The sequence below is a fragment of the Anastrepha ludens genome, chromosome 3 (genome assembly GCF_028408465.1).
Source record: "Anastrepha ludens isolate Willacy chromosome 3, idAnaLude1.1, whole genome shotgun sequence".
NCBI lineage: Eukaryota > Metazoa > Arthropoda > Insecta > Diptera > Tephritidae > Anastrepha > Anastrepha ludens.
The window spans coordinates 14,385,872-14,457,960 of NC_071499.1; positions in this window are offsets into that span (position 1 = coordinate 14,385,872).

Genomic DNA, 72,089 nt, shown 5'->3' on the forward strand with positions numbered 1-72,089 from the left:
ACAAAGTTAATTAGGGCTGCAGCAATTTTATATAAATGTAAATATGTATTAGTGACGTTACGTGCAGAATTATCGTTTAATTGATGTTTGTATGTTTACTGCTTCGAGAAAGAGGTAAAAGAGAAAATTTCACAGAAGTAAACGAGGCAGTTGGATGCAAAGTTGAAGCTTTTTTAATAATTATATTTATCGAAAATTGAAAAGTTATAACGATTTTTTGCTAAGAAATTACCCTTAAAACTTATCCTTCTTCTGACAGCAGTTCTTTCAATTCTCTGAATTCAACTTTTCAATTTATTTGCCAGTATATTTTTCATTCAGCTGATGCTATCATAGATTTGAATATACGTACCTGGTATACTTTTTCTGCTATGTGGTGTTTTTATGAGACCTTCACGATTTAACACTATTTTCAAGTTTTAAAAAACCTTAAATTATGATTTTTTTTAATACAAACATAGATACCATATAAAATACATAACACTGTTTGTAGACACCGCAACTAGTTACACATAAACTAACCAGCAGCAAAATTTTAGTAACATAAAGAGAATTTTGTGAAGAGATTTTCATAGTCCCTTCCTTAAGCCGACAGCCATCAAGCCAAATCATGTGGTTTGATTCGATGGAGTCGTCTGGTTAGGCCTGAGGTGTTGAGTAGTTTGTTAGCTTCCTCATTCTCGTGCCTTTGAAGCCTAAGGGAGTGGGCTCCTGCTTGAGGTCACAATGAATATCTTTATTGCGAACGAACCAAAGTGAGTTGAGAATATCTCGAAGGATTTTATTCTGGAGTCGTTGAAGTATTTTATTATTAAATAACCATTTCAATTCTAACTTATAGAGAGATTGACGTTATAAAGCTAGGAAGAGTCGAGGACGATTTTCTTTATGACTATGGAAAATCAAAAAATGTTCGTTACAATTTTTATATTCAGTTGCTGTTTGCAATATTGGATTTTACTGCAGATCATTGAATAGTATAAGTGAAGAATGTTCGCAGATTGTTGAAAGAGATGATTTACCTGAATTTGCCGAGAGTGACTCTGAAATCTATAGCGAATTTGAAAAGGAGTCATCGATTTTCAATTTTTCGGAATATCGTAACATCAATGCTTCCTAGTGATCCGGAATACAAATTCAAGCAGTTCGTAATTTTCGAAATCGCTGCATATCAGCTGAAAATGGTCGTATGGCAGTTTTGGGAAACATGATTTCAAGGCTTATGTGTCTAGTTCTAAGGCCTTTTAACGAGCAAATTTTAAAAGCAACCTTAAGCATGAAAAAAATTTAATTTTTTTGGTCTCTTTATTAGATCCACATACTTAGAATAAGTTTTTTCGACTAAACCACTACATGGACCGGATAATTTGCTTACCTTCGACCGACCTTAATACAACTAATTGTCGTTGTGAGATCGGACTTTGAGTTGAAAGGGATTGTATTGTTTTCGATGACACAGTACAAGAAAATTTTCTAATAGGTAATGGGGATTAAGAGGACACGTATTCTACCAAATATTTGTATCAGTTATTTGTTTCATTTTATGCCACCGCAAAGTTTACAGCTTTCATTATATGATATATGACATTCTGAGATGGCGAAAAACATGCGTGAAATCATCCAAATTTAAATATTTAAACATGTAGAGATCTCATATCGAAGTTTGCTTATGTCTTTGTCTTTAATTTGAGCTGAAGAGCTTGAAAATATGCCGAATAGTTTTTGTTTTATAAGCCAGACAATACAAAAGTTGCTATTCTATTCTCTTTTTCTTGACCTTTTACGAACACCATTTATCATTTTGTTGCGCTTTGTTCTCCACATCCTACACTAAGGTCGTACAGAAAATTAAAAAAAGCGTTTCGAATACATAAATAAATCTTCTTCAATGATCGACCATTGTTTCTACGATTTTTTTTTGTACAACCTGACATAAATTTGAAAAAGCAAGGAAAAGGGCGCTTTAGAAGGTTTCTTGGAGAATAACGCGATAAATTACAAATATGAGTAAAATCAGGATGGTTGCGTATGCTAAATACATATATATAAAAATCCTAATAAAAAACAAAAAAAAAAAAAATTCTTTTGCTGAACTTTGGACTGACCACCTTTTTACATTTTTCGCCATATCTTCGGCATTAACAGCCGCACTCTCTGATACGTCGTAGGGAATATTCTTCTTATTTAATTATTTTCCTTATGTTTTTCTTATTTATATAATCTGTTTTTTTTTATAGAATCTTGGACAAAATATGAAGCAAGAGTCCGATCCTTTAAAGTAACCCAAATTTATGTGCTCTATTTTTTATGTTTTTGGTTTTTAATATTTTGTGTCTGATCGGGCACAAATTGCTTGCTTAGATTTTTATGGATACGCAAAGGGGATATCATAGAGCTAGAGAAGGTAGATGAATCTGCTTTATTCGATATTTCATTGTCAAATGAATATAAATGCGATTTCTGTTCTTCATGCACACGCACAGCCACACGCATGTAAATATGCTTGGATATGTAGTACTTGCAAAGATATGAATTAATATGAATTTTTGGTGGAAATGTAAGCGAATATATAAAAACGAATGAATTCCTATAAAGTAGCACATGAATGTATGTGTATGTATACATGTATGTATGTATGTATGGATGTATGTGTGTATGTATGTATGCACTACTGTGGGCAAAAAGTAAGGTGAATTTATTTGTCAAGCTTCGCGGGATTAAAATTTCGCTCTAGTTATTCTTTTCATGAGTTGGCAGCACTGTTAATAACATCTGGGCCAACTTTCATGTGAATGCCATTATCAGTAATATATTTACGCTTGTGTTTACCAAACGACCAAGAGCGCATTTTCGATGTTTACAATGTCTGATTTGATTGAGCAGAGAAGTGCCATCAAATTTTGTTTGCGGAATGAAATTTCGACTGCGGAAACGTTTAGCAGGTTGCAGAAGGCATTTGGTGATTCTACCATGTCACAGAAAAATGTTTATAAGTGGTACAAAGACTTCAAAGAGGGTCGAAAACGTGTTGATGACTTGGAGCGCTCCGGACGACCATCGACGTCAACAGATGACCAACACGTCAATAAAGTGAAGGAGTTAGTGCTCAAAAATCGTCGGTTGACTGTTAAAGACCTTACTGATATTATCGGAATATTAGAAGGATCTGTGAAAACCATTTTGAAAGACCATTTGGGCCTACGAAAAGTCAAATCTCGTTTGGTGCCGAAAACTCTCAATTTCTTGGAAAAAAGTCGTCGCGTTGATGTGTGTGAAACAATGCTTTCAGACTATCAGGACAAACTCAAATGCATCATTACGGGAGATGAGACTTGGATTTATGCTTACGACCCTGAAACAACCGACCAATCAAGCGAATATCGTGCTAAAGGCGAGGCCCGACCGAAAAGAGCACGTCAAAGTCGTTCAAAAATAAAGGACATGATGACAGTTTTTTTCGATTTTCGTGGTGTGGTGCACTACGAATTCCTTCCACCTGGCCAAACTGTTAATAAGGAATATTATTTGAGCGTTATGCGTCGTTTACGTGAAGCAATTCGTCTAAAAAGACCAGAATTATGGGCCAACAACTCTTGGTTTTTGCATCACGATAATGCACCGTCTCACACTGCACTCGTTCTTCGTGACCATTTCGCCAAAAATTCCACGCATATCGTTCCACAACCACCGTATTCGCCTGATTTGGCTCCGTGTGACTTCTGGCTATTCCTAAAACTCAAGAGACCACTCCGGGGAACGCGTTTCGAGTCGATTGAGGAGATAAAAGCTGAATCGAAGAAGGTGCTGATGGCTATACCGGAAATGGACTATTTGGCATGTTTCGGGGATTGGAAAAGTCGTTGGAATAAGTGTATTTTATCGAGAGGGGATTATTTTGAAGGGGATGAAATTGATTTACTAGAATAAATAAAAATTTTTCATTTTAAAACCAAATTCACCTTACTTTTTGCTCATATGCTTGCTTTGGTGTGTGTGAGCAAGTAACATTCATAGCAGAAATTTGTACTAAATCACAACCATTCTCACACACAGATAAACATATATTGCACACTTATATAAATATGTACTGGTATATCTAAGCAATTGAATGTGATTCTGTCTGTCGTGGTTTTTTCTACGCTACTGTCCGCCTGCGCTGAGTATTCCGTCTAAATCTTCGAACTGAGTTTTTTCTCTTTTGAGCAGCTGCGTGCCTTTTTCTATCTTTATTTTTTGTTTGTCTGTCACTTCAGCTCCCTTTGCTAATGTTGTTGTTGTTGTTGATGGCTCAGTGTCACTGCTGCTGCAGCATCTTCTCTATTCAACAAATTCAATTTATATTCATATTCAGGCACATCATTCGAGTCTATTATTTGTAGATTTACATAATTCTGCCAACTCCAACTTCACGTCTGAGGGGGAAAGGCCGCCGCGGCCTTAATACGAGTATCGCTTTTATCTCGTAACTGTATGTGGTGGTTGTATGTGGAGCAGAATGCGTGCTTTATATGTGTGTTTGTGCTATTTGCTATTCCTTTTTCTGTTGCTATTCCTCTTTTTTTCTGTATATTTGCTTTTGTATTTGCACGCCATCTGATTGAGTTTGGTAGTGGATATGAATTCGACTGCTAAATTTATTTATTTGTAGGTTATATTTCACGATATGCGCATTAATATGGGGCACTTTTGGGGAAGAATATTTATATTTTAATATTTTTTCGCTATTAATTTATAATAAATAAATAATATAATAATTAATACATTTTTTCTGGGATGCATTTCTCTTCACTATATGCACCAGCCATTATTTGACATTTGCATGGGAAAGGTGTATGTATTTCGTTACCATTATCGGGCACATATTGGATACCTATTCCATTGACATCATCATTCAATGTTTTTTACGTGAGTATCTGGCGGCCGCCGTAGCCGAATGAGTTGGTGCGTGATTACCATTCGGAATTCACAGAGAGGTCGTTGGTTCGAATCTCGGTGAAAGCAAAATTAATAAAAACATTTTTTTAATAGCGGTCACTCCTCGGCAGGCAATGGCAAACCTCCGAGTGTATTTCTGACATGAAAAAGCTCCTCATAAAAATATCTGCCGTTCGGAGTCGGCTTGAAACTGTAGGTCCCTCCATTTGTGGAACAACATCAAAACGCACACCACAAATAGGAGGAGGAGCTCGGCCAAACATCTAACAGAAGTGTACGCGCCAATTATTTATATTATTTATCTGCTGGCGACAGCTCTAACCCATGGTACTCAAAGGCACACGGATCAAAAAATCAATTATCAATGATCAGGACCCAAACAAATTTTGGTACCAATTGGCAGTGTGGCATGGACACACTAACCGCCTTGGTAGGGCTCGAAGCCTACCGATACCTCTGCCGATCTATGAGTCCCAGCACTCGGTTTCAATGCAACTCCACATCGGCCTCAAAACCTACCCGCGGTTTAGGTCTTAACCACAGCCACTACAAAAACCTCCCCGAAGGGCCGTTTCCAATGAACTGGTCGGTCAGAGCAAACTCTGATGGCTCCTGTTCCCCGTGGTACCGAGTTATGGTCTTCGGTGAGACAACGTACCCGAAGACACTGCCAGTTGAGCACCCATACTACTCAGGCACTGGTGGACCTAGATTTTAGTCGCCTTTTACGACAGGCATACCTTACCTCGGGCATATTCTAACCCCTGCACCGCTGGGGGACCATTCCATTGACAGTAGAGGCGCTGCATTAAAATCTGCGGAAATATGTTTGTGACGGCCAGCGGCTTATACACACTTATGTACTCTCCACAGTTTGCGCTGTTCAGATTCCCAGTCAGAATGCAGGTATAAGGGCCATATAGTAAAATCTCCAAAGCTTAGGTAAATTTTCATTGGTTTCTTTAGGCAAATTCTTCATTTTATAGCTCAATTTATTTTTAAATTTTATGCTTTATCAGTTTTCGAAAATGTGGGAAAAACGGTTAGATTACGTATCCTAGTTAAATACCTAATTTGGAAACATACATTCGAAATACACGAGGAATATTTTCGTAGAACACTTTAACCCATAAACTCTTTCAAAATAGGGTAGTTTTGACCATTTCCAGGAGAAGTATGAAAAATAATACATTTCTAAGGTCGCTAGGGAATTAAAATGTTCTACGAAATTGTTTCTCAAAAATTTTCATTGGAGGTCTTCTCATACAAAATCTGCATAAAAAGCACGTAAGAGCCTGCAGAAACTAAAATATCAAATAGTTCCGCAGTTCGCCTTAAGATATGCAACACTTTGCGCTCTTTCTTTGGTAGGTATTTACGTTGCGCATACAAAACGCCGCTGACCAGTGTAGGTGATTGCATTTTTCAGCACCTTACAAAAAGCTTTGCTTGTTAGTAAAAACTTTTTAAGAATTTTTTGTATTCGAGTTTACATAAATATCTGGCTATGGGCAATAAATATTTTTGCAAAAATGTATTTCCCTTGAAAAATCAGCAAAAATGTATTTCCCTTGAAAAATCAGCATATGTTGGCGTTCTAATGTTTTTGTTCTGAAAAATTTTAAATTTAATTTAAATAGCTTTCATTCTGATATTTTCCAAGATGCTCCCATTTGAGCTCTAAACATTGTTATATTTTGGAACTTCAACTGGTCTTACCGAAAAGTAAGGAGTAGGCAGTAAAGGTATATTTCCTTTGCCACAGGCATAGTCATCATGACAAATCTTCCGATTATAACAAAGTTGCCTTCCAATGCCTCAATCAAAGCTGGTTTATCCACAAAGCTTTTTGTCCAAAAAAAGTCCAAAGGTGTGATATCTCACGATCTTGGTGGCCAATCCAATAGTCCGAGACGAGAGATAATTTGCTGCCGAAACGACGACGCAGTAAATCCATTGTTGCACGGGCTGTATGGCAAGTAGCGCCGTTTTGTCGGAACCAAATCTTGTGTAGGCTTCAATTTCTGGCATCAGAAAGTCGTGTATCATGGCGCGATAGCGATCGCCATTCACTGTTACATTGGTGCCGGGCTCGCCTTCAAAGAAATATGGGCCAACGATTCCTCCAGGCCATAGGCCTCGCCAAACGGTCGTTTTATTAATGGATGTATTGGCTGTTCTAGAATGACTGCGGGTTGCTCTTCAACCCAAATATGGCAATTTTGCTTATTTACGCCAGATCGGTTTTTCGTGGTGCTGCTAAGTCGATGGGAAAATATAAATGTATAAAAAAAGTGTGCCAAGTCTGGGGCCGATAGTGCTACCATCTGATTTTATACCTGCTTGCATATTAAATTGCTGCTGTATTTCTCAAGGTGTTGACGACACGGGTAAAAAAAAATAAAAAAAATAAAAAAAAAATTAAAGATAGATGCATAATTTACTAGGTCATAGAGCAAGTTTCATAGCATCAAGAAAAAATATGCTTTTTTGGGGCCATACTAATGTACCTAGATACGAGTATATGTGATGTAAATCTAGATTTCTTCCACTTCCTTTTTCCTTCACCTACGTTTTTTTTTTGCTTTGCTTTTTTTCATATTTTCGTTTTTCCTTGTTTTGCTTTTTCCCTTTTTCTATTTTCCTGTTCTCCTATTTTCCTCTTTTCCTCTTGAATTTGTCACGTGAGCAAAATGTGAAGTGCAACAAACATAACTGGGAAGCACGCATGGAAAAAAATGTTAGAACATACGAGTAAGCGCACAGATGCACACATCAGCGGCACAATCCAATAACTGTTGGTGCTCTATCTGCAAATCTGTATCAGCGTATCTCAGTAGCTTTAACTTTGGCACATTGGTGTGGTTGTCGTTGTTGCAGCTATTTCACTGACTACGCTCAACAGGCAGCAACAAGGATTCACCTGCTAACCCAGCGGAACTTTCGATGGCACTCCGCCAGCCACCAACCAGCGTTTCAACTGAACAGACAAATAATGGAAGCAGCGCCAACCAGTTTGAGTTGCACCATCGTGCCACAGTTTAACACGTTGCACTTTAACACTCCACTTACAGGCAAATCAAATGAAATCACAGCGGAAGTGTAACCAAAGGTAAAATCCTATAAGCGCCAGCATCAACACTCCAAGCACGCATACATCGACACGTATGGAATTGTAGATATGTATGCGCGAGCATTTGTCTGTATTTGCATGCAACCAGGCTACCATTTGCGCACACACACATGCAAGCCGGTAATACCATACACACACATGTATGTTTGTATGCATTGTACGGTTATGAGCTTGTGAAATTGCAAAAATAAAATCATGAATTCTTTTATAATATTTTTATGAGCGTAAATGGAAGTGCAAATGCTGTCAAAAAAAAAAAAAAGAGAAAAAAAAACAATTGTATATGTGTATGTGTGTTTGTGGGTACACTCATAAGTAGTTCTGTGTGCATGCAGCTGTTTAATACAGATCTCACATTAAAGGCTTGTTGTTGTTGTTGCCTTTGGTGACCGTGGGTGGTGGGTGGTTAACCCATTCGCTGTTGGTTGGCGCTTGTCGGCTGCTGTGACCTGACATTTATTTGAATGTTTCATAAGTTCGTGTGAGGTTAAGTGCATAAAGGCATTAAAAGTGTAGTGTGTGTGTGTGTGTGTGTGTGTGTGGGGTACAATAAAAAAATGTCAGAAATTATAATGGCAGTCAGACAAGCAGCTATTGTTGAGCATCTATGACAATGCCACAATGAGCAAAAAAGCAAAATGAAAAAGAAAGAAAAAAAATAATAATTTCAAGCGCTGCCGCTTAGCAAGTACCCATCGCTAGTCATATTATGCAGTTTTTGCTCTGGTGATGCTGATGATTCTAAATTATATGCACTGTGGGATTTTTTAGATTTAATGTAATGGTCTATTTATAAGTTCGTGCGGTTTTACAACAGATGGCGTAACTTGATTATTATTCCATCGATCCACATTTCCAAACATTCATTGGAGAGCTACTGTCGTAAGGCACAAACGTCAGTATAAGTTTTTTATTTGAAGCGTAAACAACAATATTTTTACCACACTTGAAAATGTCGAATTTCGTGCCAAATAATGTGTTTTTGCGGGGAATTCTTCTTCATTATTCTAATATGAAGAAAAAAGCAGCCGAAAGTCATCGTATCTTGGTGGAAGTTTATGGTGAGCATGCTCTATCTGAGCGAACGTGCCAGAAGTGGTTTGCACGCTTTAAAAGTGGTGATTTTGGCTTGGAAGACGAAGAACGCGAGGGTGCGCCGCCAAAGTTCATGGATACCGAATTGGAGGAATTGCTCGATCAAGATCCGGCTCAAACGCAAGAAGAGGTTGCAAAAACTTTGGGAGTTGATCAATCAACCATTTCCAAACGTTTAAAAGCCATGGGAATGATCCGAAAGGTAGGCCATTGGGTGCCGTATGAATTGAAGCCAAGAGACGTTGAACGCCGTTTTATGGCATGCGAACAACTGCTTCAACGGCACAAAAGAAAGGGTTTTTTGCATCGAATTGTGACTGGCGATGAAAAGTGGGTCCATTACGACAATCCAAAACGTCGGGCAACGTATGGATACCCTGGCCATGCTTCAACATCGACGTCGGCGCAGAATATTCATGGCCTGAAGGTTATGCTGTGTATCTGGTGGGACCAGCTGGGTGTTGTGTATTATGAGCTACTGAAACCGAATGAAACGATTACGGGGGATGTCTACCGACGACAATTGATGCGTTTGAGCCGAGCACTGCGAGAAAAACGGCCGCAATACGCCGATAGACACGACAAAGTTATTTTGCAACATGACAATGCTCGGCCACATGTTGCACAAGTGGTCAAAACATACTTAGAAACGCTCAAATGGGATGTCCTACCCCACCCGCCGTATAGTCCAGACCTTGCGCCATCCGATTACTATCTCTTCCGATCGATGCAACATGGCCTGGCTGACCAGCACTTCCGTAATTACGATGAAGTCAAAAAATGGATCGATTCGTGGATTGCGGCAAAACCGACCGAATTTTTCACAAAGGGAATCCGTGAATTGCCAGAAAGATGGGAAAAAGTAGTAGTAAGCGATGGACAATATTTTGAATATTAAATTTGTAACCATTTTACGTCAATAAAGTTTCAAATTTCGAAAAAAAACCGCACGAACTTATTCATAGTCCTATTATGTGGAATGATTGGAGTTTGGGTGGAGAAATTGCTATGATTTTATGTATCTTTGCGTGGATTGGCGTTGGTTATGCAGAGGTAAGAATGTATTTTACATGAGGCGAAGCACAATTGTACGCGAGTTTTGTTATAGAAATAATTTCCGCTCTATTAATTAGCGCACACTTTTTTCTTAAGTTTACAAAGAGGCGCTTATACTCTTTTATTTGTAACTGACCGATCTCCTTCCCTCCTTACATATGTGATGTGATGTGTGTACTGATTTTTTCTACAAATGGAGGGATCTACAGTTTTATGCCGTCTACGAACGACAGGTGGTTTTTTATGTGGAGCTTTTTCATGGCAGAAATATAATCAGAGGTTTTCCATTGATAGGCGAGGAGCGACCACTATTAAAAAAAAGGGCTTCGAACTCGAACAATTTCGATTGGTAGTCACACACTAACTACAAGCTACAATTTAAATACTAAAATTGGCGCAGGAACGATAAGTTATGTTTTGCTATGTTATGTTCTGCTTGCAATCTTATTTTGAGTTGAGTTATGTTTGTTATGTGATGCTATGTTAAATTATGTTTGTTATGCGGTGTTCTGTTATGTAATCTTATTTTATGTTGTGTTATTATTCTTATGTTCTGCTATGTTAATTTTGTTATACTAAGTTACGTTTGTTATGCTATGCTATCTTATGTTTGTAATCTGATTTCATGTTGTGTTATGCTCGTTATGTTATGCTATGCTAAATTATGTTCGTTATAGTATGTTAAATTATGTTTGTTCTGCTATGTTCTACCTCGCAATATTATGTTAAGTTGTATTATGTTCGTTATGTTATGTTATGCTGGATTATATTTATGTTATGTTATGTAATCTTATTTTGTGATGTGGTATGATTGCTGTTATTCTATGTTAATTATATTATGTTCAGTTATGCTTGTTATGCTATGCTATGTTATGTTTTCCAATATCTAATTTTCGAAATATATATGTAGTTCTTACTCAAAATGTAATTATGTTATGTTATCTTATGTTTGCTATGCTATGCTATGTTATGCAATCTTATGTTATGTTGTGTTATGTTATGCTAAATTAATTATATTATGTTAACTTATGTGCGATCTTTTTTTAAGATGTGTTATGTTCGTTATGTTATGCTATGTTAAACTATGTTCGTTATGATATGTTAAATTAAGCTTGTTCTGCTGTATGTTCTGCCTCGCAATATTACGTTAATTTATATTATGTTCGTTATGTTATGCTATGTTGAATTATGTTTGTTATTTTATGTTATCTTATTTTATGGTGTGCTAGGATTGTTATGTCATGCTAAGTTATGTTTGTTATGCTATGCTCTATTATGTTTTTCCAATATTTAATATTCAGTATACATACATAGGTATATATTCAGTTCTTCAGCTGCCAGTGTTGCACCTGTGCGCGCCGATATGGCGGTGGCACGTCGATATTCAGTTCTTACACAAAATTTAGTTGTGTTACGTTATACTATGTTTGTTATGCTATGCTAAGTTATGTTATGTAATTTTATTTTAAATTGTGCTGTGTTGTGTTATGTTAAACTAATTATGATATGTTAACTTATGTCAGTTATGCTATGTTTGACGGTTTTTCTCTAAACCTTTTTAGAAGTAAAACAATTACTTCTTTACCGAGTTAGTGTGACTTAAGTATTTCCTTTACTTTTTACTAAATCCTATTAGTAATAACTCATTTCTTTTCATGCTTCCAAAGCAACCAAAGGGGTTTTAGCCGCGGAACAATTTCCAATTTTAGAATGGTCTCTCTGCAGCTCTGACCTTAGCCCAATCGAAAATGTATGGGCAATACTTTCTCAATCGGTTTCCAAAAATGCAAGACAGTTAGATAGCGCTAAAATCCTTATTGTTTGATTGTCAAAAATTGATAAAAATATTATAGCAAACTGAGACAAATGAATGTCTCAAGGACTTCAACATGTTAATATCAAAGGCGGATCCAACATGAATTAGTAAGCTCCAAATTATAAACTAACCCCAAGAATTATATTTCTTTATTTTAAATGTAATAATATTGGGCTGGTATTTTTTGTTCTATGGATTTTAAATTTCTTAAGAATTAATTTAAGTTTTTGGGAAACATGGATACTGCTATTTGCATCCTTTCCATTTTGCTCTTAGATGCCTATTTTCCATTATTGTCCACCCGTTGATCTCGTAGAAGAGAATTAGCCCCATAAAAGCCAAAATCAAGACCGAGATTTCTGGGAAGCCGATTAAACTCTTCAAGTTCGCTTATAAGAGCGGCGAAATTAAGATAATTAGATCTGAATACTTCAACTTGAAATGGATTTTGAGAGCGAAGTACGCTATTGGGAACATTGAAACTTAATTGGCCGAGTAGATTTGAAAGATCTGAATCTCAATGGTGTCGGCTTTGCAAAAGTCTGCAAAACAAAGTACTGTAGAATGGCAAGGGACTATCAAAGTGTAAAGGTTGAAGATGAAACGTGTAAACTTGCGTTGAGCTTTTTCAATTCTAAGAGAATGTGAGGAATGCGTCGGATTCCAGCTCATGGAGGCATACTCTCCAACTTCCAACAGATTAAAGCATTATATAAGATTGCATTCGTATATGGGTATTTAAAACCACTAGCAATGCGTCGCAAAAAATATCAGTTCGCATATTTCTTTTTTTTTGTCGGGACAGACTAGCAAGTACAACATTCAGCTAAAATTAAATCCATTGTACTGCACTCGGGTTCCCTTTTTAATTTTCTTTAAAGCTACTCGACCTCCGAAGAAATCTAAGTAGTTGCTGTGGTTCCATGGAGTCGAGGTGGTCGCTTCTTAACACATCAGTGGCAAAGACCTCAATCCTGATTCGAGCGAAGGTTGGGTAGATGCACAGGAAGTGGTCCGCTGTCTTCTCCACATGTTGGTGCCTCATCCATAGAAAGTGGGCCGTCATCAGTCCAATCAGCTGCCTACAGTCTCTTCTGCTTAATGACAACTTCTTTGGCCCAGAGCTCATCCTAGCTAACTCATCAGGATATTATGTCTACCGACATTTGTTCAGCCTAGATTTACAGGTTTCAACTACTCTTGAAGTGATTGAAGGGCTGTCTAAGGCCATGAGCGCAGCTTTGCTCTCGCTGCAGACATATACAGATCTGCCTTTCCTTCTGTGTTCTACAACAAAGTTCATTGCTCATTAAATATCATACACCTCCCCTTGGAACACAGATGCTCGCATTCCAAGAGCAAAGAGTAGTTTTTCCCCGCTCAATTCCATGTAGACACCAGAGCCGGAACCGTGCTCGGCCCTGAAGCCAAAAACGCGAAAACAGTATATGCCGGGCTCTATTTCAGAGTTTGACAACAATTGAGTCTTGGAAGCACCACACCGTATCTGTTTTCAAGTACGAAATGACGAGGATCGTTGGATCGAAGTCCATGCCTACTCTGTGGTCCATTGCCGGACAGGGGCCGTACCGATTCCCATTCTGTTGCAGACTGCAGATGGCCTTCAATACCCATACAGCACCTTTGTTCAAAGTCAAGTGGTGGTAAACCATCCAGTGCATCTTATGCCGGGCCTGAAGTAGTCGGAAAAGCTTCGGTGCAACAGATGGCCACAGTGCGCTGTAGTCTCGATAAGGTCCTCCTGACTCCCACTAGGGATAGTCTACTCATCCAGACCACTGATGCATAGGTGATAATGGGTCTTATCATAGCCATGTAGATCCATAGGACCTTGCTAGGAGAGAGACCCCACGTTTTCTCAAAAACACCCTTGCACTACCAGAAGGCTGTCAGTGCTTTGGATGTCTTCGTTTCAAAGTGTGATTTTCAAAGGAGTTTACTCTCGAGGATTACTCCTAGATATTTGATCTCTTTGGATAACTGAATTGTGACACCTTTTAGCTTAGGCAGAACGAGCCCATCAAGCTTCCTCTTTCTGGAAAAGAGGACAATACCAGTCTTGGTAGGGTTTGCCGAGATCCAATTCAGTCAGCACCGAGTGTCAATCATATCCAGAGTTTTCTGCACTTCTCTAGATATGTTCATAAGCGAAGGTCCGGTTACCAAACAGGTCGTCCGCATATATCATAGATGTGCGTAGACTCCCGCATCATTTAAGGTGGTGAGTAGAGATTTAGTATTCCCAATTATAACAAGTGAGATACTATTTGAGCCGCATGGTCTCAGCCATGAAAGGGAAAGCGAGCGAGAACCTAGATTTCAAAGTTTTCAGGGAATAATTTTGTGCGAGACCGTATCAAATGCCTTCGAAAAATTGTTGTATATGGTTTCAACTTGGGAACTACTCTTAACTCAGAGACATAAAACTAAGATAAACAGCTAAACTTTTAACAATAGATCAGCCACCAACAAACTCATGTGATAAAGATTAAATAATCCTTTCATAGCAAAGGCTAGCTTGTCCGTGACCAAAAACCGATAACTTAGATACAGGCCTATAATTGGTTACTCCATTACCAATTCTGACTAGCTTCTTCTTATTACCAGTTTTGAAGATTGGAGTGATGGAAGCCACCTTCGAACGGTCAATGAAAGTGCGAGTGGATAGTGAAATATTTAAGATATATCTTAAAGGTGCACAAAGTGAATGAATACAGCTTTTAATTAGAAGGAGAAAATTCCAACAATGTCTCGTTTCATGAAGAATTCTAAAGATGAAATACCATTAATCATATTTTGCTCAGCTAACGACAACGACTCAAAGTCTAAGATATTGGGTGCCTCAACACAGTTGGTGTTTTCTAAGTGCGCGACATAATTGGATTTGAAAAAGTCAGCAAAAACATTTACGGAGCCACTCAAACTCTCTGAAGAAGTGCCATTAAATTTCACTTTAATTGGAGTACATCCCTTTTTCGAATTGATGTATTACCAGAAAATTTTTGGGTTTGCTTTTAACTCTATTTTACCTACAGGGTGTGCATTAAGTATCGAATTTAGCAGTACACAAGCCAAGTGATGAGCGAAAATCGAATAATTGCATTTGTACGAGTTTATTATGGACGTGGTAACATCGCGATAAAATTGTCATTTGAAATCATACAAAAAAGAAAGAAACACAAAAAAAAAACCAAGCAAAAAAACAGAAGAAGGCAAAAGCATATAAGACCGGCAAGACAAAACAAACGTCTGAAGCGCAGAGCCATGGGTGTAGCGAGATTAATACTAATAGCCAAACAGCAACTCGCACTCCTGCACACTCACACACACATACGCACGAGTATGTGTGCACATTTGTGTTCGTGTGTGTGCGCATATTTGCACAGTTATTGAAACATAATTTTTGCGATGAATAGAGACAAACACACCGACTTGGGTGCAACACATCAGGCAGCTATGTAAGAAAATCCTCGCGTTACCACCAGCAACAACAAATGACATCTTCAGCTGTTGCTTGTTATTCATAACTGCGCGCTTTCTCTATTGCATAGACTGATATTTTCTTTCTCTTTGCTCAAATTTTATACATTTTTTCATTCTGTGGGTTTGTCGCTTTCAAATTTTTTTTTTTTTTTTTTTGTGCCACTCCTCGTGTTCACATTTTTATAATTCTATTTTTTTGCTGCCTTTTTGGACGTGTCAATGTGCGGAAGTAATTTCTGCTTTCATTAGCACCGCTTCCTAGTTTGTGAGCGTGTGGGCGTGTATCGATATGTGAGCTCACATGCCGCTGCTACCATGAATACGTCGAATTCCCTGCTCTAGTGAAGGGGGGAGGGGGGTAGATATGCGTGTGGGTACGTGCCACATTGGCACTTCAAGTGCCACATGTTTTCTTTCTTCTTATTTGTTGTTTGTATATTAGTTAGCAGTCGGGGTTTTTTTTTTCGTTTGCCTAGAAAATGTAAATAAATTAATGAGGAAGTGAAGATGTTGGCAAATAAACACCACCCAGCACCAGCGCCACCACAATTCAAGGGCATTCACACAAGCCATGGAGTGTTGGCTGATGAGGATGTTTCTCGAGGATCTAATGGGTAGCTAAGTGCAAATCTGTTTATGCCTGGGTAGATACACTGGTGGCGTTCATATGTATGTATATATGTATGTATGTATGCCTGTTTGCCTCTTTGCGACGGATATGAATGCTGAGTGCATTGGAATGAATTGAAATTAAGCGACTTCCGTTACAATTTGCCAAGCTGTCTAGCCGTCTAGATGATGCGCCCAATAACGCTATGACCAACCAATATGTTGCTGCTATAAACATTTCTTCCTCATATGTTGGTGTGCGCATTCGTATTTGGTATTTGCCGTATTTGTTCTGCCTGCCAAGGGTGGCAATCGAGGGCGGTAAGTCAATAAAATTATTTTCGGCATGTCAGTGCTATTTTGAGGAAGAATTTTATTAAATTATTGTCACTTACGTGCACACACACATACATACGTTGCTCGCGTTTGTTGGTACATTTGCTTTTGTTGGTGTGCAGCTCATTGTATTTGGTGGCTGGAGAACAAATTACCAATTTTGTTTAAATTTAATTGATTTGCTGTCGTTTTCAATCAGTGGGGACGGATTTCAGTGACCTGGAACTATCAGATATAAAAAAAATTCCTCGGAAGGTGTCAAAAAAATATCGGAAAATTATTCACTATTTTAAAAAATAGTAGGAACAAAAAGTAGGAGAAGGAAACAAATTTTGGTTATTTATTTATATTATTTTAATGATATAAAATTATAGTAGTATGTATTTATTTGTATAGAAGACATGAAAAAAAATAAAAAAAAAATTAAAAAAATAAAAATACAATGATTTTTCCATTATCAACTATACCAGGTTAGTTAAAAAATATTCAAATTTCGCGGGCTGCGACTCGAGCATTAATTTTTTTATGTTGGTACACTCGCCTCGAAGATATGTTCACGGTTTTAGCAATATAGCCTGGTTAGTTTGTTTGTGAGACGCATAAATAAGACAAGTGCTTTGCGTGTTCGGCGATTTTCTGCTATCGAAAAAAAATGGATCAAAGAAGTTGCATCAAATTTTGTGTAAAAAATGGAGTTAAGTGCTCAAAAACACTTGAAATGTTGACAGTGGCATACGGTGAGAGTATTCTGACTCGGGAAAATGTTCACAAGTGGTGCAAACTTTTCACATAAGGTCCAGAAGATGTGAATGCCGACGCTCGTTCTGGACGACCCAGCACATCAACCATCAACAACCGATGAAAATGTTGAGAATGTGAAGAAAATTGTTATGGAAAATCGTCGAATCTCAATTAGAGAAGTTGCTGAGGATGTCGGCATATCGGTTGGCTCATGCCGTGTAATCTTTTCGGAAATTGTGGGCATGAAGCGTGCGGTAGCGAAGTTCGTTCCTAATTTTGCAGAATTTTGCAATTGCAGAATTTTTACCATTTTTACATCGTCGCATGAGCATCGCGCAGGAATTGGTGAATGACGTCAATGATGGCCCAGATTTGCTTATAACTGGTGACGAATCATGGGTAAACTCATATGGTTATGACATCGAAACCAGAGCCCAATCGTCCCAATGAAAGAGTCTAGGAGAGCTAAAACCAAAAAAAGCACGCCAAGTTCGATCAAATGTCAAGGCTTTGCTCACTGTTTTCTTCGATTACAATAACGTAACGCAACAGGAGTTCTTACCACAAGGTCGTAGGGTAAATAAGAAGTGGTACCTTGAAGTTCACGCCGTTTGCGTGAAGCAATTCGAAAAAAACGTCCGGAATTGTGGAAAAAAATGCATGGTTTTTGGATCATGATAATGCACCTGCTCACTCACCTTTGCTTGGGAGAGATTATTTGCCCAAATCAACACTGTTATCATACCTTAGCCACCGTATTCACCAAATTTGGCCCCCTGTGACCTTTTCCTGTTCCCAAGATTGAAGAGATCGCTGAGAGAGCTCAAGGACATACCGATCGCTGAGAGAGCTCAAGGACATACCAAAAAGTGCATATCAGAACTGCTTCGAGGATTAGAAAAAACGCTGGCACAAGTGTATTATATCTGAGAGCGACTACTTTGAAGGAGATAAAATAAAAAGTGCTAAATCAATAAATATTTTTTGGAGAAAAATGAAATCGTAATTTTTTGAATCCTTTTGTTGATCTTGTACGAGGACCCTTTTTAAAAGGTTAAAACATCGATAGAAAATTAAATTTTTGCAAACTACCTGGAAGCTCAAGGCTTTAGCTGTAATAGAAATATGTTAAGTTCTCGTTCAAAGTCGAAAAAGGTCTGCTCAGACCTGGATGCCGAATGGAGGATTAAAAGGTTTTTTTGTCACAACTGGAAAAAAAAATAAATAATGGCATCTTGCTTATTGACGGTTACTCTTATCATTTGCCTTCGTACATCTCTCCTGTATCCAACGTCTGTAAAACCAACTCCTGCGGAGCAATGCAAACGCGCCATAAGGAATAGTAAGCTTTATGGTGAACTTAACATACTAATTGTGATTGAAGTAACAAAGCAAATTGCCATAGCTCAAACAGCGATTATATAGGGTGGTTAAGTTTCACGGGCCGGTGTTGGTTTTGAATAAAATAAAATTTTTTTTTTAAATTATTATAATTTTTCTTTATTATGGTAATATTGGTATGGCTCAATTACGTGTGGAATAAAATATTGGCCAAATGGCTACCGCGGCCTCGGCGGCACACCTCCATCCGATGGTCTATATTTTCGATGAAGCTGAGACATAATTGAGGTTCTATGCCATTAATTTGCCGAATTATCTCATCCTTTCTCCTTAAAAATGAATAAGAATCACTAATGAAAAATAAAAATAAAAAAAAAATGTGTTCGCAAAATAAAATGAAAGAATTTCGATGGCCTTGCGCTCAAAGATAACAATTTCTATGCAAAAGTTGTATAGTACCAAACTAGCGGCTAGACCAGTTCTTCTGGCCAAAAAGCTTCCCAAATAATCAGAGAGGTAACTATAGAGTGTCAAGAAGGGTGCCGTGTGTATCCTCCAGCCAAGCAAGGACAAAAAACAAAGTGGGCCGAGTTCGAAATGATGTTAATAGCGAACGTCTTGTTTATAGAAGATAAACATCCGAGAGCATTTGAAATATATTATTTCGAAGAATATTCTTTTGTTTTGAAGAAATGTAATTTAGGTGAATTAATGTAATGTGGAATGAATATAGCTTTTCGATGACCTGTTTTTGGCTCTTATTTTTGTGAATCAGGTGCATTAGAGCAATATTATACCTGGGCTTGCCCGAACGTATGGAAATAACTAAAGCTTCGACATACAGGTTGTCCTACTATAACGAATTAAATCACAGCACTGAGAATAAGGACTTTAAAAATTAAGCAGTTGCTTTAAGCAAAAGCACATAACCGGAAAAAGTAACTCAAGCAATCCAAAATACCATCTTGACTTTTGTATCAGGCCAGTCCCTAAGTTCGTGCGTATTTTAGCCATAATTTCAGTTTTGAATGAATTTGAATACAAAAAATTATTCGCGGAATATAACGGAACTATTTATATTTTTTTTGATTGCACATTCAACAAGTGATTTTAATCACGTGTTGTAAAAAAATAAAATGGATATTCGAACGCGTATAAGAGGCATATTTCGTATTTTTTTTATAAAAGTGGTAAAAATGCAACAGCTGCTGCTGCAGAAATAAACACTGTTCACGGAGGGGATACCGTGAGTGTAACGACTGCGCAAAAGTGCTTTTCAAAATTTCGAAGTGGTAAGGATGCGTGGAGGATGCCCCGCGCGCTGGTTGTCCTGAAGCCTTTAACTGCGAGGCCTTGCTCGAACTCGTGCAAGCTGAGCCAAATTTCACAGTCGATATTATAGCTCAGAGGTTAAATTCATTGCATGGAATAGTTCACAGGCAACTGGTTCAGTTGGGAAAGATTTCAAAGCTGGGAAATGGGTTCCGCATAGACTTTCCGTCGCCAACCTTCAGCAGAGAGTGAATGTGTGTTCTCAGCTGCTGCAACGGCTTGAAAATGAAAGTTGTTTGAACCGTATCGATGCTGGTGATGAAAAATAGGTCCTTTACAAACGCCAATGGTTAGATAAAGATGAAACACCGGAACCAACCCCTTGAAATGCCCTTCACCCCAAGAAGATTCTCCTGTCTATTTGGTGGGATATGGCCGGTATTTTTTATTACGAACTTCTGGAACCAAACCAGGTAATAACTGCTGATTATTATTTCCATCAGCTATCAAACCTGAAAGAGACACTTAATAAAAATCGACCGTCTTTAGTGAATAGACGCAAAGTTTTGTTTCACCACGACAACGCAAGACCTCATACCGCAAGGCAAACATTAGGCAAGCTGAACGAGCTGGGATGGGAGCTAATACTCTCCGGATATTGCAGCTTGTGATAATCACCTTTTCCCACAAGAACTACTCCATAAAAGAGGCTATAAAAAGGGATATCGAAGCGTATTTTGGCTCCAAGGACAAACAATTTTTTGAGCAGGGAATTAAAATTTTGCCCAAACGTTAGGATGACATTGTAAATAATGAAGGAAGATATATTATTGATTAATAAATACTTTAAACATCTTTTCTATTAATTTTAAAACCACCTTTAAAAAACGCACGAACTTATGGACTGACCTGATAGTATAGCGGACTGTATTTAAAAAAGGTGGAAACGGCGCACTCAAAATTGCAATGAGGCTTGCGTCGAAGTTGGGTAAAAATGATATGAGGGAAAACCAGCTTTCAAAATATGCTGTCCGTGTGTCCATACCGGAGAGAAAACGGTTGGATCTGTTTTTGTGAAATTAGAAAAGTTGTTAAAAATCGTATGAATTTTCATATGACATATAAGTAGCTTAATTATTTAGGATATATATTTCAAAACATTTCCCTTTCCTGTTAAAGTCAATATTTAGTGTATTGCATTCATGTAGTCCTCATGCACGTGTACATGAATTTAATAAGAAAAAAAGTCAAATAAGGTATAATCATCATCAATTTCTTTTATCCCGAATGCGCCATAGGCTCTCAAAGGCTGAGAGGCTGGTTATACATGGAACCTAAATTATTTTATACAAAATTTATTTTTCTATTAACTCCAAAAGCAATCAGGTTTAAACACTCAATTCTCGAGCATTTAGATTTTATTTAAAATCGCGACGATTTTATACGCAATCTATAGTAAGCCCATTTCATAGAAAACCTGCGAATTTGAACCTGAAAATTTTGTATTGGAAACTCTAATTATGGATATTTTCTCACGAGGATTTTTAATATATAGATATTGCTGTAGGGGACTCTAAATTTGGGCATTTTGGTTCCGAAACATTTTGGAGAAAATTGATTTATTTGTCGGCTTGAAGTCAAATTAAATTTTTTAAATTTGAGACTTATTCAATGTTGAAAATTTGGCATATGGTTTTTAAAATATTTAAAAAACACTTTTTATGTCTAAAATTAAAAAACAAATTCTTTTTAAACTAAAAAAAAAAAAAAAATTTGTTACTTAAATAAAAAAAAAAAAAATATTTCTAAAATTAAAAAAAAAAAATTATTTCTTTAAAAAAAAAAAAAAAATTATTTCTAAAATTAAAAAAAAACTCTTGTTTTTAAGTTTTTATAATAAAACCACATACGCCAATGTTCCATTTTACCAGTAGACATAATACTTTGCAGCGGTTCGTATACTCCAAATGAAACAAATTTATGATGACTTTTTATTTTATTTTAAATTATTTCTTAAATCTATTGGGAATTCTTCTTTGTTTTGGACTTGCATGATCCACGCATATGGATACCAGTTTTCGGTATTTTTATATCGAAGAGCTTCATAAATTTATCCCCAACAGTGGCAAAAAAACATAAAAATATATTCCCCTAGATCAGAAAGTACCGGGAATGTTTAATTTAAACCAACCGCGCACGTGGAAACCGGCCCATATTTTTTTCTTATGTTGGCAGTACTGTAAAACACACATCTGTCACTTTTTAGCGCCATCGGATCATTAGTGTCTGTCTGGCTGGCCGGAAATGTGGGCAAACAATTCCTCGATTTTGCATGATGATAACGCGCCATCGCACTGAGCCCAAATTATGCTGGATTATTTGACCAAACACCAAGTAAATACCATTGCACAAGCACTGTATTTTCCTGATATGGCCACGTGCGACTTCTGTTTGTTTCCCAAGTTGAAGTTACCACTTCGTGGGAGGAGATTTCAGTCAATAGAGGAGATCAAAGAGAATGCGACGAAAGAGCTGAAGGCCATCACTTCGTCGGCCTACCAGAAATGCATGGAGGACAGGGTTAAACGCTGGCACAAGTGTGTTGCTTCAGACGAGTCATATTTTGAAGGAGATAAAATAAATTTGCCTGAAATTTAATTCTGTTTTGTTTTATTTAAACATTCCCGGTACTTTCTGATCATAGGGTATTTTCCCTCTGTAATTTCGGAATAAAAATAATTTGTGATAGCACTGGCACTGGTAATAGAAAAATGTTGTATATATGAAAGAAATATATTACATTTTTTAAATAAAATTTTTTGCGAGAAAATTATTTATCTTTGTTAAAATTTGTTGGAAATATAAAAAAAATTTCTTGTGATTTTTGAAAATAACTAAGTTGCGTCTTTTCTTTTTGTATCCTATGTGGCCGATAATATATATGTCTATTTCTTTTCGAATGAAATTCAAAAGTGAAAAAGGGGCAAGTATTTAATGTGGACGCCGAACTACGCAAGGCAACCAACAATCGGTCGTGTAAATTTGTTGTTGTTATTCTAACAACACGAACATTTCTCATACATTTTTGGGGAATGTCATTCCTATAATATCCAAGAAGTTGCAATTTGCTACCGCTACATTTGTTTTTTGGTGTGCCGTTAAAGATCGATCTTGTGGCGACACCAAAACAGGAAATAGTGATTGTGCTTATACCGAAATAAGAGCCGAAATTATGGTGAACGTGCTTCAAATTTGGCTTGAAGGTTTGGTAACAGCAGGTACAGCTGAGGAAGACATTTGAATGAAGTTACATTAATTCCTCAATTGATAGGAACTCTTTGCAGTTCTTAATAGAGTAAAAATATTGAAATATTTTTATGTTTTAAAGTGTTTTTCTACAGAAATCAACGGATTCTTCATCCTTTCTTCATAGGCTACGCTAAATGTCCATACCTATCCTTTTTGTATTCTCTACAGATGACAGTTGAGACAGCATTGGTCGCCAGTCACCACAAGTGTATATAAATATGAAATTAGGCTTCTTGCTTCATATAATTCATAGGAAGCCGGATTTATGTATGTCGTGGTGACATCAATGCAGGTGCACTGATCTTGGTATCCTGGGCTTTTAGTCGTTTATTAATAGCTGAGACTATGTTCAGTAATCCCTGTAGTAGTTTCATATCTACCTTCCATTATTCTGAGCTCGCAACACTTCTCTGACTTGTCTGCAGGTGTTCAGCGGCCTCATAGCTAAGTTGAATGCTTTTTAAAATAAGTGGTACTACATTTTTTTTGAAGAATATTCCATGCCAAGTAATTTGTACTCCTAGTCACTACTTTGTAATTTTACTACTCACACTTCTTAACAAAAAATGCAAAAAAATTAGCGGCATATAAAGCACCGGCATAGTTTCAGCATTTGTGCTTTAATAATTCTATTTCTTAATATGGCTAAAAAATATTATAATTAAAACCTCTTTCCATGTATTCCATTTGATTTTATATTAAATCGCTCTCACACTCACATCTGTCTCACATACTGTCAGCTCTCATCCACTGAAAAACATACTTGGCGTATACGTAACATTTCATACTCGCCAACGTATCCCGTAACCAGACAGCAAATAATAGCAAGCAAATATTAAAAATGAATTCAAAAAAATAAACATTTGCAAAAAACGCAATCATAAAATTATAAAATCGATTATTTTTGATACCGTCACAGTCGCTAGAGACACGCCGCAACCAGCAGCCGGCAAGCAGCCACCAACTACCCTCACACCAGCAACCGAAAAACTTTCGGGTCACAATGCGAGTGCAATGCGACGCGCTACAAATAACTGTTACGTGTCATTACTATGGTAATAATTGCATTTATAGACGCATAAGCCAATAAAACGTTGCGAATTACAAATAGCAAAACAAAAAAAAACCGAAAAAAACAAAGATTGGAAAAAAGAAAATAGAGGAGAGGAGCACCGTGAGCAAACATTTCGAAGTGAACTGTAAAAAAGTTCAATTGCAAAGCGTCACTTCACTTTCAAATGCTGCCGCTCACAGCCAATCGCCGCTTCCCCCATTCAAAGCCATCACTCGACCTAACTTGCGCTCACAGCTCCATACATTCCCCTTCCTCCTGCCGCCATCGGAGTGAGCGTCAACAAATGCCAATGCAATTTGCTGGCAAATACATCAACGCCGCCGCATCGGTTATCCATGTCTCGATTTGTGTTTGTTTGCTTTGCTTGCTGGTCGTCTGCCTGGACGAGGAGCGGGCACAATGAGTTGCCCTGCATGCTGCATGCTTTTAGGCGTGTGAGAGTGAAGTGAAAGTGATGAGAAGTGAAGTGAAGTGGGCAGGGAAGTGTGATAGAAATAATTTGTTAGTATGTAATAATCAGTGTGTGCGTGTGTAATATAACCTTCAAAGTGCACATTTATTCATTTGATTTGCTGTACTCGTAGCTCTGTAAACAGTCACACACATACATACACCGTCTCAGCATCGACAAACTGACTGTCTATGGTACAAGCAGAAGAATGCTATGACGACATTGATGTGCTTGTCCGCAAACCTTCAGTATGTAAGTATGTTTTTTTTTTTTTGTAGTTTTTTCTTTGACTGTTGCTGTTTTTGTTGTCATGTCAATTTCATAACGGTTTATTTATGAGTTCTTCTTTCCGTTTGTATTTATTACATTGATTTATATTCGAACGTCACGCGTCACTTTCCGGTACACTTTGTTGTCCCTGTCCACCCGCAACGAAGCAATTATTTGTCGCTCAACAATTGTGAGGAACGAACAATAGGAGGTCGTTGACTTAGAAAGCGTGTCGCGAAAAAATTCTAATTTTGTTGGGGTTCTTTTTTTACTTTTTTGGAAATGAGATTTTAAGATGCTACGTGGGTTCAAAGTAATAAGCGATAGCTTGGGCTGAAGTTTAACTCTTGACGCTCCGGAGGTATGTTCAGTTTACTTGCCACTAGATCCAAGCTATTCTTCATACCAAGGGAAACTGTTTACTCAATATTTCTATAAAAGTGTAGGTACCAAATTATTTATATCTCAATGAAAGTAGGTCGATAGGTTAGATGGCAAGAGCACCACGGGTACATTAAAAGTAGTAACATAATGTAGACCACAACCTGTGAAAAATTTCAAAACTTAAAGAAGGAAAAACCATCTACAGTCATCCAGTGCTGTTGATGTAGTGGATGAGAGAAAAGGAATCTAGGATGGAGAACTGTCTCAGGATATCCGCAAAAGGCACACTAATGCACCTCAAGTGTTTAGCCGCCAGACCCGGACATTTGCGAAGAAAGTTTTCAACAGTCTTTTTCTCTGCAGGATCCCCACAGCTTCTCAGAGGGGGTTGTACGTAAGTCCAAGCTGCTCTGCATGCGTACCGATCACCCAGTGTCCGGTGAACACCACTATGAGTTCGGAAATTGATTGGCGGGATATCTCCAGCACTTGAAGCGTCCTATTTCTGTTGTACTGAAGCAAAAGTGTTTTTCAGTAGCACCAGATAAGATAGAACTCCATTTGTCTTTCTCAAGCTTTTTTTAGAAAAAATTTGTGTAGTTTCCCTTTAACAACGGTCAGGGGTACACCAATGTCTGGGAAGAAGACAAATGAAACCGGTTCTGCCGAGGCTTTCCTGGCAAGCTCATCGGCAAAATCATTTACCTCTATGTTCCTATGCTCTGGAACCCTGATAAGAGAAATGTTTCTTTCAACGAGACGTTAGATCTCCTCTTTATAGGTGTTGACCAGAAGAGAGCTGCAACATTGCAACGACAGGGCCTTGATCGTAGTTTGACTATCGGAAAATATATTTATGTTCCCCTCCCAACAGCGATGCCTAATCATTTTGCATGCCTGCAGTATCCCGAAGACCTCTCCTTGAAAACCACCATTAGTTTTCGGCAGTTTAAGGGAGACTGAAATATTGGCTGATTAAGAGAAAACTCCCGTTTCAACTCCAGATTCTATCTTGGTTCTGTCAATCTGTTTAGGAAGATAGCCCTAGCACAACCCTCGTGACTCAGCTTCCGTATGGAGAGATTTGTACAGTGTAGAGAGAAGGAAGAAGAAATCTGAATCAAAACACTGACGAATCCAAAAGGAAGTTAAAACAGGTGCTGATTCGAGTATGGTGTGGCTTCTTCATACAGAACAGTATCGGAAGCAGCGGTTTAGCTAACAGCGCTAGTTATCCCTACAGATATTCTAGCACAAGAACGCAAACGGAGATGGCAGGCAGAAATCTCAGGAATTCCAGGACCATGCTTCTCCGACATTAGAATTCAAACGCTTACACTTTGGCCAACAAGGTGGAACTCAGAACAGTATGGTAGATGGGCAGCGAGACTAGTACCCGATTTGAAAGAGTGGGTAAAAAGAAAGCACGGTGAAGTGAGCTAGAACCTCTCAGGAGGTATTGTCTGGACATGAGTTCTTTCGCTGCGGATTAATTAGGTAGGTGAAATGGTTGAAGTGCTGGTCTGGTACTCCACAAGTAGCTCTAAAGCGCCGTTTTGATACCATTATCAGACCTCCAACAGGCAGATATCTACAGCCAGCCAGAACAGTTGATAAAATGGAGGACATTGATTGGATTTAGGTTGGCGCACTGCCACAGGCTGTCGCAGAAAAGGGCGCCCAGTGACCTTAGTCGCCTAGCTGCCAAACCCGGACATTTACAGAGAAAATTCTCTACAGTCTCCTTCTCTGAAAGGTACCCACAGCTTCTCCAAAGGCGGTTAAATGGTAACCCTAGTTTTTCCGCGTGTGTGCCGATCGTCCAGTGATCGATAAACACAACTACGGGTTTGGAAATTGAATGGCGAGGAGTCCAAAGGACTTTCTGCGTCCTGCGTTCATTGTACTGTGGCCATAGGGTTTTCGAAATAGTACATAAAGAAATGGAGCTCCATCTTTTCAGCGCTTTCCTGAGAAATAATTTTTACAATTTCCCTTTAACAACTGTTAGGGGCATGCCGATGACCAGGTAGAAAGGTTCTGAAGGGCAATTCAGTCGCCTTCCGGGCAAGCTCATCAGCAATTTCATTTCCCGCTATGTTTCTATGTCCTGGAACGCAGATCAGAGAAATGTTACCTGCACACACAAGAGATTTGATCTCCTTCACTGCGGAGTACACCTTCTTCAAATGCGAGAGGTGGGACACAGAGAGAGCAGCTCTGTAACGAACTATTTGTCTATTTGGAATGCCTCCGGAAATTTCGTTGAGGATATTATCCGAAAAAAGAGGTGTGAAATGGAAACTTATGCTGAAAAGCATTAAGCATATATTTTTCAAACCAGGGGACCTTGGACGCAGGGTGAGTAAGTGAATATGTCCTCCTTAGGACGCCGTCTTGGAGCACTACCTCGAATGATGGATGTGGTCCTGGGGTTGAGGAAAAAGAGAAATGATTTTTGTGGAATCACACGCATCGTAACGTGTTTTAGTTGTAAAAATATGTAATGTAAAGTCCTTTAATAATTATATTGCTAGTCGGATAGTGACAAAAGAATCGATAAGTTTTCCCTTGTCTTCCTTTGAGAACTCTAAGTACCTTGGACCTGACGGAATATTTCCAACAATGCTTAAAAAATGAGGAGACAGGCCCTGAAAAGGATCTTGACAGCTTGACTTGCACTTGGTTATATACCAGCCCAATGGAGACGCGTAAGAGTAGTATTTATTCCGAAAACAGGAAAATACAACTATTCCCTAGTAAAAAGTTTTAGACCAATCAATTTGACATCGTTCGTATTGAAAAGTCTGGAACGAGTGGTGGAGAAACATATTCGAGTGGGGGTATTGCCGAGAAGTCCACTTAGTAGAAATAAAACACGCTTACCAGAGTGGAAAATCATGTGAATCAGCCTTACACGATCTTGTTAGCAAGATTGAAGCCGGGCTGGAAGCTGACGAGTACACAATGGACGTGTTCGAGGACATTGAAATGGGCTTTTGATAATGCCACTTTCGGCTCAATATGTTCTGCCGAACGACATGGAGTTAATCAAACCATTGTAAAATAGATATATTCCATGCTCTCTGAGAGGCTGTTAACCGCTGGTGAGAACAGTGATGAACTAATCACCGTCAGGCCAAAGCAAAGATGTCTCCAAAGAGGTTTTTTTTCTCCGCTGCTGTGGTTGTTGGTCGTAGACTCTCCACTAGCACAGATGCAGGAACTCGGTTTTCATGTCCAAGCATATGCGGACCAAATTGGAGAAGATTCTGAACAAAATCGATGACTGGTGCATAAGACAAGGTCTTTCCCTTAATCCGAACAAAACAACTATAGTTTTGTTTACGAAGAAACGGAAATTGGATGGACTCAGTCTTCCAACACTGAAAGGTGTGACACTTGGTCTTTCCGATAAAGTTAAATATCTAGGAGTAATCTTGGATAAGAAGCTGACTTGGGAGACACACGTTTCACTGAAGGTGAATCGCGAATTAAGGATTTTTCAATAATGCCGCAATGCCTTTGGTAAAACCTGGGGTTTGAAACCTGCTGTGGTCCTATGGATATACACAGCACCTTTCAGACCAGTCATCATTTACGCGGCGGTGGTCTGGTGGCGACGGATCATGGTTAAGTCCACAATCCGGGAACTATACAGGCTGCAAAGAAGTGTATGTTTATGCACTGCGGCTGCCATGAGTACAACCTCCAGCTATGCTCGGACTTGCTCCACGTGGATCTTAAGATACAACAGGAAGCAATAAAAGCAACGTGTGTACTCCATAAATATGGTTTCGAAAATATGGCACGAAGACGGAACTTTGGGATGCAGACAAATCTTTGCTATTTGAGCAGTATCCACTGTTTCTACCACCTAATACCCATAGTTTCATTTGGAAGGAAATTTGATGTTAGATTTCCATTCCGTGAGCAATCCATAATGCATTCAGAGAGGTTTCACGGATATTCTGCTTACCGATGGGTCCAAGAATTAAATGGGTTCTGGAGCCGGATGGTAGTTAAACGATAGGAATAAGTATCACTACGCTATGGCGGAAACGGTAACTGTTTTCCAAATGGAAATGTTTGCTATTCTGAAAGTAGGAGAATAGATAATTGAGACGAGATGGAGGGGAAATCAGATTGGAATCTTTAGTGAGAGTCAGGTTATGCTGAAAAACGTGAACTACGCAAAACAAACCTCGAAGATTGTTCCAGAATATAAGAAGAAGCTGAATTCTATCGCAAGATAAAACAGGCTAGTACACTCCGGCGATTAAGGAACCGGAATTGCCTATGAATTGGCCAACTGTAGATCAACGGATCCCCCACAAGGGCCAGAGCCAATAATCGGAATCAGTTCAGCCGGAATCATGAATTGGATCAGCGATTATGTAGGCAATCTACATAAAGAGCGATGGTCCGGTCTAGAACGCTGCAGAACTGCAAAGTGTTTTGTGAAAACTGTCAAACTTTCTAATAAAACTTGGAAGGAAAAACGTTCGGTTGATTGTCAGTATTATTGCAGGACATGGAATCATTGAGAACCCGATTTGCCTGTCGTGCTTGGAGGAGGCGGATAGCGCTGATCACTTTATCTGAGAGTGTCCTGTCTCTGATAAAGCACGACTAGGAGTATTGGGTTCGGATGTCGTGAGAATGAGTAATATTTGTTTTCTAAAACTGGAGGATATTTACAGATTTGCCAAAGAATCTGGAAAATCCTCACAGGGCTAACTATCTCTATCTCTGTCTCTAATCTTTCCTGTCTCTTTCTCTGATTCTTTTCTGCTTCCCTCCTTGTGCTTTCCTCCTGAGTGTTTTAGGAGCCACCAAATCTCCTGGTGCTCCTGGGCTCCACCTTTTCAAATTTCAAATTTCAATTTAATATAAAAAAATAATCAAAATAAAAAATTGACTTCGAAATGAAAATTTGAAATTTACGATATATTCATATTACTGAAGTGGTGGTAAAAAAAATATATCAAATTCATACACATACACATGCCACTTAAAATATGCACTTATGCATGCCGTTTTTAATGTCATATTGAAAAGTTACGTATACGCAGCGCCGCGCTGCATAAGTGCACCACAACTGAATATTAAAAGCAATAAAGGCATTTCATCCAATACTTCGGTAGTAATAAGCGCATAATAGTGTGCCTGAATGGCAATTTACAGTACACATATGAGTTTTATATAACTAAATATATGACATCAACAGCCACATACAAATGTATGCGTACACTCGACTCCGCACGTAACCTCTGAGATGTCGTGCGGTTATGAAAATGCGTTATAAAAATCTTATTATCACACCATTATGCCACTCAGTACAGTTGCTTATTATTATTGTTATTGCTCTTGCTGGTGACTGTGATGAAGATAAAGATGTTCAACTTTTAAGACAGAAGCGCGGCTAAGAGACAAAGGGAAAAGCCAAAAAAAAGAAAAGAAAAAAAAAACTTGCAGTTAGATGTAAAAGTTATATGAGCTCAAAGGAAAAAGGTGGCAGCTGTGCATAATCAAAAGAAATACCGCATAACAAGAACGGGCAGAAGAGTAGATGGAAATTTTAAAGAAAATTCTGCTCCAGCCTTCCAAAGGAAGTCAATTTGCTGCTTTCCTTGCGTTTTCCTTTTTATGATATGTCAGTGAAAAAATGTGGTGCTTGCCTATTTAGGGCAGCGTTTTTTATGTAACATGAGGTTTTTCATAAAATAGGGGTTTTTTCGGGAGGCAAATTGAAATTAAATCTAAAAGAGTAAGGGAAACAAGATTTTGTTTATGATAAGCTGACTTCTTGGCAAGACTAAGTATAGTTGAATTGGCCAGACAATTTCACTAGGAACCATAATTGGCTCTTTATGATAATACATGGATTTTAAAACCCCGGCTTTGGGCCAAATTGCAATTAAAAAGAATCTAAGGAAACAGTCTTCCACTATCTGTGTCAGGGCCCAATTCTGGGTGCTCTACTGGATGTTGGAGGAATTCTCAATGAACAACTTGCTTGAAATTGCAGCAAAGAAAATAGATGGCATAGGCAGATTTAAAGTGAAATGGTTCCAGTAATAAACAGCAGAGGTTCTACTGGTGGTGTACCAAAATGGTACCTTTTGTGCAAATTGAGTCTGAGATGTGTCACTCAGACAGCCCCTCTACCAACCAACTAAGCAACCATGCGACAGTAATAGATGGAAAAAGAGCTACTTTGCCATCAAAGTGGGAGATCTGTAATAGCTTTCAGTATTCGAGTTGAAAGTTTAAGGAGTTCTCCAGATGTTTGGAATATACACTTCTGCCCACCTTACTCGCGAGCTATGAGGCGTCTATGTAAATTTGAATGGACTCGCCTTATCTTGCAATCTCTGGTACCGAACTTTGTGATGACAGTTGTAGGCGGAAGTGCATATTTCACCAATTCGGGAGCTCCGAAATATCACTTAGGATCTTACCGTGGCCGTAACGCATGTTTGACCACTTACTTAAGGTGTTCAATTTTATTGCCGCATTACTCGCCTGCTGATCTAGTGGAAGGAAAGAGTTCAATGTTGAAAATATTAGTATAGGGTTTCTTAGAGTGAAATATTTTTCTTATTCACGTTTGAAATTGTTTAAGCTTTTTTAAGGTGAAATTTACTTTTTAAAAAAATAGTTTGAGAAAAAAAATATCTGAAAAAATTCTATTTTTTTGACATTTGTGAAAACCATCACATTTTTTCTTAATTTAAATTTTTTTTTAATAACGGAGCTTATGCTCGGTAATGAAGTGTGCCTTCCTCGTTTCTTTCCAGGTATATACGGTTGCATACTAAGGCATAATAAAATATAATGTATTTGAATATAATTCAAAAACTTATGAGAGTTACAATATGAACTTGCAAGGATTGCTGAGCATAGCCCCAACTATTAATAAATAAATTATAAAAAATAAGAAAAAAATCTAAAGGGGCGTGTTTCCAAAAATGACGAAACAAATTGCCTCACACAAATTTAAAACTAGAAAAAATTTTGTAAAAAAAAAAAAATTTGGAAAAAAAGTTTGGAAAAACAAAAAAAAAAAAATTGGGAAAAAAAAAATTTGAGGGAAAAAAATTTTTGAAAACAAATTTGGGGAAAAAAATTTTTGAAAAAATAATTTAAAAAAATTCTTTTGAAAAAAAAAAAATGTTTAAGTAACTTCATCCGAAATAATTTAAAAAAAAATTTATGTTGAAGGAAATGCTAGATTTTTCACTTAGAAAGCTCTATACCAAAACTTTCAACTTGGAATTTGGAAAAAAAGTTTGGAAAAGCAAATAAAAATTTTGGTAAAAAAAAATTGGGGAAAAAATTTTTGAAAAAAAAAAATTTTGAAAAAAAAAAAAAATTTGGAAAAAAAAAATTTTTTTAAATTTTTTTAAGTAACTTCATCCGAAATAATTAAAAAAAAAATTTTATGTTGAAAGAAATGCTAGATTTTTCACTTGGAAAGCTCTATACCAAAACTTTCATCTTGGAACACCTCAACTTTTTATTTTGTTCAGACTCTTTTTATTTGTTCAAAGTTTGGAAAAGCAAATAAAAAGTTTGGTAAAAAAAAAAATTTGGGGAAAAAAATTTTTGAAAAAATAACTAAAAAAAATTCTTTTGAAAAAAAAAGAAAATTTTTAAAGTAACTTCATCCGAAATAATTAAAAAAAAAAATTTATGTTGAAGGAAATGCTAGATTTTTCACTTAGAAAGCTCTATACCAAAACTTTTAACTTGGAATTTGGAAAAAAAAGTTTGGAAAAGCAAATAAAAATTTTGGTAAAAAAAAAATTGGGGAAAAAATTTTTGAAAAAAAAAATTTTGGAAAAATTTTTTTAAGTAACTTCATCCGAAATAATTAAAAAAAAAATTTTATGTTGAAAGAAATGCTAGATTTTTCACTTGGAAAGCTCTATACCAGAACTTTCATCTTGGAACACCTCAACTGTTTATTTTGTTCAGACTCTTTTTATTTGTTCAAAGTTTGGAAAAACAAATACAAATTTTGGTAAAAAATAAAAATAAAAATAATTAAAAAAAATTCTTTTAAAAAAAAAAAAAAAATTTTTAAAATAACTCCATCCGAAATAATTTAAAACAAATTTTTATGTTGAAAGAAATGCTAGATTTTTCATTTAGAAAGCTCTATACCAAAACTTTCAACTTGGAACATCTCAACCTTTTATTTTTGTTCAGACTGTTTTATTTGTTCAGTTTCCTTCTTATTTTGCATAAGAAAAAGAATCTCCAAATACCTGTCACATCGTTCTTTACAGTCTAACTTTTGCATTTCTACATTTGCGAGTCGAGCCGACTGCCAGGACGCCGGTGCTCCTTGTTTCTACATGTAGGAATATTTGTAGTGTTATTTCACATTTGCAAATAAATAAATACAAAAAAAAAATTATGAAAATGTTGAAAGGAACCCAATATATTCCACTTTACAACATTCTATGCAAATATTTATTCTAAAAATAAAATAAACCTCAAAACTATATTAATAAAATTAAAAAAACTTGTTTTGTATTGCTTCAAATCCTTCTCCCCCTTTTTCCTTATATCTTTACCAAAATTTTCAACTGGATACATCTCAAATTTGAAAAAATGTATTGCCTTGAGACAAATCGATTTTCAGAAAAATAAACGACAAAGTCCAAAGTTCTTGGCTCACTTGATATGAAATCGCTTTATGGATGAATGGCTGGCATAATTTGATAATCCCTGGAAACAAAGCCCTAAGCGAGTGCTTTCTAATATTGGCTCAAAAGCATGCAAAAGCGTATATTCATAGCCTACGTTCTGAAAAATAATAATACCCTTTACGATTGTAAATATTTATTTCCAACTGCCTGCCTCGTAGTAGATGGATTAGCCAGGCTGCTTGTCTAAGACAAGACACTCGGTGACCCTAAGGCCCATTATGATACCTGCATTTGATTTCCATTGCATAAGCCACTTCGATCTTTTTAAAAAGGTAGCTGGTTCCTCCAATGAGATATTTTGATAATTCCTCATGTCTTCACAGAAATAATCGCCAAGTTATTTGCCACGACTTCTTTGAAGTGCAGGACATTCACAGAGGAGGTGTTCTACCGACTCCATTTCTGCTTCATCTCTACAACGCTTGCAGAAGTTATTGTGAGGTACATCTATTCTACTGACTAGAGTGTCAATAGTGACCCGCTCTATCCCCTGTGAGGCCTCTGGTGGTTGATTTTGAAGCAGGCATTTGGTCCTTTTAAGATTCAGTTTTGGTCAGAGCGCTTTGGAGACCCTGCAGTTAGTAGTTGGAGACCAACTTCTTTCTATTCGTTTCCGAGATTATGCTGAAGTCAATCGCTGTTCACTTAGAGTTCAATAGTTCATTAGAGGAATGCTAATGAGCTCTACCACTCGCTGAAAGTCAAGTTCAGAGCCTTTTATTGCATTCATCTACTTTTACATTTCCCTCCACTATAGAGTGTCCGGGAACATAGCATAGTGTGGTGTTGTGTTGTTAGATAGACGAGAACGACTTCTTCCATTGAAATGCAATAATTGGATATATTTGCAACGTCATTGATCCAGCTTCCGACCCCGTAAAAGAGGATACTATTTTTGTAGTAATATACTGGCGATTTTAAGGTGTATACGTGAGGTCTCGATAGCAATAGTTAACATTCCTTTGAAGCGTAAATATCCTTTTTTATCTGACGTCAAAAATGTCTACGTTCGTAACGAAAAATCAGCAGTTACGAGAAGTCATGCCTTTTTATTATCTTTTAAAGAAAGATGTAGCTGCAGCGTGTCGTATATCGATCAATATCTACGGTAATCACGCACCATCAAATACAATTTCCAAAGAGTGGTTTGGATGCTTCTACAGTGGCAATTTCGACGTCAGTGATAAAGATCACGAAGGGACACCGAAAAAATTCGAAGATACGCAACTACAACAATATCTACACGGCACGGAAGTGCTACTTGAAGGGTACCTGTAGTACTCTTGCCAAATACAGCAACTATTGAATGAAGACCTATGTCGAGCCCTTGATGATATGTCTAAGGAGTTGGATGTTGATACATCAACCGTCGGCAAATGTTTGCACGCGATGGGCGCGATGGGTCCAGAAAGCAGATAACTGGATGCCTCATCAATTGAAGGAGATATAGAGAAACGTGTGTGTGGTGACGTGTGAGATGCTTCTTAGACGGCAGAAAAGAAAAGGTTTTTTGCATCGCATCATCACTGGCAATGTAAAATGGATCTATTATGATAACCCTAAGCGTCGAAAATGTTGGATTCTGCCAGGTGAATTAGGACCATCAACAGCGAGAAAAAATATTCATGCACGAAAAGTTATGTTGTGCATCTGGTAGGAGCAGAAGGGTATCATCTATTATGAACTGATTAAACCATCCGAAACCATCACTGGCGATCGTTACCGACTGCAGTTAATGCGTTTGAATCGAGCTGATTTTGCTGCATGACAACGCCAGGCCACACGTTGCTAAATTGGTGCAGAAATCTTTAGAGGGACTGTATTGGAAAATCTTGCTCCACCCGCTGTATGCCCCAGTCATTGCACCTTCGGATTACCATCTGTTCCGATCAATGCAGTCAGCCCTTATTGGAGAGCAGTTCACTTCTTGCGAGAGCATCGCAAACTGGCTCAATGAATGGATCAAGTCAAAAGAACTCGAATTTTTGGCCAGAGGAGTCCTTATGCTGCCTGAGAAATGAAGTAAAGTTGTGGCCTCCAATAGCACATACTTCACATACATTTAAGGATTATTTAATTGATTAAATAATTTCGTAACTTTGGCTAGGAAGGGATAGAAACTTATTTTCATACCGAATAAGTTTGAATTGTGGGCGTCCCGATAGAGACCCATTTACGGTTTGTGAGTACTTTAACAAAAAAAATTCTGAAACAATCAGAGATACTGGTATACTGTTCCACCGTTGGTAAGTTTTGCCTGCCTGTAGGTCTTAGCTTTGGAAAAAGCCAGATAATACTGAATAAATTGGCGGTATGATTTGTCAAATTATTTGCCAGTATACCAGAGTTTCTCACTACAGAAAAGAGTTCTTAAAACCGCACACTGTATAAGTTGCTTCCACCAGCGTCTAACATGATGAAGCTGGTTATGCGATTGAAATTTTTTTGCAATACTCTTCATACTATTCATGTTTTCTCTTCATTTCTACTTGAACATATGCTAAGCAAGTCAATGGCATATCTACATTTATGTCTGTACTTCCACATAAGTCTGAATAAGTGCTTACGCTTCGTGTCTGCTAATGCCATATTCTGGTTATCTATCCACACCTCGCCTGTGCTGCGCCATCAATGGCTTACATACAATTTTATGATGTCGCATTTACATTTGCAAATGAATATTCAAATACAGACAAATGTTCCTACATTTCGGGCAGACAGACGAAAACTGTTATAAATTTATGTGGCATTTAGTATTGCTGTCTAACGCGACACATAAACGCACAGACGAGTGCTGAATTATTGCAAATAAAAATGTAAGTGTATTTAAGCGCAACCACTTCAGCGCCAATAGCAATCACATTTGTTCTGTTGCAAGAACCACTCCACTTATTATTTTCCCCATATCAATGGCTTTCAGATATCACTTGACAAGGTAATTGATATGATTATTGGCTCACTGGCTATTTATATGTAGTATTTGCTGGCACTTGAACAATTTTATTAAATCATATTTATGCTGAATTTAAATATCCGTAAGTATGCAAGAATTGAGGCGTATTTGTATTGTTACGCTCAATTAAGCTGTTTACTCGCCACCTTCAACGTCCGTCAATGGCCAACTGCATTCGGCTCGGACTGGTATCGATTACGGCCGCCAGTTTAAATATTTTAATTCAATTAAATTACCTTTTACAAGTGTCATTAAACATGTGCAACATGTTGTGGCAGGCGATGTAAGTTAAATGCTGTTGTACAGCATACAGAGGCAGTTACTTGGCAAATTTTGAGTAAATATGCATAAAGTATTTTGTGTATTTCGTATACAGATGGACAGAGGAATGAATTTAATGCATACAGCGGTGGGCATAAAAATTGGTGTTTCAAAAAACTGCATTTTTTTCATGGCAAATGTTTTAGTATTTTTTTATATTTTTTAATATTTTTTAATATTTTTTAATATTTTTATGATTTTTTCAAGGCTAGGTTTCTCAATGGATAGATACTATGTTTGTCTCGAAAGTGTTAAGCAATTTACATATATTGGCAGCGAAGTTGCGGTGTTTGGTGGTACGGATGAAGGTGTCAAATTTCCTGCTTTTTTCCGTTTTATCCAGGAATATAAAAAAATATTTCTTTTTATTTTCAATTTTAAAAAGAATCAAAGCTATTTCAGACAGCAAAACTATACTAAAACTAAATATTGGGTTGGGGAAGAAGCACGATGACAACGGCGAATATCGCAGGCGATGGAACGATGAGCTGTATGAGCTTTACGACTACATAGACATAGCGCGGCGAATAAAGATCCAGCAGCTACGTTGGCTGGGTCATGTCGACGGAATGGATACAAACGCTCCGGCTCTGAAAGTATTTGATGCGGTACCAGCTGGTGGTAGCAGAGGAAGAGGGCGGCCTCTTTTGTGTTGGAAAGATCAGGTGGAGAAGGACTTGGCTTTACCTGGTGTGCCCAACTGTCACCGATTAGCATGAGAAAAAAACGACTGGCGCGCTTTGTTAAACTCGGCCAAAATCGCGTAAGCGGTTATCGCGCCAATTAAGAAGAAGAAGATAGTCAATTCTTAGCGTTTTTATATTTTATTTTATTTTACGATTTGTTTGCTATTTGGCAAGCGTAAGTATTCATTGATAGAACTCTTTCTGCTCTACAAAGCCATGCTAATTGCATTTTTGAGTTATTTAATTTTTTTTATTAGTTTTGAGGCTTGGACATGGAATACCCAAGAGGGAAATATTAAGATTTTCGACACATGCTCTTCTTTGCTTTTCATTGAGGTCAAAAAGCTGCCGAAGCGGCCCGTGACATTTGCGACGCGGATGGGGAAGGTGTCATAGTCGAGCACGAAATAGGTTTGCAAAGTTCAAAAATGGTGACTTTGACTTTGACGTCGATGACACGGATACCGGGAGGCCTTCTGAATTCGATGAAGAACGTCTCGGATCACTTTTGAAAGGGAACGGGAAACGATCGCCAAACCAGTTGTGAATTGGCAGAAAAAATGAGCGGGGATCATAAAACTATTCAATATCACCTTCATTCAATGGGATTTATCAAAAAATTGGGGGCATGGGTGTCTCACGAGATCAATGAAAAAAAAAAAACAAGATCATGATATGTGTTTTCTTACACGAGGTGTGTTCAAAAAGTATCGCGAATTTTGTGTTTTTTCAAACGTTATTTATTTATTCATTAACATCTATTTTGTCCCCATCAAAGTAATCCCCATGAGATATTATGCCCTTGCGCCTATGATTTTTCCAATTTTCGAAGCACTTCAAAAAATCATTCTTTTTTATCTTGTTCAGCTCCTCCTTCGATGCCGTCTTTATCTTGTTAACCGTAGCATAGCGTCGTCCTTTCATGTGCCTCTTTAGTTTCGGGAACAAGAAAAAGTTAGAGGGGGCCAGATCTGAGGAATACGGTGGCTGTGGCATCATTAATGTGTTGTTTTTGGCCAAAAAGTCGCGGACAAGCAACGATGTGTGAGCAGGGGCGTTATCGTGATGCAAGAGCAAATTTTTGTTCTTCCACAAATCCGGGCGTTTCTGGCGGATTGCAGATTGATTCGCGCAAATTGCGCATAACTTGCAGGTAATATTCCTTCTTGACCGTTTTACCCTGTGGCAAGAACTCATGATGCACAACGCCCCTGCCATCGAAGAAAACGGTAAGCAAAACTTTTACATTCGACCGAACTTGGTCTTGGTTCGTGCGGCAGCTTTCATTGAGATGATTGCGCTTTGGTTTCACCGTCATAACCACAACTCACGATTCGTCACCAGTTATGACCCTCTGTAGCAAATTTGGGTCGTCGCGGGTCGCGGACAGAGCCCAACAATTCATTAGCAATGTTCATGCGATGCTGCTTGTGATCAAAATTTAGCAGTTTTAGTACGAATTTTGCGGGACCCGTGTCATGCCCAAATCATTGAAAATAATCGAATAGCGCGGGCCCATCGATATGTCTAGGTCCTCAGCAACTTCTCTAACGGTGATTCGAGGATTGGCCAATACCATTTTCTTCACTTCATCAATTTGTTCGTCTGTTGTTGAAGTCCTCGAGCGTCCGGCACGCTTTTCGTCGTTCACATCTTCTCGGCCTTCTGAGAACATTTTGTACCACCGATAAACGTTGCTTTGGTCCAAAGTAGCTTTTCCGCATGACACAGTCAACATTCAGAATGCATCCGCCCTCTTAATTTCGTTTTTCACACAAAATTCGATGCAGGTTCTTTGATCCATTTTTTTGAATAGGTAAAAATCGAAGACGAGCCGAAACACTTGCGAGCAAAGCAGCTGTCAACAATTAACTGAACATTCGAAATGGCCGAACTCGACGGCGTGAGTGAGAGACATGAATACCCACATATCGCCACAAAAAACTCGAAATTCGAATATACGTAACCTGCTAAAATTCAAAATTATACTTTACAAAACTATACTTTTTAAACACGCCTCGTATGTATGTATATATTAGATCTCCACATGCCTGTGTATTGAGTGACGAGTAGCTTTTCACTCGCTTAATTTTTATTCATAGACAACGGCAATCAATCTAGGCTGGATTTCATAGTAAGCAGTTAGGTCTGTTACAAGAAGAGTTTGCCTGCTGTGGTAGGAAAAGTTAGAAAAGGACGAGAACGAAAATCTTTCTTTTCGTTTTAAAAAAAGAACAAAACCGAAAATTGAAAGATGGTTTTCTGTTTTCAAGTTGAGCGCCAATTACTTTACAGTAAGCGAATAAAAACCAGCAGAGCACTTTCAGCCTCTCCTCATGATAATGGGGTTAGCTGTGCACCCATTTTTATGCACACAAATGCGTATTTGGTATTTCGCTCTACTCACACATACAATCACAAAGTTATGCAAGTTGAAATATTAATTAACTGTTTACAATTATTTCAGAAATTTATTGCAGTTACAAACACTTGTTTACACTCACAACTACATATGCGTGCGTTTAAAACACACATACACACTTCAATAATAATGTCGTTGAAGAAGTTAGGGGCGCATGCAAGTTTGGGTATTTGACCTCTTCTACGCTTGCATACATTGTCCTGGTTGTTTATTAAAAACCACAAGCCCAGTTAATTATGTAGTTTATAGTCAAATTACAACCGAAAGGATGAGAGTAAACTATGTATCAGTAGGGTATAGAAATGAATATCGTTGTTTAAAATGTCATAAGAGAATTCAGAAGGTTAGAAAAGAAGGGACGAAAAGTTAAAGTAAAAGTAAAGGTGGATGATCAGTTTAGTCTCCAAAGCGGGGGATAGATGAGAGAGTGTAAAGTTGAGATCGGAATCCCGGGCAGAGTCGTGATATGGTTTTAAATTCTTTCAAATATTTTCCACGTAGCCAATTTTTTTCGTTCGTTGTACTCGAACGCCGTTTGATTTTTTGATTTTTCACAATTTGTTTGCTAACGATGCTGGGTGCTTTCTTCCATATGAAAAAATGTCGTGCATTCGATGTATGGAGAAAATGCACAAACCCGCCAGCAAAAAACAAAAACAAAAAAACCAATGATTGCGTTGGTTTTGTTAATCTATGTTTGATTTCTGGCAGGGTAGGTGATTAGCCTGCCGCCATCAGTCCTAACTAGTGGGAAGGCCCACCTGTCGTTGCTTAAGAACAACGCCTTCTTACTGCTTGGAGCGACATCTGTGTTTCATATTTTTCTGCCAGAAGGATCGCTCAGATGGTTGAGGACTTCGCTACATTTCGAGTGTCCGCGCTATTACCGCGTTTGCCTGCTTTCTTTTACTTCCGCATAACCTTCGCTAAAATTCTGAATCCAATTGATTGGTGTTACTTTTGACTCAGATTTATCCTCTGTTATTTACATAAGTTTCAGTATTTCTAAGGCATATTCTTACTTCGTCTTTCTGCAGTGATATGCACGAGACTTTAAGGATGCTTGCACTGGAAAATGCTTTTAATACTCTAGTTAGATGAAACTTTGGTTACGACTCAGTAAATTGGTGTCACATTTATTCCATTTTCCCCCAACGAATCGAAAGGGTTCAACGTTATTTTTTTGATTTCATTCCTATGGTGCTTGATCATTTTACGCCCACGTCAGATCCGAGCGAAACTTTTTCCACTCATATTCTCTCAAGGGATGAGTGGGCGGTCTGCAACATTTGGCAGTAAGGCATGTCAAACATGTTCACGGATGGCTCGAAGTTGAGCGAAGAGTTGGCGGGGTAGTATTCTGCGAGGAACTCCCCGTCAAGCCCAAATTCAGGCTTCCGGACCACTTTAGTGTTTTCCAAGCGGAGATAGGCGTAATTAAGGAAGCAGTGGAATGGTTGCTCACTTTTGGGAATTACCGTAAATGATGTGAATACTTACTCCGACAGCCAAGCAGCAATTAGGAATTTGAGCTCGTTTCTTGTGCATTCGAAATTAGTCATTAGTCATTAGGGTTTCCGGTAACAGCGGCATATAGGGAAACTGCTGGGCTGATGAGCTGGTTAAACAGGGAATCCTGGAGATGGTTTCATTGCAAAATGAAAGAATTGGAGTTCCCTTGAGAACCTGTGGTCTGCTCCTGGAAAGATGGGCCTCACGTCAACTCAGTGAGCGCTGGGCTAGTGCGCAAACGCACAAAGTCGGGAGATCCTTCTGGTCACGAGGGAACTTCTAAGGTTAACAAAGCCGCAGCTCTCGAATTTGGTAGGTGTCCTTACTGGACATTGTCCGTTAGGTGTCCGTCATCTTAGCACTTCCTTCTCAGCTGCCCTGCTCTCGGCGGGGAAAGTTTTAGACATCAGACTCTCACTTTTTCGCTACACCTGCTGATATTGCGGGTTTAAATATCGTACATCTTGTGAAGCTCATCAGTGGCTTGATGAAGCCAATTTCAAACGTTAATTAGTCACTTCGTAAGTGCATAGTCATCATCCCATAATCCCAAGACCCCTTCTTCTCTCCGTTCTCTTTTCCCCTACATGATATTCCGACGGACGAATTTTGAATATTTGTCCAAGTGGGCTCCTTGCAAGGGCAGCCATTTAACCTAACCTAACTTAACCTAACCTACTTTTTTCGGTTTGCACTGCAATCCCCTTATTTTAACGAGTATCTTGAGTCACTATTGAAGTCACTTTCCTAAAGGCACAACAATCATTGATGTTCATCTCTGCCATTGCCTGTGGCCTCATTTATTACCAGATTTACTGGAGAAGATAAACTTCACTCTTGTCTAAATGGTATGGGTTTCGAGAAGAGCATTAAACGTTTCCGATTTGGAAATTGTTGTACGCACCATCGGGTTTTCGAATGGAATCTAGCCTTACTAAGCGGTCTAGATGAAGGGCCTTACAAAGTCTCGCTGTTTCCCTCATATCTTTGACGTTACTGCAGAAATTCCTATAGAATTCAAGTTTGGCTTTCCTTACTTTTTTCTTATATTCTCTCTGTGTAAGTCGCTGATTACCCCAGTCCTCTTCTGTTTGGGTCTTTAAGGTCTTATTAAGCAGTTTTCTGGACCGTACATGAAGCTTCGACAGTTCACCACCACCACCAAGGAACCGCTTTCTCCTGTCTACTTTGCTTGAGTGGGCACAGTTCCTCAAAGCAATTGATTAAAGTACCTTCTAATTTCTTAGTAGCATCTTCAATCATTTCTACTGATTTGAGTTTTTTCAGGCTTGGTAATCGCTCTGTTACAAGCTCACCATACCTGTCCCAGTCCACATTTCGAGGATTCCTACCGGAAGGCATTGATATTGAATCAATTTCCAGTCGGAATTCGATAAGACGATGATCAGAAAGAGAGTCCTCTTCCAAAATTCGCCATCGGTTGATTTGATTTTCAACTGACCTCTTGTCTCCTTTTGGTCACAAAAGTTGGTTTGTTACCAGTATTTTGAATGACCAAATCAGGTGACAGGATAAAATCCAGTAACTTGATACCTCTGGGGTTGCATTTGCTGCTTCCTCATACAATGTTCTGTGAACTTGCATCACAGCTCACTATTAGCTCCAGATTATTGGATTCTGCATACTTGACTACTTCCTTAGCTCCCTCGAAGGAGGTGGCTGTATAGAGCTGAGCTCTTCACTTTTAAGTATCTCCTTGATGGTGTATTGATCCTTACGAAGTAGCCATCTCTAGCCAGTGCGCACCCTACTTCCTGGGACTTTTAAATCTTATTTTTAAGTGATCTTGTATCTATGGCCTGTGAGGCTTTGTGGTCATAACCTTAATAAATGAAATGAAATCATCGATATACCGCCCAGGGTGCTCCAAGAGGTGATGAAAAGTGCAGTGACAAGCGCCCAGTTTCCTTCAGCAAATAACGGCGTCCACTGGTTAGTCTTCATATTTAAAAACCAGTCCAAATAAGTTGTAAAATATTCCATTGAAAAAAAAAAATGTTGCCCATAGCTCAAAAATCAACATCTCTCAAGTTATTCCATATTTTCATATTGCCAAGAAAGATGACTCACCCTGTCCTTTCCAAAATCCGCCAATATTTGTTTCTAAAGAACGCATGAATTCCTCAGTGAATTACAATTCATATTTTTTTCCCTAAATTCCTATTAAATTCCGTTTATTTTCTATTGCCAATTCTCTCCAAATACTTCAACTCACTTCACTTTCACTTTAGAAAGTGAAATATTTTATTTTAAAATATACGCAAAAACTTTCCACCAAAAAAAAAAATCTGTGATGGATTTGCATGTTAACAGCCGAAAGCTTCGATTTCCTTAAAATATTTCAAAATATGCAAAAGAAGAATGGTGAAACACACAAATTTGCTTTTGCAACCAAATAACAACAACTGTAACAAGGCTTACAAGAAAGGAGTAAATCGAGGGCATAAATAAAATTAGAGCAATGCCGCCATGTGTTAGCTGCCAGCAAATATACAGCGAAAATATTTGTATTATGCGCTGGAGAAAAAAATAACTGAAGCGAGCCTAAAGTGAAGGTAAGCTGGGAAGCGAAGGCAGGAAAACATAGAAAGGAAAATTTGTGCCGCACAGGAAAACGGAAGCAATCGCGTGCGTTGCGTTTAGCCTCAAAAGCGCGTAGGAACGCAGTCGAGAAGGAAGGGAATACATATATGCATGGATGTATGTATGTATGTATGTATGTATGTTTGTATGTATGTGTGTACATGCATACGCGCAAAAAGTGCGTTCGCGTTCCATTGTAAAGCATCAAACATTTTTTTTAACAAGATGTGTTCTTTTTAAAATAACTTAGTTTTAAAGAAATAAGAGGAAAAATATATAAGTAAGTTATTTGAATGAAGATGATTCGAAATTACGTACGAAAAAGTCCGAATTAAAATTAAAATTAAAGTAATTAAAAGAGTGAAGTAGAAATCAACACGCTTCCCAAAGTGGGAAATCATGTGAATCAGCCTTACACGATCTTGTTAGCACGATTGAGGCCAGGCTGGAAGCTGACGAGTACACAATGGACGTGTTCGTGGACATTGAGGGGGCTTTTGATAATGCCACTTTCGGCTCAATATGTTCTTGTGCCGAACGACACGGAGTTAATCAAACATTGTAAAATGGATATATTCAATGCTCTCTGAGAGGCTGTTAACCGCTGGTGGGAGCGATGACGAGCAAATCACAGTCAGGGCCAAGCAAGGATGTCCCCAAGGGGGTGTTCTTTCTCCGCTGCTGTGGTGCTTCGTCGTAGACTCCCTATTAGTGGAGATGCAGGAACTCGGCTTTCACGTCCAAGCATATGCGGGCGATGTCTGTGCGCTAACATCGGATAAATCCTTAAGGAGGCTTTGCACGAATGTGCAGAGGATTCTTGACAAAATCGATGACTGGTGCATAAGACAAGGTCTTTCCGTTAATCCGAACAAAACAACCATAGCCTTGTTTACGAGAAAGCGGAAATTGGAAGGACTTTGTCTTCTAACCCTGAAAGGTGTGACACTTGGTCTTTTCGATGAAGTTAAATATCTATGAGTAATCTTGGATAAGAAACCGACTTGGGAGACACACGTTTCACTGAAGGTGAATCGCGCATTAAGGACTTTCAGCAATGACGCAGAGCCTTCGGTAAAACATGGGGTCTGAAACCTGCTGTGGTCTGGTGGATATACACTGCACTTATCAGACCAATTATCACTTACGCTTCTGTGGTCTGGTGGCGACGGAGCATGGTTAAGTCCACAATCCGGGAACTATACAGGCTACAAAAAAGTGTATGTTTATGCATCACGGGTGCCAGGAGTACAACCTCTGGTGATGCCCGAAATGCTATGCTTGATTTGCTCTCCCTGGATCTTAAAATACAACAGGAAGCAATAAAAGCAATGTGTAGACTCCATAAATATGGTTTCTGGCACGAAGACGGAACCTCGGGACACAGAGAAATCTTTAGGTTGCTATCTGAGCAGTATCCTCTGTTTTTGGCACCTAAAGATGACCTGATACCCACAGTTTCATTTGGAAGGATATTTGATGTCAGATTTTCATTGCGTGAACAATGGAGCAATCCAGAATGCTTTACCGATGGGTCCAAGAATGAAATAGGGTCTGGAGCCGGATAGTACTTAAACGATAGTAATGCTATGCTATTATATAAGGGAAGTGGCAACTGTTTTCCAAACGGAAATTTTTGCCATTCTGAGAGTAGCAGATTGGAGTCTTTAGTGACAGTCAGGCTGTACTAAAGGAGAACGCAAGGCAAACCTCGAAGATTGTCCAAGAAATAAGAAGAAGCTTAGTTCTGTTGCAAACTAGTATTTGTATGGGTTTCCGGACACCGCAGAGTTCAGGGAAACGAAATTGCCGATGAATTGGCCAACCGTGGATCAGCAGTTACCCGACAGGTATCCGAGCAACTAATCAGAATCAATTCTGCAGGAGTCATGAATTGGCTCAGCGATTCTGTATGCAATTTACATAAGGAGCGATGGTGCGGTCTAGAAGGCTGCAAAACTGCAAAGTGTTTTGCGACAAGTCCGAATAGAAAACTGTCAAACTTTCTACTAAAACTTGGAAGGAAAGACCATTAAGCGGTCGGTATTATTACAGGATACAACCCATGGGGTTAGCATATGACCATCATTGGAATCATTGAGGACCCCATGTGCCTGTCTTGCTTGGAGGAGTCGGATATCACTGAGCACTTTCTTTGTGAGTGTCTGCCTTTGCTAGATCAAAGCTACGAGTTTTGGGTTGCGACGTCTTGAGAATGAGTAATATTCATTCTCTAAAACTGGAGGATATTTACAGATTTGCCGAAGAATCTGAAAAATTCTCACAGGTCTTACTACCTTTGTATCTGTCTATATTCTTTCCTTTCTCTTTCGCTGATACTTTTCTCCTTTCCTCTTTGATTAACTACCCCCTTTCCAGAGCTTTAAATACAATGGGCCTTTTAGCCTGAGTGTTTTAGGAACCACCAAATCTCTTGGTGCTCCTTGGCTCGACCTATTCAAATTTCAATATCAAGAGTGAAGGGAAATGTAAGGAAAATTCGTATGCGTGTAAAATTATTAAAGGAAAAAGGTATATATTGTATTTTTTTGTCCTTCGGGAATAAGTCAACAACACTAAGAGGCAACATCAGCGATTTGACTTCTTCAAGACACATTACACTCGAAACACCCCCTTTCATTTCCTACTTTTTCTATCCTCGTCCTATTCTCAACAGAGAAATGGTTCATTACCATGCACACAGGAAGAAGGCATATGCAAATACAAGTATGTGAATTTATATACAAATGCGCATACAATACATATACATACATATATATGCTCACTCAAGTAGACGAGAGCCAGATGTCGAACGTTGCCGTTCGTTTGCTTTGTTTGCTTTGTCGTTCGTTCCGCGCTTTCGCTTGCAGTTCATTCAAGGTAACGACAATGAGCAAGGTAACGACAAATGAGCAAGGTAACGACAAATGAGCAAGGTAACGACACATCCGGCCGGCTAAATGGAATTATAAGACGTTATCACGTCAAAAAATTAATACGTATTATGTCTAGAAGTTTCATATATGTACTTAACAGTATTCATTTTTGGTGCGATTATATTCATTTTGGTCCTTAATTCTGTTAGTTTAATTTTGACTAATTTTCAATAAAAACATTCTTCTTTAGCAAAAGCAATGGAAACTATCTGTACAGAATCCAGAAAAATTCATTGAAGGCTCTGCAAAATTTGTAATTTTTTAATCGGAATTCTGTGAAAACTTTGCTTCGTATCCATTAATTTCCAGGATCACAATATTAAAGTTTAAAGTCCCCCAAAAATCGATTTACTTTTCTTCAACATAAAACATATTTTTTATAAGGAACAAAAAAAAGAGCATTTGCCCAAAATTGATAGGAATTTTTGAATAATTTGACTGAATTTCGTATAAGGTTTTTTGTTAAAGAATAACCTATATATTTATAGAAAATTAGTGAAAGCTAAATGAAAATAATTAAATGTCAAAATGTATAAGGGGTTAGGAGTAGTCAGAATTTTCAAAAAATTGGATTTTTTTGCATTTTCTTAAATTATAATATCTTAAAAATATTGTGCGAAAATTTGAAGTGAATCCGACAAATACTATTCGAGTTATTCAACAATTACCAAAAGGCGCTCGGGCGCTCCGGTTCGATAGCAAAACTTAAAATGCGTTTTCCTCAAAACTATGTTTTTTGAACTGGTGATCACTGTAAGTTAAAAACCGCTTGGTAGATTTCGATAAAATTTATACTGCTTTTGAAAAATATTAAAAACTCGTGCCTGATAGAAGGAATTTTTCTTAATTCCGATTTTTTTAAACAATTAATTCACCTGGCTTTGGACCAGCTGGTTTTTTTGATTTCATGTCCGTTGGGATTTTCCAGAATTTAAATCAGCTGAAAAGCTATTCCACTATTCTGAAGAGCTGTTTACGACAATGGAAGATGTGTTGGTATCACGGAGTAAAACGAAGCAACTGGTTTCTGCCGAAGTTCTCACTGTTTTAGTTGCGTTTGCGCGGATCTTGAAGCTTGAGAACAGAAAATTATATTCGATGTCAAGTTGAGAAGCTGACTGCTAGTGAATTCTTGGTTAGAGGATGATAGTATAAATCAAGTAAAAATTCTAAATTTTTCAAATTTTTTGAAGTGAGATAACCCCAGTGGAAATTGAAGCTAAAAGTTTATATGGGAATTATACATTTTTCAGTGGTGATGTTATACGCTATGATAAGTTATACGTTATACCCGGGAATGTTTAACTTAAACGAACCGCGCACATGGGAACCGGTCCATATTTTTTTCTTATGTTGGCAGGACTGTAAGACACACATCTGTCACTTTTTAGCACCATCGGATCATTAGTGTCTGTCTGGCCGGCCGGATTCTTGGATTTGGCATGATGATAACGCGTCATCGCACCGATCCCAAATTGTGCTGCATTATTTGACCAAACACCAAGTGAATACCATCGTGCAAGCACCGTATTCATCGGATATGATTCTTTTTGTTTCCCAAGTTGAAGTTACCACTTCGTGGAAAGAGATTTCAGTCGATACAGAGATCAAAGAGAATGCGACGAAGGAGCTGAAGGTCATCCCTTCGTCGGCCTACCAGTGGTGCATGGAGGTCTGGGTAAAACGTTGGCACATGTGTGTTGCTTCGGATGGGTCATATTTTGGAGGAGATAAAATAATATTGCCTTAAATTTAACTCTGTTTTATTTTATTTAAACATTCCCGGTACTTTTAGATCATTGGGTATGCATATCAACTGGAGAATTGCAAAAAAAATTTAAAATTTGAGAAATGAGTTTTTGATGTTGGTTTGGTATTTGTAAGTTATTATTGAAACAGAGAGTTTTTGGGGTTAGTTTGAGTTGGTAAGGAAAAACTAACTGTTTGAAAATTTAAAAGATTAAATGAACACTTAAAAGAGAAGTATCCACTTTTTTCACCATTTATTTATTTTTTTTTTTATTAGAATTTCTTAACATTCTTTATATTAGTTTAGGGAGGAAGAAATCCATTATTCTCGGTAGTTGGCTGTAGTGATCGATATCCCGTAAAGTATCGATCAACCAATTAAAAGGCTTACGCTCGTTGTCAGGGCGACATTTCACACTATTATTATTATTAGAAGGCCATTACGCACTGCGACCAGAGCTGATCTATTGTGAAAGGCCTATTTATGTAACCCTAGAGTTTTAGGCTTTTTAAAAATTTTAGCACAATTTTCGGTTTGTTGTTGCAAAGATTGCATGGAGATACTGCGATACCACCAAGGTGATGAAGTCTCTGTCTGCCCAACGCAGGACATTCACAAAGCACATGTTCTGAGCTTTCTATGTCCATTTCGTAAAAGCGGCAGACATTTATCTCAGATAGACCAATATTATTTAGATGATACCTCAGGCTGCCTGTGACCTGTAAGATATCCTGTTAAAAGACGCAGATCTACTCTGTTTAGTGAAAGTAGCTTCTCAAATATTCCTTTGTTGGGACTTAGGAATAGTTTGGCTTGACGCTGACCGGCACAGTTCAGCCAGTGTGCGGCAAATTTTCTTTCTTCCCATTTCCTAAGGAATTCATTAATGTGGCATTTTGTGAGTCCACAGAAAGGCTCAGGACCAGTAAGTTGCATATTCGCTCCTTGTTTTGCAAGGCCATCAGCCATTTCATTTCCCTCAAGTCTTTCATGTCCTGGAATCCAGCCTAGTGTTACTATGTTGAGGTTTCCTAACGTGTTGAGAAGGTTTAGGCAATCGTTTACCATTTCGCACTAAAGAAATGCTTTTCCTTTTTTTTGTCTGTTCCATTCAATTCTGAGTTACAGGGTGTAACCAATCGAAGTCAACAAAGAGAAAATTCGCTACATTTTAAAATTTTTCTTTAATGGAGGCCAAAATGCAAGCCAGACCGCTGAAATTGTGACTGGTGTTTATGGTGCCCATACTCCAACTGCTTATAACGCGCAATTTTGGTTTCGACGATTCCGTTCAGGCATTTTTGATGCCAAAGAAGATCTCGATAATATTGAAAGTGTCGCAAATGTCGATTAAATCACAGAAATAATCGAAGTTGACCGGCAATTTAGTAGTTTCAGCATCGCCCAGGACATAAAAATCGACCATAAAACACCTTTAAGTTATTTGAGCGAAACTAATGGATTTCTTTTTCCCCAAGTCATATATAAAAAAAAATTTAAATAATTTTTTTATATTTTTATATAAAAAATAGTTTTTAAACACATTTTTTAATTTGTTTTTATATATATTTTTTTAATTATAATTTCCTGAAATTCCTTATATTTCACTTTGCCACCGAAATTACCTGAGATTTGTTTTTTTTGTTGTTTGATTTCAGTGGAATGTACCACGTATGAATGTGTGTGTGTGTGTTTAGATGTTTACACACACATATGTTACATAGCTGTGTGTGTATGCAGTCTTTCTGTGCTTAATATCTCTGACTATGATTTATGTGAATACAATGTAAGCTTTGTGTGTACCTTTTTGTTGTTATTGCTGCTGCCATTATCACACACAGACATAGCAGCCGCAGCTTCTGAGGCTCTAACTAACCGTCATTCAGCCGAAAGCCACGCACACATACGCACACGAGTACATACACGAGTATGTTTGTGCCCATCTCTGAAAATGCAATAAACAGATGTGGGCCACGGGCATTACAATAAAAAAGCAACACAAGGATGATGGCAAAAGGATGCACAGAAAATCTAAATAAATCGATTTGCTCTAAGTGTATGGGGAGGGGGTCGTGCAGGCACGCACGGGTATGCAAGGGTGGTGTGGAAACGGCAGCAAAATATGCTTTTACCAGCACTTGTGGCGGCGTTTTTGGCTGCTGCTATTTTTGGCGCTTAAAATGGCTTAGTAAAAGTAAAAGGCAGAAACAAAAGAGAGAAATTGAAAAAAAAAATCAACAAATTTGGAAAATTTGGCAAATGGCAACTACAAATCCCTAAAAATGCGTTGTCGGGCGCTAAACGAAAGCAATTTTCGGTCGCAATTCAAAAAAAAAAAATTAAAAATCATTTCTTGTTGTTTTTGTACGAATAAAACTTTAAAGCCGAAAATGTTGGCAAAAATCCGCAACAAATTGATTGCGATCAAAGGTTTAATGTTTGTATAGGACTTTTTAAGATTTATAGAGCTGCAAGCGGTGTGTGGCACGCCAGCTGCCACAACAACTGCTTTAGCTGGAGCACAAGCGCCTCATTTCTACACGCACACACACTCATATATGCGCATAAGCGTAAGCCTCCCAAAGATACACACACCGTCGCAGATGTGCGCCAATTTACTCCGGTTGTCGATAATGGCGGTGAAAATGGTTATTTGCATATGTGAAATTAGACATTGAATTTGGGCAGATCTGCCGGAGAAGAAGCGCTAAAATTCACAGTAAATAAATACAAAGCGGGAGAAAAAGATAGGGAAAGTGAGTTGCACACAACCGTACATACTTTTATATGTGTGTTTGTATGCGTGTGCTTATATTTGTATATAAAGGAAGCAGTGCAACTAAAAAGCCGCCACAACGGAAGCGGCAGCGGTAACAGAAAGCAGTGGCGTTTGAGGAAAAAAGGATTCAAAGCTTTGTAGTAGCTTAAGGCTGATTTGCGTAATGAGTTTCCTGTACAAATACATCTACAGCAAATACAACGAATGGGCACTAAGATGTGGGTAATCTGTTTTGCCTGGCAACCAGCAGTGGCAAGGCCTAAGCATGTGAATATTTTTGCTGCGAAAGGGTAACTTCACATGACCTCTAAATCAGTGATTGCTTGTACTTTATTTTTATAAACTTCTTGCCAGGCTTTTATAATTTTTCACTACTACTCTTTTAGGGGGGTTCACTACTTAAGCTTTTTTCTATTTTTTTTTTTGACAAATGAAAATTCGATCTTGTAAGTTAGTAAAACAAATATTCAATATTTGATTTGATTTAAGAAAATAAATATATTGGGTTGGCAACTAAGTAATTGTGGATTTCACTTATAGATGATTCAGTTCAAATTTTAGGTATGCAGACGTGGTATAAATGTAAAACACATTTTGTTATTTGAAAGTTGGCAATTCAGCTGTCAATCAGTAAAAAAAGTTTTCTGATCGATTGCGTAGTTGTCGTTTGGCGTTCGTTGAAAAATGGAAAATCAAAAGGAACATTTTCGTTATGTGCTGTTTATGGTGACGAAGCCTTAAAAAGAACGGCAGTGTCAAAATTGGTTTGCCAAATTTCGTTCTGGTGATTTTTCACTCAAAGATGAAAAACGCTCTGATCGTCCAGTTGAAGTTGATGTCGCCCTAATCAAAGCAATAATAGATTTGGATCGTCACAGTACAACACGCGAGATTGCAGAAAAGCTTCATGCATTGAAAATCACTTAAAACAATTTGGCTATGTTTAAAAACTCGATACATGGCTTCCGAACTGAAAGAAACGCATTTAACGCAACGCATTAACACCTACGATTTGCTAAAGAAACGTAATGAAAATGATCCATTTTTAAAACGACTGATAACTGGCGACGAAAACGGGTTGTTTACAAAATTACCAAGCGGAAAAGATCGTGGAGCAGGCCAGGTGACCAACTCAAACAACATCAAATGCTGATATTCATCAAAAAAAGGTTTTGTTATCAGTTTGGCCGGATTACAAAGGAATTGCTTATTTTGAACTCTTGCCACCCAACAGAACGATCAATTCTGATGTCTACATTGAACAACTAATAAAATGAAGCAATGCAGTTAAAGAAAAGCGGGCCGAATTGACAACTCGAAAAAGTATTGTATTCCATCATGACAATGTAAGGCCACACACATTTTTGGCCACTCGGCAAAAATTATTGGAGCTTGGTTGGGATATTTTGCCACGTCCACCATATACAGGGTGAACAATATGAAGTGTTACCAACTTCACACTGCTTGTATCTGTAAAACAGCTCATCACATCAGCGTCAAAATTGTTCTAATGACAGTTCAATATATTGTTTATAAGCCATCAAAAGCTTTTGCGTCTCAGTTTTGAGGAATTTTTTTTCTGTGATGGAATTCAAATGTAATAGTGTGATTGCGTTATATTTGGCTGGAAAATCACAACCAGCCGTTGTTCGTGAGCTCAGTTACCTCAAAGTGAATAAAATGTTTGCGTATCGCACTAAAAAACGTTACAATGATACTGGTAGAATTGCAAAGCGCTATGGAGGTGGACCGAAAAACCGCAACAACGCCAGAAATGGTGCGGAAAGTGAAGGCTCGACTGGAACGAAATCCACGTCAAAGTGGAAGAAAAATGTCTAAAGAACTGAAAATATCGCAAGACAGCATTCGACGCATATTGAAAAATGAGCTCAAGGTCAAGGCTTACAAGTTCCAAAAAGCACACGATCTTTCACCTTCACCTTTTCAAAGGAGTTGTTGCGCTTGCTGAAACGTGGCGAATTCCCTAACATTGTGTTTTCTGATGAGAAAATTTCTCAAATTGAGCAATTCGTAAACTCCCAAAATGATCGTGTTTACTTGACCGAACGCTCATACGAGAATTTGAGCCTACGTATGGCCACTCGAAGCGATTTCCCATCGCAAGTAATGTTTTGGGCCGCAGTGACCGCTGACGGACGCTCTCTAATCGTTTTTATCGAGCCTGGTGTCAAAGTGAATGCGACTTATTATCGGGAAAATGTTTCAGAAGCTGCCTTAGAGCCGTGGACACGCAAACATTTCGGTCTAAGACCATGGACGTAGACCAACAGGACTCGGCACCGTCTCATAAAGCTCATGTGAACCAAGAATGGTTAAAACATCATGTTTCATACTTCATTTCGTCCACACAATGGCTTTCGAATTCGCCAGACGCAAGTCCGATGGACTATTCCATCTGGTCCATTTTGAAGAGCAAGGTGAGGACTAAAAAATATGCCAGTATGGATGCGCTGAAAAAAGCGATTATACGAGAATGGGCCAAAATACCTGAAGATCACATTCGTGCAGCATGCAACTCATTTTTTGACCGTTTGAAGGCTATAGTCAAGGCAAAAGGTGGTCATATCGAGCTAAAGTGAATATATGTTAAAATTGAAATCATTGCTGAACAATTTTGTCTTTTAAATCAATAAAAACTAATTTCACACAAAAAAGTTATGGTGTTTTGAATAGGTAACACTTCATATCGTTCACCCACAAATATAATTTTTCATCAGCGGTCAGTAGGTCGTAAAGGAAATTCGACCTATTATAACTATTAACTTAAGGGGGTATTCTGGTCTGAAAATTTGAAAAAACCGATTTTTTTTGTTGCACATTTTCAAAGTTTGGACTTTCAAAAATATGCCCTTCAAATGGTTTTTCACAATTCGAATTATTTTCGGAGATACAGCGGATTTTGTGACGTGGCGTCTAAGCCGGTCGAGTGGAGCGAAACGCAGATGTTACCGGACGACTTGAGGACTCGTTCTTTCCAGAAAATCTTTTGTATCCCACAAAACCTTTATTTATTCTATACATATATAAAGGGTGGTTAAATTTCAACGGCCGATGTTGAATGTGAACCACACCTAAACGTCAACGACACCGTCGGACTTCTTTCTTTGGGGTTATTTGCAAGAAAAGGTGTACGTCGATAAGCCAGCAACAATTCAAGAGCTAAAGGATGAGATAATTCGACACATTAATGGCGTAGAACCTCAATTATGCCTCAGCGTCATCGAAAATTTGGACCATCGAAAGGAGGTGTACCACCGATGCCGCGTAAAATTATATTTTACTCAAAATCAACACTGGCCCTTAACCCCTTATATATTTTATACTTCTATAATATTATAATATATATACCTGAAAATATATCGCCGATTAATCCAGAGTGAATAGTAAATATTATGATCTAAGTTATTCTACTGGAATTGTTGCTCAAACTTCAAACGAGATTTTTTCAAAATTGCTTTTTTTGAGATAGTCGTCACGATATCTCAAGTTCTACTTGACCGATCGCTTTGAAGTTTGATAAGTATTTTTTATTATACATCTGTTTATTGCGCCTGCCTGGGATTTTGAAAAATGTAAGTTTGAAGTATTTTTAAAAAATTTATTGTATAAAGGTCAAAAAAGAGGGTAAAAGAATTTTTTTTTCAAGTTGACACCATTTTGTGAATTTTTTTTTCTTTGATTTGGCGTAATCGGATAGCGACATCCTAACTAATGAAGAATTTTTGTAATTTGTTTTTAGATTACTACAAGGGTCGGAATCAGGTTTACCAAGGAGCAGCGCTTTTTATATGGCCTACACTCCGCCGGCCTGTAATTCCACGATTTTTAAATTTTTTTTTATCAATTTTTTTAAAACCAGTATTAATAAAAACCATAAAAAAATGGATAGTAAAAATGTTGTTAATTTTTTCCTTTTCTTAGTTTTCAGAATACCTAAAATTAAGGCGTAGAGACCAGAATACCCCCCTTAAGGTGCACAACTTATGTGCAGGCTTTTAGGAGCTGAAATATTTGATTAGATTTCCTTAATTATTTATGAATTCACCCAGATTTTTGGTGAAGTTTGACGGATTCATCGATTTCAATTGGTCAGCATGATGCCACCATCTTTGCTTGGCTTATTTCGTCATTATAGCGTAAATCACTCAGAAAACTTTCCTAAATTTTTCCGCAAATTTTAAGTTTAAGTCTTCGTAAAATTTGTTTAACGCCCAGACTTTGAGTAAGTCTATATAGAAAAAAGGTGAACTACACTATTTCACACCTACATTCACCTCGCCAAAGGCTGTTTGCTTGCGGCAGAGCTACTTTGATTGGGACATTGCAGCCACACTCCCATAAAAGTCACATTAGTACTCGCACTACCGCGCTTGCATTTAAAAAAATATGCCAAGTGGGTACATACATACCTATACACATTTGTCTGTTTGCCTCTGGCGCACTCTCATTTTACGCGTAAAGCAACTGCTTAATGATCGTTTATTTTATTTACCAGCACAACTCGCATGAGTATATTAATTGTTGCGTTGATTGAAATTGAATACAGTCATACGTACGTATATAGACATGAAATTGTCATGCAATGCGCTTCTATGAAATATTACGTATACGCACTGTACGACTGTGTGCGCTCCCTTAGTAGTCGCATTACATTTATGTATTTAATTAACAAATATTTATTGTCGATAATCGATTATTTGTCATTTCTTTCGTCTACTGCATAGCAGCAGAAGGCAAACATTACTGTTTCAATTAATAACCTCGCCATGTATGTGGAGCGCGTGAGTGTTGTAGTGCTAAAGAGATTGATAGATTTCACATACTCGTGCATTCTTTTTTCACAAGGTTTGCTCTTACATTGATTTGCATACTTGCATTTATTTTTTATTTAATATATAAATGTGCATTGTTCCCTTCATTCATTTGTTGTGGTTAATTATCACAAATTGATTGATGCACAGAAATTAATCATATTTCATAATTTATATCTGCCTTTTGTAAAGAATTAAATACTTATGGGCATAAGTGCTTGCAAGTGTTCGAATATTTCAATTTTACAGTAGCTATTAATTATGCTGCACAATTGAGTAGACGGAAAGATGAACTTTTTGAAGGTATGTTTGTGGTATGAGTGGTATGTTTGGTTTTTTTTCTTACTTAAAAGAGTTGGGTTTCAGGTAAAGTCGAATTTTTAGGAAAGTATTGTAATAACATTTTTTATATTACATTTTCAAATTAAACAATCTGAAGTCCGCATTTTTTAGTTTTTATATTTCACATAAAATATTCTTTATTAAAATTCCAACATTTTTAATGCTCACTGCTTATTTTATATATTTTTTTTGTTTTCGTACCACACACAAAAGTTCACCGAAAGTTTTTTGGACCTGTGCGTGGATCGCAGGCCGTGTGTTTGCAATGCGCCAAATACGCGGTTCACCAAATTAAGTGCCTACCAGGTATATACCTATGAAGTGAGACTTTCAGCTATTAGTCCATAAGTGTCGCTAGGAATATTTTTAAACCTTTCCAATTGTCTTGTTTTTTTTTGTCCGCCATCTGTCAACAATATTCAGTTCATTGTTTGCGTTGCATTGCATTTTTTTCGCTCTTAAAATGTCAAATTTCGTGCCTTCAAACTACGATTTGCGGACATCGTTGAGAACCGAAAAACCACTTGTAAAATGCTACTCTGCCGGTTCAAAAGGAAGTCTTTTTTGCATCGAATCGTTAGGGGTGATGAAAAATGGGTGTATTTCTCCAATCCCAAGTGTAAACGATCATATGGTCCGCCCGACCATAAGCCAAAAACAACGGCCAAACCAAATCGCTTCGGAAAAGTGAGCACGGCAAACACTATTTTCGCATTTTCACGAATAGCTCCAGGACCGAGCACAGCTCCGGCTCTGGGATCTACGTAGAATCCAGCAGAACAAAACTGCACTTTGCTCTTGGAATGCATGCATTTGTGTTTCAAGGAAAGGTGTATGCTGTTAAAGAAGCAATGAACTTTGTTGTGGAAAACAGATGGAAAGGCAGATCTGTATGTACAGGGTGGCTGATGAAAGCCGCACCCAAAAAAAAATTGAATAACTTTTTTTCTTTTTAAGTTATCTGTTCCATTTTTGTTTTAATTTGCAGATTGGTCTTTAAAATTTATTAAAATGGCTAACTGGGATACGCAAACAAGAATTTGGATAGTCCGCCGCTATCACGCACTGGAGTCCGTAGTTTTGGTACAGAGAGAGTACAGGCGGATGTTTGGCGGCGATCTCCCGAGCAGATGGACCATAATGAGACTGGTGAATAATTTAGCTGAGCAAGGAACAGTCGCAAGAAGGCCTTATCATCGAAACCCACCAGTTCGGACGGAGGAAACGATCGCTGCTGTAGCTGCAGCTATACAAAGCAATCCAAGGGTTTCAACAAGAAGCTTATCTGCCCAACTTGGTGTCAGCCGACAGTCTTTGCAAACAATAATGCACAAAGATTTAGACTTATTTCCCTACAAAATTCAAATGGTTAACAAACGGAATGCAGCAGACTTGCCGATTCGCTTGGAATTTTACCAGAATATCCTGCAAATGGTGGAAGAAGACCAGAACATGTTGAACTGCCTTTTCATGTCTGATGAGGCCCATTTCGATTTAAACGGCAATGTGAACAAACAAAATTGTCGAATATGGAGTACTTCTAACCCACAGATACTCCACGAGACGGAATTGCATCCTCTTCGTGTGACAGTGTGGTGTGGGGTTTCCTCACGCTGCATTGTCGGGCCTTATTTTTTTGAAGAAAATGGTCACACCGTTACGGTTACTGGAGACCGTTATTTGAAAATGCTGAAAGAATTTTTCTATCCAGAACTACGCCGAAAGAGAATTCCTTTCAACTCTGTGTGGTTTCAACAAGATGGGGCAACGTCTCACATAGCCCAGACTGTTATGACAGAGTTGCGACGAAAATTTCCCAATAAACTGATTTCAAGAAACTCCGAATTTCGTTGGCCCCCCAGGTCGCCTGACCTTACTGCACCTGACTTTTTCTTGTGGGGTTTATGTAAACAAGAAGTTTATAAAACAAAGTCAACAAATTTGGATGAACTAAAACAATCCATTCGGGCAACAATTGCGGCTATTCCTGTCGCAACTCTCAAAGCAGCAATGAACAACTTTTTACTAAGATGCCGCACTTGTGTCAACGAGCATGGGGGGCATTTAAATTCAATTATTTTTAAAACTAGTTAAGCTACATTTAATAAAATTTAATGACCTTCAACTTGAAAAAAAAATAAATGAATTCCATACACTAAAAAAAAAGTTATTTGAGTTTCTTAATGTAGCAAAATTCATCAGCCACCCTGTATCTGCAGCGAGAGCCAAGATGCGCTCTTGGCTTTAGACAGCTCCCCAACCACTTCAGGTCAGTAGAGTCCTATAAATCCAGGCTGAACTATGTCGGTAGACATAATATTCTGATGCTTACATGGCTACGAGACAAGTGGGTATCGCGGGTTATGAGATCTCTGACTCCTTAGCCAGAATGATCTCGCAGGCCAACTTCGTTTGACCGGAGTTTGAAGTTGAGTAGATTTAAACAAAATTAAAAAGGGAACCTGAGTGAAGAGCAATGGAATTAATTGCGTCTGAGTGCTGTAATTGCTAGTCTGTCTGGAGACGCTCAATAGAAGCTGAAATGAACTCTCTTGGTCTTACGTGGAACGAATTGGGATATATATCTCAAAATCGTGTCCGTTGGTGAAAAGGCGCAGTTGAAGCCATATGCTTGAATAGAAGTTGATGGGGGGAAAATTGCACAATATTTCCCGCAAAGTATCTGTTGCTTTCGGTATAGAATAAAAAAGAAAAAATAATAGTTTGAGCCAACTTAAAATTTTTCAGTCAGAAAGATCTTCGGCCTGTAAAAGAATGCCCTGGAGGTATACAAATTGAGTAAATTCATCAGCAATGATACACAAAACTAACAACGTGAACACCAACATCATTTACAGTATTTTTTATCAAAAGCGGTTACTCAATGGAGTCAGTTGCTCTTGTCTCTGAGGATATTAAGATACTCTGCTACAACACCACAAATCGTTTATCAGCATCAATAATAAATTTGTTTGTCAAACAAAGTTTAACAATAGAAAACAATTTTCATGCGTCAAAGCAAGGCGAATAATTGAAAAAGAAAATCGAAAAAGTGAAAAAAAAACAAAAAAAAAAAAAAAATGCAGCAAAGAGAATTTGCATCCTAGCAGCGTGAATTTTGGCGAGCGTCTGCGAACAGTGGAAATGAAATAAAACCGAGATTTGCTTGCGCATGAAAATCTTTACATTTGTATGTATTTTTTTTAAGTTGAAGTAGCATTGCATTGTAAACGCACACTTTCTGCATTTTTTTCCATGTTCGCTTGTATGTGGCTGAGCATGTTTTTATGTGTGTGTGTGTGTGTCCGCATGTGCACTTCCACAATCTTGAAAGTTTCCGCTCAACTAACTTAAACGATACTTTTCGTAATAAAGCGATAAAGTTGTTGCGCTTATGCTGCGCCCCACATACACCCCAACACTAGCACATACTGCAGCTGCAAATAAAGGGTGGTTAAGTTTCAAGGGCCGGTGTTGATTTTGAATAATATGCAATGTTTTTTCTAAATCTCTGTCATTTTTTCTTATTATGATAATACTGGTATGACTCAATTACGCGTGGAACAAAATATCGTCCAACTGGCCGCCGCGGCGTCGGCGGCACACCTCCATCCGATGGTCCAAATTTTCGATGACGCTGAGGCATAATTGAGGTTACATGCCGTTAATGTGCCGAATTATCTCATCCTTTAGCTCTTGAATTGTTGCTAGCTTATCGGCGGACACCATTTCTTTGAAATAACCCCAAAAAAAGAAGACAAACGGCGTCAAATCACATGATTTTAGTGGCATCGCCGCGACGTGAGATTATTCGGCCATCAAATTTTCCGCGCAATAGAGCCATTGCTTCGTTAGTTATGTGACGAGTGGTAACGTCCTGTTGAAGCCACATATCGTCCACATCCATATCTTCCAATTCGGGCCATAAAAAGTTCGTTATCATCTCACGATAGCGAACACCATTCACAGTAACTGCCTGACCGGCCTCATTTGGAAAAAATACGGCCCAATGATGCCGCTGGCCCATAAACCGCACCAAACAGTCGCTTTTTGTGGGTGCATTGATTTTTCGGCAATCAGTCTTGGATTATCCACTGAGGTGAAAATGTGCCCCATCACTGAAGATGATTTTCTTCGAAAAGTGCGCTATATGCATTTTAATTTGAACGCCTGCTTTCATAATAAGCCTGAATAACTTTAACGCATTGCTCGATTGTGTAGCTTTCCATGGTTCAAATTGAGTTAGTCTGAAATTGAAAAATGTCAAATGAAATGCAGAAAAGAGCTTGACCTTTAGGTGTGGTTCACATTCAACATCGACCCTTGAAATTTAACCACCCTTTACATATGCATTGCCTACATTCATTCACAAATACTTACACACATTTGCGTGTGTTAATAAAGTTTTTTAAAGTTCGCCGCCTCATCTACTTTTTGCTTCACTAGCTTTTTTCCTTATTTTTCTACAGAAACAAATTTTCCTTTTTTCTTTTTTTTCATTCGCACGCTTCATTATTTTTATTGCCAGTGTCTCGGGTAGTTTTTACAACATTTTGTTTTTGTTGTAATTTTTCCTATTAGTTATTGTTAGAAAAAAGTTTTGCTGCATTCAAGCATAAATGAGAAATCATAACTTCTTCGCGTCAACTTCTTCAGGTTAGCGCAAAAAATGTATTTTGTGCTCGTGCACCTACAAATTGGAAAGTTTTGAAGACAGCAGAGGAGATGTGGGTTTGTTGACAAGAAAAAAGGTATAGAAATTTGTAATCACACAGTTTAATTAGCATTAAGAATTAGTTCGTTTGACTTTTTAATTGGAAATTTTGCATTTTTTCTTAGATTAGAAGGTACGATAATGGCACTAGCGACATTTGGATTAAAATGGCGATGGTGTTAAAGTAAAAAAAGTTTTCTTTTCGATTATGAAATTAGCATAGGCAGGATTATCCGATTTGTTCAATGAATTACTCGTCAGCTTTTGTTCATTTTAAAGAGTGGCCAGTTCTACTAATCGATAATGCGCCTATCAGAATGGTGAACAGCTTTAAATACTTGGGTTCGCATGAGTGTGAAGCTGGTACTTTCGAACGAGAAATTGCACACTGAATTCAATGCGGAGAGCAAAGCTGGAGAGCAGCTTCTGTTGTCTGTGACAAGAAAATACCACAAAAGCTGAAAGGTTAAATCTAATATACTAAAGCAAGATCAGATCAACAATTACTTACGCCTCCGAATGTTGGGCCATACTCCGCAAATTAGAACAGAAACTGTAACAAGACACAGAACAACTTTATACTTGGTGGCAGCAAAGTCGCTCCAATTAGCGCAAAACTTCAAGAAACTCGCCTTCGCTGGTCATATTACGAGAATACCAGGACCGCGCAGTGAGGCAAGTATTGCAGATGGTGGAGTTAGAAAGGGGACCAGGTAGACCACCAAAACATAATAATAAAAAATACTCGAAAAAACGATATGCGACGCGGAAACGTCTGCGATAAGACGACTCAGGACGGTTAGGTTAGCCTAACCCTAACCTAGCTTAGGGCACACTTGGACAAATATTCAAAAATTCGTCCGTTGTGATGCCACCACAGGGGAGAGGAGAAAGAATAAGGGAAGGAAGAAGAAGCCTTGGGATTAGAGACGATGATGACCATGCATTTACGACGACGCCGACGGTGAGCAGGGCAGCTGAGAAGAAGGTGTTGAGATGATTCCACTTCGTCCTCAAAACACCTACTGCAGAACGGACTTGAGGCATTCCCAAGTCTCACCGCATGAACACCTAACGGATAATGTTCGGTAAGGATACTCACCAAATTTGAGAGCGGGGTCTTTGTTAGCTTTAGGAGTTCCCTTGAGCGGCCCCGATCTACTCGTGGCCAGAAGGATCTCGCGGCCTTGCACGTTTGCGCATTAGCCCAGCGCTCGCTGAGTTGACTCGAGGCCCATCTTTCCAGGAGTAGACCACAGGTTCTCAAGTTAACCCCAATCCTCTCATTTCGCAACGCAACCGTCTCGAAAGTTCCCTGTCTAGCCAGCTCATCAGCCCAGCAGTTTCCCTCTATGCCGCTGTGACCGGGACCCCAAATGAGCCTAAGTAGTGTAGTAGAAGTATTCGGATCCACTCAGGACGGTGTGATCTGCAGATATCACACAAGAAGAGACGACCCGGAATAGGATAAGGCTAGGCGAAAGCAGACGATTTTCACAACTCGATTCTGTTATGCGAAAGGAAAGAGTCTCAGGTTTCAAATTAATTCAAAATGATCTTTTTCGTCAATTCCTGGAGCTCCCACCATCAAAATTATTCTTATGATAGAAGGCTTATCACGGTTTCATTAGGATTTCTGATTAATCTTATGTTATTGAGTAATAGAATAAGTGCTCGCATGTCGGTCAAACTTCCTAATTTCGCAATTGCTATGATGTTGTCCGCATTTTCAATTATCGGCGTTCCATATGGAATCATAAGAATCGCCGGGGATTATCTTTTATATTTTGCGTCTTTGCAGTACTATGTATGCTGAACTTTAATTCGATATTTCTATCAAAAAGTTTTTATTCTTTTTTTGGCTAAACTTACATATACTTTTTTTACTTACCAGTTTTGTTTGATCTCTGGATTGTCAAAGCAGAAGTGCATTAATCAACTTAGTCTGGTTAGTCTACCACAACATGATCTTTTCATCTAAGGAAAGGCCTTGAACGCCCTCTGCAGCCTGAAACACAATGGAAATTGGTATGGCTGCTGTCCAGAACAGACAACAGAGAAGGCATGGACTTCGATCGAACGATCCTCTCCATACCATCAGGAGTCGCACTTGAAAAAAGATATGTACAGTGCGTGGAAATTGTGGTCAAACTCTGAAAATTAGTCCGAAAAACATTATTTGCGCATTCCCACGGATGGCTCCAGAACCGCGCACGGTTCCGGCTCTGGTGCCTACTTGGAGTCCAGCAAGACAAAACTTCACTTAGTTTTTGGAATGTACGTACCCGGGTTTCAAGCGGAGGTGTGTGCTATTCAATAAGCAATGATCTTTGGAACTGTGGAAAATAGATGGAGGGGCAGATCTATACTCGTATGTGTCTGCAGCGACAGGAAGCTACGCTCATGGTCTTAGAGAGCCCATTAACCACTTCAAGTCCTGTAAATTCAGGCTAAACTATGTTGCCAGACATAATATTCTGAAGCTAACATGGGTACACTGTACACTAACTGTAGATATCCCGCTGCTACCTCAGAAAAATGAGGAAATCGGTGACGTTGACAGGGAGCTCGAGGCGTTGCCTTGCCATAGGAGACTCCAATGAAATAGCTGCCAGAAATCGATGAGATGAAGACAGTAGATCAAAGGAAGGCGGTGAGGAAGTTGCAAGAACGATGAGCAGCACTAATACCGTCCAAAAAAATTCTGCCCTATGTCAAAGCTACTTCAGCATTAATCGCAAAGGCAATTCTCAACCATAAACTAAATATTCTGCTCGTCCAATAACTCTGGGGATAGATTAGAGGTTTGGATCCAACAGACACGCAGGTGAAATGGGACATCAGAAATACTTCCAGAATTCCTATCCACAGCCCTAGTAGTGGTAGATATACCCATTAGCATCAGAGCATGTCAACGAATTGTTTGTGGTGGCATCTAAGTATTCTCCAGGCACCACCTGACTTAGACCGCAAACTGGTAGAAGACTGCGAGAAGAGGAGGCTGCCTAAATACTTGGATGCGATACGATACCAGCAAGAGGTCTGAGTACCTTCTTGAGTTTATTCTTACTAATAAATTGGGAGTTTTTAATGGGTGCAATATATATCAACACTTTTAATCAGCAAGATTTGACTATTTTAAAGGTGTGAAAGAGAAAGCGGTATGCATCCTGAATGACCTGAGAGAAGAGAGCTGCCTGCGCTGTTTCGAGCATTGGAAGCCTTCATTTAAGTAAAGAAGATGCGAGTAAAATAAATAAAATAAAATCAGTTTCTTTATTTAATAGCCACAACTCGTATAGGGAGACTACGAAAAAAAGTTAGTGTAATGTTCGCAGTTTTGTCAGTAACCCCCTTTACTATCTGCTACAACTTTCAGTGCCCCATTTTGCAAAAAACCATAAAATTATGCGTGTGTGTATGTAGGAAGTACTACAAATACATGCGCATCAACTTTACTGCGTGGGCTATTTATAAAAAATTTAAATAATTTTACAAAGCCTGCCACCAAATTCAATTTTGCCACCACCAAAACCATCAAAGCGCACGCAATCAAAGTAAATTCGATTTTAAAGCATAAATTAGGGCACTCAGAATTTTATGAAAAAATATAAATGCAAAAAAGCAAAAACAAGCAATAAAGCAAAAAAAAAGGGCGAAAGGGCGCGCTGAAAAGTTGCGTAAAACTCATACACCGAAAGTCAGCCACCACTCGCCGCCGCTTTGATGCGTAAATATCAGTTTGTGATGGGCGTTGCTGGCCGCTAACTTTTCCATTTATTTAAAATTCTTTTTTTTTTTGTGCTGCGCTACCTTTTTTAGCAGTGCTTGCATAGGCCGCCAAGTTTATTTCGCATAAAATTTGTGTGTTTTATTATTAAAAAAAAATGCTTTTATTTTTGTTATTTAAAAAATATACCTTTGTTTTTGCTTTCGCACTTTATTGTTGTGTGGAGCAAATGGAGAGACATCATTACAGGTGTAGCAGCTACGCATTATTACCAAAATCATCAGCATCCACCTCATCAGCGTCGTGATCATTCGCCTGCGGCAGTGTGTTGCGCCTCTAAACCACTGCTTCAGTAGCCACTGCGCTATAATCAGCTGCATTCGCTGCCACTTCAACTAATTTAGTATCAAAAGTTTGCGAGAGTTGATATGAATCCACAAAATGTAAACGAAAAAATGCAAACTGGAAAAAAATCAATTGAATGAAGGGCGGCTGGCTGTGTGGATGGCTGGCTGGCTGGTTGGCTGGTTGGCTGGCTGGTTGACAGACTGGCTGGCTGGCTGGCTGGTTGGCTGGATGGTTGGCTGGATGGCTGGCTGGCTGGCTGGTTGACTGGTTGACAGGCTGGCTGGCTGGCTGGCCGAATGGTTGGATGGCTGGTTAGCCGGCTGCCTTTCCCAAACCTCACCCTTGCGCAAATAACTTTCGTTGCCGTTGGTAGCCTGTTGCTTCAATGCATCAACGCCAGCAAAACTTTTACCTTTCCTTGCACATTTCGAGCCGCTTCTGTTAAAAACAAACAACCTTTTGCCTTTCCTTCTTTTTAGCTTGCTTTTTTTTGCAAAGCAAACGTAAAGGGGACAGCGTTTGCTTTGCTTGCTGTCATCTGTTTGTTTATTGGTTGTTATGCTTGTTGTACACCTTAACGCTTTCATGCCGTCGGAATTAAGCACAAAAATGAAAAGTAGAAAGACACAGCGTCATCAAAAAAAAATTAAAAAAAAAACAACAACAACAAAAAAATCACTTTTCTACTTTATCCTCCGCCAACTCTGCGTTCGGCCAGTCAGCCGGCCATATGATGCTGACGCACCTCTGCCGGATTGAGCTGATTTGTGCATCAAGCAAAACAACTTTGGTCAGAAATCAAAACGTAGACCAAACGAAAATAAAATTGAGTAAAGTTGAGGCAAGCCCGCAGTGGGGTTAAGGAAGAGGGGTCAAGTGCATGGAGAAAAAGTGTCGCTGTGCGCTTAATGGAAAAAGTGTAAATAAAATTTGCAAAAAACCGAAAAGGAAAGACGAAGGTGCCAGATATGTGGCAACATCTCACAGCCGACCGAACGAGCGACCGACCACCTGCTGCACCTGTAGATTTGGATTTGAGGAAGATATTCTGCTGCTGAACAGGTAGCTTTAGTCAGCGTCTCTAGCTTGCCGCGGCGCTTGAGTTTGAGCGGTTTTAAGCGAAAACTAATTAAAAGTTCTGAGACATAGTTGTTGTTGTAGTTATGTTTGTTGATTTTACTGCTTTCAATTTTGCGCTTGTTTGTGCTGGTGCTGTTGTTGTTGCTGTTTTTGGTTTTATTTTTCTACTTTTTTCCCATTGTGACGCGTGCACTCCATCATTTTTTGTCACAACAGCAACTGCGCCAACCGGGTTTGCTCATACGCCCGGCACTTCGAGTTCCAGCGTTTTTTCCATTTTATTTCTTACTTTGGTAAATTTCGCTTTTTTCTCTTCTTGCTTGCTGCTTATTTGTGATTTCACTTTGACACAAACGTTGCTTATGTGGCATGCCACCTACTCGCATGCAATCAAACTGGCATTTATGTAGCTTTGGTTGTTTTGTTGGTTGGTTGAGTGTGGCTGGGAAATTGCATTTGGAACTGAAACTGAAACCGAAACTCAAAAGCACACGTAAACAACATTTTACACTTACTTAGTTGGTGTTGGCCTGCGTCGCTTTTCATGCATTTATTTTGCTTTCTTTCGGATTTGCTGCGACGCTGCTAAATCGCTGGCCGCACCCATCATCTTAGCCCTGCTAAGTCGTAGCGGGCAGTTGAAATTGAAAAATTTTTAGTTGCAAGTTATCGTAGTGCCGTTATTTTGCCAACACTTTGTGTGTAGGTATGTGTGAGCGAGCGAGCGAGCGGCTGTGTGTATGTAATTCTGATTAATTATTGCTTTTGTCTTTGCTTGTCCCTGGTTGAGTCAGTTTTTTGCACAGTATTTTACCCAGCTTTCGCATCTCATTTTTGCTTGTTGTCACTTCTTTTATATTCGAGGTTACGAGAGAGCTCAAAAAGTTCACGCTATAAAGGACCTACTTGAAGAGAAGAGGGGTATTTCTTTACTTAACTAATCAGTACAATTTCAAATTTAAATTTTAGTCAAATTGGTTGAGGAACTTTTGAGAAATAACAGAATAAGCAAATCAAATGAATCGGTAAAAAACATCAACTATTGAAAGCATTCAGTTCCTTGCTTTGGCTAAGTTATAGGGTAACTGTCGGCCAGAGAATAGATTAGATATATCTGGCTGATCAGCCTAACGCCCTCGTGTGCAAAGGGGTCCCATCGAAATTGATTCAACTCGTCGAGACATTTTACACGGCTGGAAGTTGTTAAGTTGTGGATAATCCATGAGAAACTTCTTAGCGATAAAATCAAAATATTAACAGGTGTACGACAGGGATGTGTTCTGTCGCCACTTCTCTTAAATAACGTTTTGGATGTTGTCATGTCGCCTCAAATGCCTCGCCATCTGGGGGTGGTAATACCTGGGGACTGCAAGGGCGTCTAGCGGCTCTTGCCTAAGTAGACGATATCTGTCTTCTGCCCCACAACTAACTTGACATAGCAGCGAAGATTAGAGCAGTGTGCGCAAGCAGCTGTGTACTAGTAGCAGCTGAGAAAGCCGGCCTGAAATCAATATCCGGAAAACCAAAGTCATGCGCATAAACCTAAGAAGTTCGCAAAATTTCTCTACTGATGGTATCGAACTCGAAGATGTACAATCTTTCTGCCATTTAGGCAGCGTTATATCGGCCTCTGGAGATTCAAGCGATGATATGAAAAGCCGAATAAACAAAGTTGTGGCGGCATTTTGCTCTCTGCAAGCAATTTGGAACGCATCACACATTTCAAGGCGCACAAAAGTGAGAATTTTTTACTCCAATGTAAAGTCCACTTTACTTGATGGTTGTGAAACGTGAAATGCGCGCGCAGGCTGAGACAAGCTGATTACAAGTTTTTGTAAACTGATGCCTTCGAAAAATTCTCAGAATATTCTGGCCAAATACCACCTCGAATGCTGACTTATGGGCCAGAGCCCAGGAGAATCCAATACTATTAGAGACCCGAAAGAGAAAATGGAGCTGGATTGGCCATGATTTACGCAGAGTAAATGATGACTTAAGATGAGACCCCATTGACTTGAATCCCAAAGCAAGCCGCAGACGTGGAAGACTAGCGCCTGGAGACGACTGTTGGAGTCAGTTGGGCGCCATATGCCCATGTGGAAGAAATTGGTTCTGGCCCTATGTTCCACACATCTAGGAAGATGATGATGATCTGGCTGATCTTCTTCTTTGAAGGTAGATGTATCAAGGGACATATTTCAAGTATCACCACTATAATTATCTATCTGAAAGCCTGGTGTTTTGGTGGACTTGGACATTCAGTGATACATTTTTTATAGTGGGTAGCAGCTTCAAAAGAATGAACTATAAATATTAACAGCTAATATCATTAATGGCTAGAATTTCAGCCTGAGAAATGCTACAGTGAATAGGAAGACAAGCCGAAACGCTTACTTGTAGCTTCTTGCAGTAGATGCCAAAGCCAACTTTATCGTGAAGCCAACTTATCAGTAAAGAACTGTACGCAGTTTTTCTGACCAGTCATATTTTTAAAGCACTCCCATCTAGCTGAAATTTTAGTATTAAAAAACCCATTAAAATATGGTTCATCCAAACAATAGTCAACATGATTAGTTGGACTCAGACCGAGTTGCAGCAGGCCGAGCAGCAGTGCTACGGGCACTCTGTTGGTGAATTCCACGCATCGGCTCCTCTGTAGAACTATTGGGCTGAATGGGTATCTACTGATTAAAAAGGAAGTGTGCATTAACCCATTGCGCTAGATTTATTATCCTATAAACTACGCCTAAGATAAACCTTGGACTGTATCCTACCATAGCTAGAGGAAATTTTTAAAGCATGGACACATTCCAGATAGTTGGAAACTAGTGAAGGTCGTCTTTATTCCAAAAATAGGAAGGAGGGGAAGAGCTATAGGCCAATCAGTCTTTCATCTTTCCTGTTAAAAACCTTTGAAATACTTTTGGATATATATCTCAGAAGCTCTTTGGAAAGCTGTGGTATATCAACTGCACAACACGCATACCTTAAAGGCAAATCTACGGAGACAGCACTTAACGAGGTAATCCGAACAATAGAGGTCTCTCTATAGAGCAAACATTATACCATGACGGCATTCTTGGATATAGAAGGCGCCTTTAACAATGTTAGAACAGATGCCATCCAACGGGCGTTGATAGACTTCGAGGTGGACAATTGCATCAGTAATTGGGTCATCTCTATGTTAGAAACCAGGATCCTTACAGCTAATATGGGTAATATCAGCATAACCAAGAAGGTCCACAGGGGCACCCCACAGGGGGGAGTATTGTCTCAACATGAGATCTTGCGGTTGTGAGTGGCGCGATTGGAAATAAGAAGTATTACGTAGCTTATGCGCATTGCATAGCATAATTACAGATATACGTTTATGTATTCATGGGAAATAGCGGCATGAGGCAAAATTATTATTCTGGTCTAGGGGGGAAATGAATTGCCGAAAATTTGGCAAATCACGATTTAGAATTAAAATTAATTTGTCAACCTACGATGTGGAGTTTACTTTAACTTGTTAAAGAAGTGTGTAAGTAGTCAGTTTCGGTGCTCGCTCGTTGAACTTTCTTGGCTTGCCAAATGTCTAATAACTAAAAAATGTGTGAGGCGTTAACAGCGATTGGATAGAACACAAGAACAATGTTCTTCATAATATGAGTTTAGTTGACATGATAATAAATTGGAAATTGAAAAAAAAAATACTAAATTATAGTGAAGAAAAATCAGAAAAAAATCTTCAATGGCCCTACAGTTCAAACTGCATATTCTGCATAGTCTGCAAATCATTTCCAGATGACATCAGAAAACAATACAAAAATCAATGAAAACATGGTACGACACTAGGGCGGGTCGATTTAAAAATCGCTCATTTCTCTGTGAAAATCGTATTCTAGGGATCAAAATAAGAAACTTTGCCGAAGGAACCATACCTCTAAAACGAATTCTGATGTCCCCCAATTTGGGTCTAAAGAAAAATCCCACTTTGACCCATTTAGAGTGCTCCAATCGAGTCCAAATGTATGACCGACCACCACTAACTTTGGACGGCCGATCAACCCATGCCAGTGGCACACGCCCTGGAACTCCCCTGGGCGGTTCCCCATACAATCATTTCAAAATATCACCATTTTTGGCCTTTACATAAGAAAAGAAACTAAAAAGTTTGACCCAAATTGGGGGACATCAGAATTCGTTTTAGAGGTATGGTTCCTTCGGCAAAGTTTCTTATTTTGATCCCTAGAATATGATTTTCACAGAGCAATGGAAGATTATTTTGCCTCCCCACAAATCGACCCGGCCTATACGACACTGAAAAATGCCACGGAAGTGATGCTATTTCCCTTCTACAGTCTGTGTCAAAGGAAAATAGCCGGTTTTTTTTCTTGTAACTTCAGGATATATTTCGTACTGCTTTTTGCTGCATAATAGTCCCACTCAAGGGCTACGACGCCAGTGCTAACTCAGGTTAGTGTCGTTCGAAACTTTCCCGTAAACGCAACCAACGAAAAATGAGTGAGAAGTACGAGAATCGTTTCGAGGCGGTATTTTTTTGCAAACATTCGAAAGGGCCAAAATTATCCTAATCCGCGGCTGCAAAAGTAATTAAAAAATCAAAAAAGTTTGTTGTGATGTGGAATCAGCGGTGTAAAGTGTACAAAGATTTTCCGAGCGCGGCTTGAAGCGAGTGACGATAAAAAAGCAGGATAAAATGAGCGTCCAACTTTTTAAGCGGGACCCTTCTTTGCGACGCACAATTCTTGCTAAAAAGGGAATAGATGTGAGTATCAACACGAACGAACATCGACTAAAGGAGGCGAACATATCTTAACGTCCCACATCATCAAAACCCCTGCTCTAAGAAAAACACATTGAGAAACAATAAAACAAGAAAATGACATCACAGTAATGGAGTGGCCTTCCCAGTTCCCAGACGCCAATCCCATTGAAAATGTGTGAGGAACTATGGACACGCATCGTGCCGGAAGGCCAGGCCATGATTTAAGCAACTCGTGCGTCAAGTTTGCAAAATCTCGTCT